We start from the raw sequence: 72089 nt of genomic DNA, 5'->3' as shown, positions 1-72089 counted from the left end.
GCGGAATGAAGCCTGAGGCTTCTAGGGGAAGTCTTACCCCCTAAGGCCTCTGAATGGCTGAAAATACAATGACTGACAGCGCTTTTTACCAATCAGATCGCCTTATTTTTCGCGGTCCTTCTTCACACATTTACTACAAAGTCAATAACGTTCAATAGCCTCCAGGTTTGGAGATAAGATAGTCTGGGTTATTTTGGATATACATCATGCTTCAGAATAAGGTAAAAAAAATGGGATATATATATATTTTTGCTGTTTTTTGCTTTTGCGGTTTTGTTGGTAAAAAGGTATGATATTAACATGTTGTGCTGGCCGGGTGTTTTTATTGGGGTTCTGCTAGTTCTTTAATTTATTGGTTTATTGCACAATAGTGTCATATCTGTGGAATAAACTTTATGGTTTTGTTGTGATGATATTGGAGAATACGTGCATATGAGAAAATGTGTGGAGCTATTTGAAAAAATCTTGCGTTTGTCTTTTAAAAAAAGAAACGACACGATCCGAAAGCTTACCTCTGTAAATATATTAATATCGAGTGGTATTAAATGCAACTTTTTTGTATAGACGTAGCCTGGCAAAGAATAATTAGCACAGGACACAAATATAATTTGGGGGTTCTTTTTTTCTAGGTGAGTATGTGGTCAGATCTGTTCTTAGTTTTAAAAAATAAAAATAAAAGAAATGACATATAACGATATTTTTATATACACAAAATACGGCGCTGGTTCTTTCACGCAGAGGGGAAAACAAAGAAAACATGTTTAGTTTGACAGTTTTTTACATTCCATCTGCCCGTTACAGAAACGCATCTACACTGAACAACAAAAAAAGAAAGAAATGACATTACAGAAATAGGCAGGTCACCTCACCGAGAACTACATTACGACAATAATTAGTATAAGACTCACAATTGCGTACACTTAACAAACGGTGCTAAACATAAGTCTCTGTAAAGAATGAAGGAACAGAAAATACAAGGAGCATGTGAAACCCATTACTTACAAATCAATAAACAGATATCCCTAGCCCGAGAATTTGTCTAAAAACTGGCTACCGCCTCAGTGTACTCCGTTAAAATCTAATACCCCTCTTGCTAATCTTGTCTCAATCCTATGAAATACCGATTAATACTCAATTAGGGTGCAAATAGGGAAACAACACCGTATTTACCGTTACAACTCTCTGGAGTCATTTCGGGTTCTTTTTAACGGTCGCTCACTGCCTCTTAGTCCCTACTGCCCATGCGCAGAACGCTGAACTCAACTGACAGGAACCGCGAGCTAAGAGGTAGCGCCATCTAGTGGATTTGGCAGAACAGGCCGCTCTTCACCACTGGGTCACAGAGATGACACTTTTCTAAAATGTCTTTAAAAATAAAAGCGATTACAATTGGCACGACTGTTGACTTTTCACGATAACTCCTAAAGTTATGAAAACACTTGTGTGCGTACAAAATACATGTGGCTGTTTCCACAGCCTTCACTGTCGTCTTTAAGCCATTTGTTGACCACGCTAGAATATTCTTCTGTCCATATCTTTGGAAGGGAAACGCAGAACCAAATGCATTTTAAAGACCACGACATGTGAAAGTGTTCACAGCCTCCACATAAAACTATCACTGAGCTTATTCTCTTTTTTTAAACCTCTGTATTCTCGTCGATGCACTGTAAAAAACATCCTGTAAAATTTACGGTAAGAAATTGGCAGCTGTGGTTGCCAGAAATCTACCGTAAAAAAATGTTTTTAACATCATACCATCATTTTTTCTCCTGTTAAGAGATGCTTAGACACAAATAAGGCAACTACCACTTAATAAGAAAACTGAGGGCAGAGTAGGTGGAATTTTATTTGTCAGTTGTTTTTGTTTGCATAACATGGCCATAGCAGAGTCTTTGAAACCAAAGTTTAAAAGTAGAAACAGGTTGAAAAGGTCAAATCACCAAATAAAAAGAATCATTCAGCCTCAATCATTTAGAGATCAGCCAGAAGGAAAAGTAAGACACTCCAGAAGCAGGGTTGAGAAGCATTGCTTTAATAGACCGATCAGTAAGTATCAGTCTCTGAAGAGGAACAATCTTACTCTCTAGCTTGATGGCGAGATCAGAAGAAGCTGCTGTTTTACCATGAGAGGGTTTGGGACAGGGGAGAAGAAATAGAAGCAGCAGAGGACAGATGCATTGAAAAGCCAGGAATCAACACAATAGGTGACTGCACAAACACCAATAATGGGAATCAGTGCACTTTGGCAAAGCAGGTTAATCCCATCGATGCTCTGTTAATTAGTATTTGGTGATGCCACTTTGTCAAAGACTTAAACCAGGTGATTTCAATCATTGTATCATACTGTAGACTGCAATGTGAATTTAATCTCAAAAGGTCCAGTCACTTCATTCAGTCAATTACTTGAAAGAAGGCAGGTGTGAAACTCAAAAACTGAGCATTGATGGTATCCAACTACTTTTGAATTAGCTTAACCAAGAGCTCAGCTGGCATGGTCGTATTCCAGTACTGGGGATGAGTTTTTACTGAGTTAAAATCTGTAGAAACTTTAGGAGAATTTTCCAGGGTTCTTCCATAGTTTAGTTCCAAATAACTGATCAAGTCTGCATATGGATATACAGTAATTAGGAATAACTCTATGTAGATCGCTATTGCACTGGGGTTCCTAGATAAGTGTGTAGATCTGATGGGCAGCATGGTGGTACAGTGATGAGCATTGCTGTCTTGCAAGCACTGGGGCTCTTGGCTCACTTCCTGGTGTGCTATCTGCAACACTAAATTAAATAAAGTGGTTAGAAAATAAATGTGATCTAGTTGCTTTTATAATTTTATAGGAATACCTCCTACTGTGTCCTTCAGGTGAAGCCTGTGAGAATTGCCCTGTGCTAACTAAAGCCACGCTTGTGCCTTCTCGCTGTTTCTCCAATGGAATCAAGCCTGTGCCGCCGAACACCCAACCCAGGCCTGTCCATGACACACGGCCCTCAGAAATGTACACATTCAGAGCAATTAAAATGCTGCCCTTACAGCTCAAGACGGTTGTGGCTTTCATAAACAGTGCACTGAAGCTCGTTTCCAAACTTGTAACTTTGTTTTTGCTTACTGCCACACAGGTAGCCTCCTACTTTTATGAACATCTTTTCTGTTTTTTTGTGGGGGCTGTAGTGGAGAGTGTTGATAAAGATAGGTTGTTGTTCAAGCTGGCATCTTTTGTGGTTTTATGTGCTTCAAAGCAGGATTGTGAACTTGGCAAGGGAGTGAACAGAGTCGACAACACTGCTCGAACTCTGTAAAGATGACAGCAGTGCTTATCATTTTTTCACTTTTCTCCACTGTGTCTCCATTTGTGTCTTGTCTGCAGGTCTGATAACTCCCCTCCTTTAGTAGCAAGACCTCGCTTGGCTGGAGTCCCCTCCAGAAGGCTGATGGCTGCTTCCAGAGTGGAGTACAGCCCCAATCAAGGTGCTGACAGCTGGAGCTGCTGGCCTGTCATTTGTTTGAATGAGTTTGCTTTTGTGTATGAGTGTGTGCTGAGAAACCAGCTTTGAGACTGGGCAAAACTGAAAGTAAGTTTCTGTGCTTTACAGTAGAGTACAGTAGAGATTGAAACTTCCTGTCTGCTGGGACTCAGAGTTAAAGAGATAAATAAGATAAAGACCTTGCCAATTATTCTTCTCAGTCAGTTCTTGCATTTGCCCTCCTTGTGTTGAGGTTGGTGTGTGTGTCAGTGTGTCTGCTACTGTGGGCTGTGGTGTTGTGAGATTGGTGAAAAGGGTGACAGTTCTGAAGGGTGTTGAGATATTTTGACCTTGTTTTGTAGGGGTGACCTCAGATGTGAGTGTAGTGGGGCAGTGGCTGACCTATTGTAATGGGCCTGCTGAGTCTGAGGAGGACAGGCTGATAGTGGTGTCCCCACCTGCTGCCAGACCCCCGGGCCGTGTGCCCCGCAGAGTTTCCAGAATCCCCACATGTGAGTCGGCTGCACCATTGGTTAAGATGTCATAATGATAATAGGGACTGGTACCAGAGTTACATGCAAAACCTCACTGGTAACAAAAACTCTCTAATGGCCTGTGAAGAGGGATTTATTACAGACTTGACACTATTCCTTTCTAACATCCCACCTTCATAACTGTACAAAACGAAAATAAACTTACCTTTTTATCCATGATACAGGATTCTCCAGGATCAGGGAAAAAAAATTGTATTACTGTATACTTGGTTCTGCTCTGTCTTTTTAAACTGCCTTACATCAAGAAAAGGCTCTTCTGCTGCTGCTGATGTGGTAAAAACATTATGTTTCTAACATTCGTTTTCTTGAATGTTTTTTGGAGTCCTTTTGTAAAAGTTTAGAGGATAGTAAGACTGGCCTTGGGGATCATTGTATTGTTTTATTGATTTTGAGGATCGTTCTGATTTTGGTGAGTTATTAATGGGCGGCATGTTGGCTCAGTGGTTGGCATTGCTGCCGTGCAGCACTAGTTTTTATGGGTTTCCAGGTATTCCAGTTTCCTCCCACAGTCCAAAGACATGGTGGTAGGTTAATTGGCTTCTGGAACAAGTGGCTTTGATGTGAGTATATGAGCATGTCTGTGTTTGTGTCTGTGTGCCCTGTGACTCCGGCTCCCTCCCTCATGACCTTGTATTGGATAAAGTGTTTTGAAAGTGGATGGATGGATGAATGAATTGAGAATTGATCAAAATTGGTTCTTGAAAAAGAAAATTCCCTTAAGATAACTGCCCTATCAGAGAGGGTTGCAACAAATCAGTTTCAAAGACCTTCAGAACTGTAATGTGAACTCTTGCGGACATGTGAAGTGATCTGTAGACAATGGGCACAAATCAAGCCACGCTAGAGATAGCAGCACAACCCAGGATTAATTGAACTCTTAGGAGTGGATATGCCAGTACACATTACTGTTCACATTTCAACTCCAGCTTTAGCAACACAGCAACAGATAGCGTGCCAGAGTTTTAGAGTATTGGGTGCGACGTTTTGGTTCTGTGAGGCAGTAGATCATCAGGTGACAAAAGCTCACAAGGTGATGATATCTCCAGATTTACAGAGAAAACCCCAAGGAGCTCCTTCAGAGTAAGCAAACTCATTTGCAGTAGATTCTGGCCAGAATACAGGTGGTTTTAGTTTTTTGTTAACTCCAGCAACTCTCTTTCCCCACCCAGTTATCCCAGAGCCTTACCAACCCCAGGTTTCAGGGAAGAAAGGGCTCCTGAGGATGTCACAGAACAGTGGTGGAGAGGACTCGGACATGCAGTTCCTGAGCCCCACCAACCCTTCCGACAGAGAGAGAGGTGTGCTCACAGAGGAGGGTCAGGCCTGAAAGGGGATCTGCAGTCCCAATTTCTCAGGCCGGTTATTAAATCTTGCAAATTTTTTTTTTTCACAAAGAAGTGAGAGGCTGTGAAATTTTCAAAGCAAAAAGCAAATCCTTGATGAGTAGCCCAAGAGTCACAGCTGAAACTGATTCGGGGAGTGCTGCTTCCTGCTATTGACATTTCTTCTCTTCCCACCAGATTGCCTGTGCTTTGGTTGTGTCTTTGGCTCATAGATGTAACTGGACTTTTAGATGAAAAAGGATTTGATATCTCACAAGCTGTTAAATGTTTTTTTTTTATTTCTCAACAGAACTTTAGTCATAGCATTAAAACTCCCAATGGATTTTGGATACACAGTTCCACTCATATGCATTAGTTAACAGCTAAGGCTTGGGCTGTCTAATGGTATACTTGATACTTGATGTCTAATGATATACAAATGATGCTTGGGCTGGTAATGATAATGCTATGCTAGTTAATTATATTAATCCTTAACATCTTTCAATGTTTGGGAAAACCAAGGAATGAGCTATGTTTGGCTGGTTTTGACAGCTCCCGTCCATGGTGGGGACAATGTGCCTACAAAGACTTCCTGCCCTCTCTGCGGACATTCCAGCGTAGAGCGTACATTTCTCACAGCCCCAGGAGCTGCTGGGGGTCTGGGCTCTCAGCCAGCTTGCAGGAATGTGGACCCTAATGTTGGCATGTCCAGCACCTGATCCAGCAGGAAGGAGAGCAGTCTTCTGTGCAGATCCCTCTGCCCCAGTTCCCAGAACACTGCAGGGAAGGATACACATCCATTCCTTTTCTTTCTCCTTTCTTTCATCTTGCTCAGTTTTTATTAAGTGATCATAAAAATTGAGGAACATTGATAATGGTAGTTTGGATGATTTTTGACAACTGCAGTTTTGATTCCAATTTTGGTGATAGTAGTACTATTGATTACTGTTAAGTATCAGACTGGGGACTGATTGCCTATTATGAAGACTGGTAGTGGTTACAGTCAAGTTGGTTTGCACAATCTTGACCTCCATGTGGTGAAAGAGCAGGGGACTTGATGTAGTGTTTTAGCAACAATGGCAACTTGTTAGGAAGACTGCCATCCTGACTAACCACTACAGCCTTCACAATAGACAAGCAGTCCTCACCCTTTATTCTTCTTAAAGGTCAAGTGGAAATATAGTTTCCTCTCAGAACGTTATGTACAGACAGTATGTGTAAGCCCTGTCTGTGTTCTTCAGGTGAAGCCCAGGGAAGGACCTTCCCAGAGCTCCTCAGAGCCTCTCAGATGTGCTCCACAACCTGCCGCTGTGTCTTCAATGGAATCAAACCCGTGCCCCCGATCTCTCGAGGCACCAAGCCCTTGCCCGACAGGGCCTAGGGTATGCCCAGGGACTCAGGAAAGGCAAGCCAGACAGGGCGCCCCTTGGAGCGCCCAATGGAAAGTAACCTTCAGCTTTATGGAGAAGAGGAGGCAGTGGACTATGAGGAAGTCAGAACACACCAGTGGTGGACATCACAACATTCTTGCCTGTGGGGTTAGGGATCTCAAAATTGACAGCTCTGTTCCAGCTCTGTAAAGATAACTGTCAGAGCAGTGCTGATTGTTATTATTTTTTCACTTTTCTCCTCTATGTCTCTGTGTCTTCCCTGCAGGTCCGATTACTCCCCTCCTTTAGTAGCAAGGTCTCGCTTGGATGGAATCCCCTCCAGAAAGCTGATGGCTGCTTCCAGAGTGGAGGACAGCCCCACCGAAGGTGCTGACAGCTGGAGCTGCTGTCTTGTCATTTGTTTGAATGTGTTTGCTTGTGTGTATGAGTGTGTGCTGAGAAACCAGCTGTGAGACTGGGCAAAACTGAACAGTAATTAAACATTACAGCTTGGGTTTTGAATGGGGCACAGTCTGTTTCAGTTTTTTCTTTTCTAGACTAGATTACTGCATTTCCTAGTCATTTTCATCAGTGAAAAAACTGTCTTTGTCCACAGAAAACACAGTAGCTGTTCATTATTGCTGCCTACTGGGTCTTATTTAGAGATAAAGAAATAAAGAATAACACCTGCCCACATTTTTCTCAGTTGATTTTGGCATTTGTACTTCGGCATGAGTGTCAGTGTGTCTGCTGGGTTTTGAAAGGTGAAGGGTGTTGAGAAATGCGGACTTTGTTTTGCAGGGGTGACCTCGGATGTGAGTGTAGTGGAGTAGTGGCTGACCTATTCTAATGGGCCTGGTGAGCCTGAGGAGGACAGGTTGATAGTGGTGTCCCCTCCTGCTGCCACACCCCCGGGCCGAGTGCCCCGCAGAGTGTCCAGAATCCCCAGACGTGAGTCGGCTGCACCATTGGTTAAGATGTCACTAATGATAACAAGGACTGGCTCTGAAGGATAATTAGTTTTTCTGAGGAAAAACAAAGGAAAATTAACTATTAAGCCTTGATTCTTTGTTAAATTATGCATTATGTGATGCATTATGTGATAGTTAGCCCACAGAGGAATGATAATATCAGATGGGAATGCAGGCTTTAACTAATCTAATGTAGTCAATGGGACTCTGGATCATGATGATAGAGTTTTTGTAGTCAACACATTTGTAACATAGGCAGAGATGTGATATTTTTAAAGTCATACCAATTTGTTGGTGTAATTTCTGAGCCTCAATTTGGTGAGTTGCTTTCAGTCGAATCTGGCTATTATCACATTATTATTTTAATATTGTTGCGTCCATTTCAGTGATGCCTGTCAGGCATTGTAATTAAATCATACATTCCAACTCACTAACACTTTAAAAATAAAACAGGTGATGCAGTTATTAATGTCAGTTTTGAAATCTGTTCATAGGTTCTCAAGAGCTCAGTGCAGGTCTAAGTCTCAGGGCCAGTGCTTTGGTCACTTTGTCTCTATAGGAGTGTTGGGGAGCTCCACTCGAGTTGCTTCTCAGCAGAGCCTGATGTCGTGCCCTGGGCAAGGCACCAGCACTGGCAACACAAGTGTCGAGCCCCTGGCGCGAGTCTATGGAAAGGCAGTCCAACACAACAGTCACCCCTACGTCGAGGAGGTGAGTAAGAGGCCTTTATTTCTCTTTGCTTTTGTTTTGAGTTTTTTACAAACAAAACTTTTGAGTTTGAAAATGCTCTGTAGGTCTTTCATTTTTGTGTTTCATCAATGTCCTAGTTTTTTATAATACCTTCTAAAGTATATTTATTTATAAACACTTCACATCAAGACATCAAAAACAATCAAGATTAGTAATAATGTCTCCATCAGCATACGTGTGTACTCTGTATACTGTAATGCCATAGCACACAAGTGTAACTACAGTATATTATGATCAAGTCCTGTCTACGTACTGACCTAATATTCACAACAACAGTATTTGAAGCCCTATACAGACAGTATTCTGGAATAGAATATTAGAGTATTTTAGATGTAAAAATACAGCCTGGAAAGGAATTGACCCAATAATAACAAACAGCAAAAATCTGTTCAGGGGTTCACTATATAGGAAATAACAATGATACAGGACTAATATGTTTCTTTTTCCATCTATAATATATTTGGTATTTGAGGGATTTGATCATTTTGGGACCAGCCAGATTGCTTACAATGATCAGGCACAGTTATTTATCTCAGAAATCTCAGAAATTAAAACATTTTTAATTTTTTTGTAGACCTTGGGGTTCAGTATATAGGAAATAACAATGAAACAGGACTAATATGTTCTATTTCCATCTACAGTGGTATTTGAGGGATTTGATCATTTTGGGACCAGCCAGATTTCCTTCAATGATCAGGCACCGTTATTTATCTAAACATTTTTACATTTTTTGTAGACTCTGGTGGATAACTTGTGAAAGCCTTTAGCTTGCTTTTAGAAAACACCTATCAAATCCCTTGCATGGCACTTTCATCTATGTACTGTACTTAATTATATCAGCAGCATTATAGAGTTGCTGTCATATGGCTGTAAGTTATGTTACAGCAGCAAAATATAGAGGAAAATCAAAATAAAATGCAAGTATATGTATATGAATACTATGAATCACAATTCAGTGCTGTGAAACAATTTATGTCATGGGGTCCAACAGTAAATATTTCAGAGGACTCAAAGTAAAAACTTTTACCAGGACTGGTCCAGCTGGTCTCAAAACTGAGCCGGGCCAGGATTCCCCAGGGTTAACTTGTGCTTTTCTGTTATTACAGACACACAAGATGGGGCACGTCCAGGACCAGTGGAGGAGCGTGGGGAGTCTTAAGAAACGCCTGCGCATGACGGGGGGATGGATCTGCAGAGGAGAGGGATAACGTTGTAGATTAAACCGACCCAGGGACGCCAAATAATGTAGGGAAAACCGGTTCAGGGACGCCAAATATGTAATCATAGTGGCTCTCTGAAGGCACCAGTTCTGTAGGGTTTGGGCATTTACTGAGACAATTATTAATTGTAGCAGTAAATCACAAAGTTGATTCTTTTGATGGCTTTAGAATCCAACCATGCGACATAACTCAAACAACGCGCACACACAGGTACTAATACACGAGGATACATTTATTAATACATAGAATATGCATATAAACCTAACAGATCTTATCGAGAGGGTTATCAGAATACAAAAGGTATATTCGGTCAGTTACAAAGAGTTATACATATCAAGAGGACATACGTTCAGTATATCATTCATTAAGACCGTTTCATAAATGAACTTGGTTATAACTTCTACATTAGATACTCAAACAAGTACATAACTCTTAGGAATTAAATTGATATCAACTGGTTGGGATAACAATTGAATTCTCGAGCTGTAATGCATTGAAGTTGAATACTCATCCAATCTTTGGGGATTCAGATCTCCTGCGGGCACAAAGAAACAGTTGCAGGCTGTTGCTGTCCAATCCGCGCTCTCTGGCTCCGTGCTCATTGTTGGCATTAACTAGCAAAGTTTGTGCACAGGAGAAAAGATGACTGTGGGTCCCAGCAAGTCAGGAAGAGGACCGGTTCGTTCCTGATGAAGAGCTAGTTCTGAACAGTGATTCAGCTTTCCACAGTTCCGACCTGTTCACGAGGCCTGCTGCTGGCTACTCTCTGGCAACCTCCACTCTAGACTCTTAGAACAAAGGAAAGTTCTGGCACTCGGACACACTGGCCGTTCCGTGGTTGTCCGGGCTGAGTCTCAGGATGGTCAGGAGGCGCCCTGCGAGAATGTCCTGCCCTTGGGAGCCTTCTGCTCCTGGGCCGTCCTGCCCTGGAATTCTCCTTTGAATTCCCTTTAGAATCTGAATCTGAATCTTGTTGAATCTGAATCTGAATCTTGTTGAATCTCTCAGGCTCTCTGTGTTGCCTGTTTTTACCTGGAGGAACTTCAGCTCATTGATTGGCTGAAAGTTCCATGGGCATCAGAGTCCCACGTGGGTTACTCGGCCCTACCAGTCCCTGATTGGTTGATCAAGGTGAGATATGAGTCACTTAGTCCTGACACTTAGTAATGCAGTCCAGATGTCCAACTGGCACTCCCTAGACAGATAGGCGCCAATGGATGACCATTGATCATGATAGCCAGGCTTAGCTAAGTGCATCCCCCTTTGGGAGCTGTCCTTATCAAAAGAAAACATGTTGCATGAATAGTTTCTCTGTGGCTGCACCACAGAGATGAACAGAGAAATGGGGCCTCATTTGGGAAGGCTCAGAACACTTAATTCTGCCTTATTATTAAGCCTCACCGCTACAACGTCTCTTTCTGCCTCTGAAGAGTACCCCCCATATCGCAGGTCAGATCAGCATCTCCGAGCTGGCCCTCACCCAGAGCCTTCAGTTTCTGGCCTCTGACGACTGGTATGCATAAAGCAGTACAATCAGCATCCAACTATTCCGCTTTCTTTGAATACAGTTCTGACTAGTGAAAATATAGACCTTGCTGCCCATAGCTCTATACAGTTAGACCTCTTTCTTTGTCCTGGTTGATATATTTCTTTCCTTTCACTGAATTAAGGGAGAGGAAGGAATTAAGGGACTGACCTTCATAAGGCGTCTGTTCCAGCATCACCCCGCCATCCTGAAGAGCAGACTGCACAATGTCTCCCAGGCGCTCGTGCAGGAGGTGTGATCTCTCCAAAATATTAATTGTTCATTTGTATGATTGCTTTTTACTGTTTTTGTATCCATTCTGAACCATTTATAGAGAATGGTTCAAGAGAGGGGTACAGACGAGGCTCTGCAGTGCTGGCGGTGGTTTGCCTTTCCCCAGGTGAAGAACTTGCGATCAGCTGTGTCTAGGATGGCAGTGGTGTGTCTGAGAGACATGTTCACCTTCCTGCAGAGAGGGATGGACCCGGAACTGGGCAACACAGTTAAGGTGCTGCTGCACAAAGCCGGAGAATCCAACACATTCATCCTTCATGTACCCCTGCTCGTGCAATCAACGCACTGCTGAATGGAGGTCTGAGGTGAGGGCAGAAATATACAGAATAGAATAATACCCAGAATCTTAGGGTCTGACTTCAGGAGCTGTGAAGGGTCATTTACGTTTCACGGAGCTTTAAATCAAAGCATGTACTAAAGAATGTTTACTACAATGCTAATATCCATTCATTTTCTAACCACTTTCTTCAGTTTATGGTCATGAGTTAGCTGGAGCCTATTTCTGCAAACAGTGGGTGTAAATCAGGCCAAACCTTGGACTTGTCACCAGTCCGTCACAGGACAGACACACAGACACGGACACGTGCACACTCACACCAGAAACACATGAGAACACACAAGCAGATAGCACCCCAGGTCCTGGTGGAGAGGATGGGCGCACGTAACCTCCCCAGGGAACTCACCAGCTGCATCCTGCCTGCTGCCACTCGGCTGGCACAAGACGCCTCCCAGGAAACCAGGTACAAGCTTGCTCTTTTCCTAGACGGGTAAGATGGTGATTTCCTTCAAGGAGCCAGCTTTGCAACTCCGTGGTGCAATGAGTCTCATGCAAAGATTTGTCATTTCAGACACTTTGGACAGCGGTTGCTGTCTTCCCTGAAGCACCGACTTTGAGCAAAAGGTACTGTCTGTGATCTGCGGTCCTGTATTTTACAGTACAGCTCTAATTTTAAAACAGAAACATTTCATTTCCTTTAAATTGAAAATGTAGGTCTAAAATTTATAAAATCACAATCTACATTCACAAACACTTAATAGGGGACAATATACATCATTAACAGCCGGACTGTTTAATTTATTAAAATGAATATTACATGTAGTATGTGCTCTAGAAACTTGCAGATGATTAAATATTGTAATACATTTCTACCAATGCATTTTTTAGGTTATTCTTTTTACATTTATAGTACTTAGCACAAAAAACTAATCTGGAATATTTTTAGCTTCCAATGTATTTAAAGGTATCGCTTACTAATTAAAAACTACTTTATTTTTGTCAATGTATGTTATTCATAATCAGTGAATGAATTAAAGTCATTACTGAATTGTGTGAAAGATGAAAAATGAAAGTACTGTGGCAGGCCTGTTCTGGTACACCCTTAATTAAATGCAGGTGGGCTGGAGCTTGAGGCTCCCAGTGATGTTGCTTGACTGATTGATGGACGTATTGTATTCTGTATGCTTCATGCACATGATCACCCAGCCCGTCTGTCTATCCTGGTGCCAACTTCCACCTTTACCAACTCTCCCACCTTTGTGTCTGTTAGACTTCCAAGTGGAAGAAGAGACGTAATGGTGGAGAATGAAACATCACAGTGAAGACATCAGAAAAGACAGAACTTGTGTTATTTGTGTTTATACTTTTCTCTGCTGTTTCTTGGTGGTTTCAAGTGCTTAATAAAGTCGTTATTTTGAAATCATAATTGACCTTACTTCTCCATTCTTTATGTATTGCCTGTGGCTCATATGCCTTAGAATGTTGGCTCAGTACTTGTTCAAGCACATCATGGAAACATAAATGCAGTGGTATTGCTGTACTTACATTTATTCCCCACCCTTTCTGTACTGTATGTATTGTAATGTTATAGTTATTTCTATATTAAGCAATCTGAACCCTAACCCTAACCCTAACGCAGATCTATAGCTTGGGTTATATACACTGCATTGCCCTGAGGGAGAATGTTGTCAAAAATGCCCTCAAAGAAAATGTTTGCAAGAAATTGATAACACTTATCAAACCCTTGCATTTTGCATGGAATGTACATGTATTTTATGGAATAAAGCCCAGAGTTTTAAGGTATACCTGACTGTTACCATAGTGCGTAACTAACTGGAACACTGCGGGACCGCTGTGTGCATACATTCACACTGCGAGAAATACTGGTCAATATGGGTTCGTGCAAACAACCCGCATATGACCACAGGAAGTCAAAACATAATTGAAACAAACTCAAAGTAGTCTCCAGTTTTCTAGCCTATAAGCAGGGAATAAAGCTTGGATTTCTGAAACCCTTTCTTTATGTCCTGTTTTCATTCAGGTAAGAGTCAACTATATACTGTACACAATACTGCTGACAGACAGACAAAGCCTTGTGGTGTGAATCTTTTTTCTTGGTTTTATTTAAAGTGGCACTATGCAGTGGGATGCTGCTCATAAGCCAATAGCATTTAAACAACAATACCTAGAATGCTGCAACTAAGTGTTTTACACACGAGGCAAGTCCTCTGACCTTTCCCAGCCTTGCTTTGGGTTGTGAAAGTTTTTCATTTTTTTAATGAATCGACACTTGACACATGCCTCCAATGTAATGAATCTTTATTACTTTTTCTTATCAAAAAATCAATTTAAACTCTCTAGTTATTTTTAAACTTCTTACTGAACTATGGAACAGTTGCAGGGTTGCTATTTCTCTTCCATATTGGCAAACATGGAAAAAACTAAAATATAACCCTATTTTAAATGTAAAGTTTTTTTTTCCTTTTAAAACAACAGAAGTCTTCACATCTGAGGAAAAAATGAAGACATCATAACTTAGGAGAAGTCCTCATTGGTTGCAAAAATGATAAATTTTAACGAAACATTTTGAAATATAATGAAACAAATTAAACATTGCTATTTCTCATGGCCATGAGAAACCCTACAGTTCGCCTACCAGCCCAGAGTTGGTGTGGAGGATGCGATCATCTACATGCTGCAAAGGGCCTACTCACACCTGGACAGGGCTGGCAACACTGTAAGGATCATGTTTTTCGACTTCTCCAGTGCCCTCAATACCATCCAGGCCTTACTTCTAAGGAGGAAGGTGGAGGAGATGCAAGTCGATCCCTCCATGACCTCGTGGATCACTGACTACCTGACAGGCAGACCACAGTCTGTGAGACTTCAGAACTGTGTGTCTGAACAGGTAGTGAGTAACACAGGGGCACCTCAAGGGACAGTTCTTTCTCCATTCCTCTTCACCCTTCTATACTTCGGACTTTAAGCACAACTCAAAGTCATGCCACCTGCAGAAGTTCTCAGATGACTCTACAATTGTGGGATGTATCAAGGGTGAGCAGGAGGAGGAGTACAGAGGACTGGTCAGCAGCTTTGTGGAGTGGTCTGGGGTGAACCACTTGGAACTGAATGTAACAAAGACAAAGGAACTGGTGGTAGATTTCAGGAGGAAAAAGGTCAAACCTACTCCTGTCTACATCCATGGGAGTGGCGTGGAGATGGTGGACTCATACAAGTACCTGGGAGTGCACATCGACGATAGACTGGAATGGTCTAAGAACATCGAGGCCATCTATAAGAAGGGACAGAGCCGACTTTACTTCTTGAGGAAGCTCAGGTCCTTCAATGTATGTAGTAAGATGCTACATATGTTCTATCAGTCAGTGGTAGCGAGCGCCATTTTCTACGCAGTGGTATGCTGGGGCCCTGGGATTAGAGCAGTGGATTCTAAAAGGCTGAACAAGCTCATCAGGAGAGCAAGCTCTGTAATACGGTCTGACTTGGACCCCTTGGAGGTAGTGGCTGAGAGGAGAATCATGTTGTCATGGACAACATCTCCCATCCCCTCTATGACAGGCTTGTAGAAATGAAGAGCACGTTCAGCAATAGACTGATTCATCCACGGTGCGACAGGGAGCGCTACAGGAGGTCATTCTTGCCTTCTGCTATAAGACTGTACAATGCATCCACCTTGTGTCTGAGCAGAGGCAACATTGACAGTGATCTGTTTCTGGACTGAACGCATCTACACATCTACTGCTACATCTGTTCTTTTTCTTTTCTTTTCCCATTTACATCCGTTTTTTGTGCAATACATGCCAGGGACCCGTGCAATACATTTATATTTATATCTTTATCTATATTTACATCTATATTTACTGTATATTCATATGTGTGATACAATTTTTCTGCTTACTGTTCTGTTCTAGTTTGTTCTTTGTGTGTCCGGACTGTGAGTAGCTCTTTTAGTGCACCCTCACTGTACTGATTGTATTGTATGTATTGTACTATTATTATTATTGTATCATTTGTTACACTGTGGCTGTGTTGACTGTGTAAAGCTGCTGTTGCACTGCAATTTCCCTCACGGGATCAATAAAGTATCTATCATAAAAAGCCACACACACACAAAAACCTTTTCAAGCTACGCTGCGTGTAAGTTCAAAACATCTACCGGTAATACATGGAACTAATGAAAATATGTAGACCTATGTTTCTTTCACAGTCTGAGTAACAAGCAAAACAAAATCCAAAAAATGAAAATTTTTGGAATTTAATAAATCCCAGTCAGACCGATGTTTTAGGTCTCAAAAAGAGGACATGCTAAATGTCACACCCCACACTCTCCCTCACAAAGGCCATTACATTCCCAAACCCACTGTTTCACAATCTCATTCCTAATTGAACCCATCACATTCCCACATGCACCAGGTTCCATAAATTCTCACTCCCAGACCAATTATCCAACCACGTCCCTTTCCCTTTAGTATTTAAAGTTCCCTCACGCCAATTTATGCTCCCTATTGAGAAGCCTCCAAAAGTATCCTCTTGTGTGTTTCTAAATTTTTTGATTGATCTGCTGGTTCCTAATCTTTGCTCCTGCCTTTTTGACCATTCTCTTTGGATTTTGTTTTTTGGATTGTCTTTCTGGGATTTCCCTAGTTACTGGACTCAGTGCTTCTCCAATTGACTAAGTCCCTGGATTATGTGTTTGGATTTGTCCCTGTGCTACTCCACATTATACAGGATTTGTGGTTCTGCATAAGGATCCTCTTATTCTGCTGATTGGTTCCCTGACACTAAATACTCAGCAATGACATTCATTAAATGCTCTCTTTTAATCAAATTTACATACATTTTTTTTGTGTTGCCCTCTACTAATAAAGTGAGCAGAGTTTGGGTTTAAGGTGCATTCAGACCCAGCTAAAAGGCTTTGTTTTGGCTGTTCTGGATGACTTGGAGCATGCCCTGACTGGCCTGAAAGTTAAGGCATTATTTTCCCATGTTTTCAGCTTGTAGAAAAAGAGTAAAGATAATGTGCACACCTTCCTTTGATATGTCTAGTGTGGAGTTGTCTGTCTTTCTATAGCTCAGATAAACCTGAATGATTAATTGATGCAGAATTCAATGATACAGTAAAAGATGGGCATCTAACAAACTCAGTTTTATGTTCCACTCAAGGAAACTCAGTTATGGTTGGCCATTTATAAGAAAAGATCACTTTATTGGCCATATTCAACTTCTTGTATAAGGGATTTGTCTTTTTGCATACTCCAACTTGCTCTCCATGAGACACGGACTGGGAGAGAAGCTTGAGGCTCAAGCGCAGTGTCAGCCATTTACAGTATAAAGCACCCCTGGAGCAGTGGGGGTTAAGGGGCCCTTACTCAGGGGTGTATGCTATCCTTGTATAATGTGTGATTGGATGTGCAGAAGAATTAATTTATTATCTATATGAGCCTAAGTGGGATTTAGATCCAGTTATGACCATAAGTGAGAAGAGATGGGAGTTCATGCCTAGTTATTTAGTAAACATAAACTAATTTTCGACCATAGTCTTTTGATGTTGTTAAGGAAGGGCTAAGGCATTAGAAAGCAAGGCATTAGCAGGACACAAGTGCCCTGCAGACTCCAAAGTTGTTACAACGCAAGCAATAGCACCTTGGTACAGCTAACTGTTGTAATTCAGCACCTAATTTCTACTGTTTTGTCAAATTAATTTGCCTTATTCTTTCAAAGACTGTACTGTGTGGAATGGGGGAGCTACACATTGAGATCATTCATGATCGAATAAGAAGAGAATATGGCATTGAGACTCACCTTGGACCACTACAGGTGGCCTACAGGGAAACCATCTTGCAGTCGGTTTCCACCACAGGTATCACATTCACACCTCGGCACAATATGCCAGTAATATCTTCACTTTGACAGGTAACAATTGCTTGTGCTGTACAGTATATCAGTGGACATCAGTTTCTTAGAGGGCTCATCATTGATAACATGTCACAATTCCTCTTCACAAGGATATAGGATGTGTGTTCTGCAAAATGACTGCAGGTTTTTTAGGTGTCTCAAATCACATGTCAGCATTTCTGCCTGGTGTGCATTCCAGCCAATATTTATGAAAGTATGGATTGTTTCTTTTTTCTGTGTCTGTTAGTAGAAAATGCTTTCGTTTTTTTCTTTCATTTCCCTACCCTCTACAGAAGCTTGACCCGTTCTAATCTGCTGCAGAGCCTGCTGTTCTGAAACTATTCCTGAGTGTCGTCGTTCTCCCTTTGTCAGACACATTGGACAGAAGCATTGGAGACAAGAGACACCTGGTGACAGTTGAGCTGGGAGTGAGCCCCTGCGCAGAGGGTAGCTCCACTGCTGCCCCTGCCATCAGCTTTGAGGACAGTGTGGAAGAGCAGCTTCCTTTGGATGTGAAAGAGGCAGTGGAGAATGGAATACAAAGTGCTTATCCAAGGTAACGGGGCTCTTAAATGGATTTGGGCTATCAGTGACAGGCAGTTTTCTTTGGTTATTGAAGCACCATTATTTGGGTCAGTTTCAGATTCTGATACCAAGAATGGTTTCCAATATAGAGGATGTGTACTATAGCTTGACAAAATGTCCAAAAAATGTTTATCCCATTTGATATTGCAATAATAAAGTCATGTATGTGAAGGCTCACCTTGAAGCATTGTTTTTAAGCACTACAGTTTGCATAAACTCTGGTTGTTTACATATCTTTTGTTTTGAACAACTTTTCATTTAACTTCTTAAGAGTCAGTAGTGGAGATCAAGTTCTGGTGCTAGGGTGTCAATTTTTACTGACGTGTTTGAAATAGTGATGTACATTCTGTAAATTGTATAAGTCCTCTAGAATTATACTTTCATATGTTATGCTGTCTAATTAACTAAGGTAAGGAGTATTTCATATTTATGGTGTATACACAGCTGAAGAGAGGTTCTGAACTACTCAGCTTGAATTAGGTAGTGTTAAATGATGATGTATGGGTGTGAAAGCTAGACCCTGAAAAAAGCTGACCGAAAGAGGATGGATGCTTTCAAGCTATTGGTGCTAGAGAAGACTGTTACGGATACCATGGACAGCAAGGGTCACCAATAAAGAGGTTCTGGAGCGCATCAAGCCAGAAATCTTGCTTAGGGAAAGATCACCAGACTCCGGCAATTGGAGAAAGCAAATATGCTTGGAATGGTCAGTGGAACAAGAAGACGAGGCCACCAAAGAACGCGGTGGCTCGATGCCAACAAAACGGACACTGGTTTAGCTATAGAACAGCTGAAAGGGAAAGTCCAAGACCGGAAAGCGTGGCGAGAGATGGCCTATAGAATCGCCGAGAGTCGGATCCGACTGACCGGATAACATCATCATCATCAAATGATGATGTGGATGTGTAGGTGCACTGTCAAAAAAGCTTCTAAAAAGCTGCAATTTTACATGTTTGTCCATGTGCTTTCTACATATGCAGCCATTTCCTGATTCTCCAATGCCATTCAAAGTAATTCCAGGTCCACTGCTGGGGTTCCCGGTGCAGGATGTGGTCACTACAGTTTACTCTGTCAGCATACAGCCTGGGACATCAATGGCCATGGTCTCAGCCTGTGTGTCTCGCTGTATGCACAAGGTAACATTTGCTCAAAAGGAAAAGATGAAGACTAGGATAATCATGCAGCACAATACAATTTCTTCAACCCGTTTGAAATCATGATGGAAGGCTCATTTCTAGAAAGTAGTCCCCTAAATGAATAAACCGATGAAAGAAAACATGAGAGAAATATATGTAGAAAGAAAAGTCATTGCTTATTGCAAGACAGAAGTTAAAGATGCAATTGTTAAATGTTCTGAGTAGCCCAGGGCACAATACATAGAGGTTAGAAGTGTTGTGCTGTTTTTTACAATTGGCTTTGTTAGACCAATATGCTAACAACAAAATCAGTTTGTTTTCTTTCAATTTGATTTAAAAATACAACTCAAATATCAAATGCTATATTAAATGTTTATTGCTGCAATTTAGTCTTAATCTATTCAAATTTATCGATGAATAGACGGGCCAGAAGACTGGGTTTTTAGTGACAGAATAAATGTTTATATTTTTTATAGAACATTTAAGCTTGTTTGTCCTTCAGGTTTCATTACAATATGGGCATTGTTGTTTAAAAACATATTTAACAAAGTATTCATCAGGAAACAATGGAGTGTGATGGGAGTGAACATTTCTTTACAAAAACGACTTTTCTTTTGTTCATCTTTCTCACAGGGTTACTTCAAAGTCCTTTGCGCTCTGACATCTGGCACTGCCACCTTCACACTGGAACTGTCCAGCTACGAAGCCATGACTGCCCATGATCAGAACACCCTTCTCAGCCGAATGACAGGAGTGGCATGAAGCCTTCAGCCAAACATGTTTGAAACAAGGAGTACAAGAAACTGTTTAACTCTTGAAAGCATCAGGCTCATACAAAATGTAAACTGGGCTTTGTCTTTTAAGAAGGGGTTGAAAAGACCTGCATTTCCTTTCATGTGTTGTCATCCATTTTGCTGCAGGATATAACTTTGGAAACACACTAAACTGACTTCAAAGTTTGGAATTACCAGCTACAATTCTCTTAATAAATTATGTACAAAAGCTCTAAGAGTAGGATAGGTGATTGTTATGGATAAATTAAGATGTACTGAACAAAGTAACATTTTACACAAATCAATAAAAAATTAAAATGCAGAAGCATTAAAAACGACCCCAAGAAAGCTAGTGCCTTCTTCTTTCAGTCTTATTTCCACAGTGGAGTCTTAGGTCATGGTTGAACTGAGTTTAACGGGACATATTTTAACATGGAGTGTTGCTAGGGCTGCAAATATCAGTACCTCTTCCAACAGGAGACACTTTAATGTTCAAATGCGGGACTTTCTGGGTCACAAGGGTCGGCTGGCAACCGTACTCGCCTCAAAAGCAAAGGAGTCCTCACGCGTCATTCTGTTGCGGTGGGAGACATGAGTGAGCACAGTGTTGATGAGCAAGTTGCTCAAACCTAACGTTTCCGAAGGGGTGGAACTGAAGTACGGGAATAATCACGAGGGTGGAGCATCGATAGTGTTACACCGAGATAACAGATTTGCAACTTTTTTTTTAGTCAAGAAGCAATGCAAAGAAGAACAATCTCCCACTCCTCCTCACTGAAACATTCACCGCAATGGCAGCTCCTCCACCTTCTTCATCTCAAAACGCGACTCTAGCTCCACAAAAAAGATGAACGAGGTCGGATTTTGTAATTGGAATTGCATTTTCCAAATTCCAAAGTTGCAAATTTATTTTTATTTCTATTAATAATGTTTAATCTTCGGGTAAAATATTTGTTTCACCGGAGCATTTGTTTTCAATTAACCTGAACGTCATTTTCGCAGATCGCGTTTTATATAGGTCACGTGCTCAATCTGTAAAGCGCCACGCAGCGATCAGCGCGTCATCTCTGAACTCACAATTGCATTATTACTGAGAGAGTGACGGATTGCTCAAGGGGTTAAAATGATCGTAGTTTCTCATAGATTATTGCTTTAGCTCATTCTCTTCGTCAGGGCATATATAAAAAAAACGTATTGTACGCCCGGTAGTAATGGTCAAGAGAGTGGCAAACTATTGCAGCAAAACCTTCCCGGATTAGGAATACCGCAGCAAAGCAGAAAGGTACCTATAGATTTTAGGAGTAGTTACAGTAGCCTTTAAGAGAAGTTGCTTTCACTGAGACTTTATCTGGTATAACATTAGTGTTTCACTATTTTTCTATTAGTTAGAAATAGTCTGGTATAATATTTTAAAAGTAAATTAATATGACGTGCGTGTAACACAAGAACAGTAAACTATGGTGCAGAAAAAAAACTTGCATGGCAGCGACAGTCTTTTATTTTTGTGCGGTTACTGCGCATCTGCAACCCTGCAACTTGGTAAAGATCAGGCGAAGTGTATTTTCTGAATTGGACTGCTTGTTTCTACACTGTGTAACCAAAGTGGTAAAAAATACTGTTTTTTTACATTGGGTGTCCGCGGAAATCTGTCGATTTTCCGTTACGACCAGCTTCAGTAAAATGTCGTGCAAACGGTGCCCTTCTACACGCTACTTTGTGCAGAAGGTATGCAGAGGAAGAAGCATGAGAGCACCAGAATGAGCTCCCGTTTAACTATCCTGAAAGCAACGAATTCGTTTGATAAAAATCGATGTGTATATCAATGAAGATGTAAATTTGTACAGTTCAAGATTTGTAAAAACTTGTGGGAGGGCATGGGGGTGTAGCGACGCTTTCCAGCACGTGGTGAACCGATGCGACCGCCTGTAAGAGATGGGAGTCGCAAACGCATCATTGTCCGAGGATCGGAGCAACAGAAACGTTTTTTTCAAGACAAGCAGTATCTTCATTCATATTTTTATCAATAAGAAATACAAACATATCCAAAAACGATAAAAAAAAAACAGTGGGGTGTGAATTCGAGCACTGGTCTTGTTACTTTTGAATGTGTGCTTACTTCATTCACCAACTGTAAGACGTTTTTTTTACACCAGAACCACACATCGTATTAAGAAAATAAATCTTTCCCGTTAAACATCTAGTAGCCAGTTCTGTCTAGTTCTTCTTGTGCCAGTTCTTCTACAAAACGTCACCCATGTCATGAAATACAGTACATACTCTGTATGCACAATCCGTATCTCTACTGAATTTCTTTCAGACTTCAAAGTACCTTTTTTTCTTCTTATGTTTTATGGTCCCAATAAATTAATTCCCTGATCACACTGTCTTTTCTTCTGATATTGCCAAGTTTTTGTCCTCTCTACCAGATTATGAACAGTGCATGATAAGGCTTTCTAGTAGTCTCACCTTGTAGTCTGTTTTCAGATCTGACCTTAAGACCCTGGCAGTCACATAGATCTTATGATGTATTCTGCATGTTGTCTTCTGTATATTGATTTATTTGGTACAATGATCTCTCCTAAATGTGCACTTTCCTAAGAAACAATGTTTTCTGAAAACTGCTATGTAAAATAAAGATTAATAATCGGTATACATATCACATAGGTAATATCAATCGCCAGACAGGATTGTACTATAGGCATCTGGGTGTTTATGATGATTTTTTCATGTTAATTAGAACAATAAAATTACAAACAAAATGTTTGGGTATAAAACAAGAAGTGTGTAGCTTACTCCCTTCAGCATTGAAGCAATACATAAGGTTTGCAACAGTAGTAAAATCTCATTTATAATACTGCATTCATTTGTATTCACCATACCTCTAAACTTACATTAGGTAATTAAATGTTCAGACTTTTATAGTTCAGTCGATTGGTGAATCCATAAAAATGAAAGATGTGAGAGATATTCTAGTTTTTAAAAATCCAAGGAGTGTAGATAGATAGGGTCAAGCAGTTTTTGTAGCAAAAGAGCCACAACTTGAAACTAAAAGAGAATTAATTCTTGAAACATGCTGTGGTATTGATGCTTCAATAAAATGGCTGGGCTGCTTGTTACTTTGGAGAGCTGTGGGTGCTTTTAACAGGATTCCTAGTTAGGTGTCTTAAGGCCCAATCTGGGCTCCTTGAAGTAGCAGCTAGAAATGGGATCTATATACAGTTAGGGGTGGCTTCTCTTTGTTCTTCAGATTACAATCTGTATGTCTAATATTTTTTTTAAATCATCAAGGAGCTGAGTTGCATTAACATTCATCTTTTATAAACATGCTGCTTATAAACTCTGCAAGTACAAATCAGCAAATAGATAATATTAGCAGTAAGTACAGCCCCCTATTACTGTTTCTCCAGTTGTAAATTATAGAATAGAACTGCCTGCTTAGAGTTTGCTGCATTTTGGTTTATGAAATCATTAAGAAGAGATTTAGGACAGTCTATACAGGTCTGAATGTTTGTAATCCCATATTTTTGGTGTTTGATTTATACATTCCATTACATCTGTCAATATGCGATGTTACTATTGTAATGCTTGAGTTGAGTACAGATAACACATCACAACTCTTTGAGGAGTTTTGCTTGAGTGTCAGTTTTAATACTTGTCATTTTTAAAGTAGCAAATCAGAATAGTTTGTAATGAAAACTGTGTTAAGTAAGTAGACTGGATCCAGTGATATCACTGTCCAAATTTGGACATTTTATTGAAGCAAACAGGATTTTACTGTTTGGACTCCTTGGAAGAGAAGGAGATTACATAAGCTACTACTGTTCTTGAGTCCTCAGGTTCATGTTCTCAAAAGAAATGAAAGTAGAGATGATGAGCTGAGAACTGTACTTAAATTGAATACAAATTATCACTATATCAGCTGTCTGTCAACATGGTAGCTAAAACTGATCTACATGTTTTAAATGTCTCTTGCACTCTTTCTACATCAAATATTTAAGGATATTCAGATTCAATTACAGTACATGGAAATGATAAAATATGTAAATTAGTAAAACATGCATTTGCTACAAAAACTGCTGTTTTTCTGGAAATCAGACATTGAGGATTAACAAGCACTAAGAACTTCATTGTTCCTGCCTCTCAGATGGACAGAGATCCCTGGTCTCCCCACCTGAGTGGCTCCTCTGAGAAAGACCTGCAGTTCACTAGAACAATGAATATAAGTCAGAAAAATGCCAAACGTGCCAAACGCATTGGTAAGTACCTGATTTATACTTTCTAGACTATTAATTTCAGGCTGAGTAATGAGTTGAGAACTGTAGTTATCAGTGTGTATACAGTCTATTTTGAATTCTTTAGCTAATTCTGAATCCAGAGAAAAAGGAGTAATTTAGGCTTGCATTAACTCCACCAAAATCATTCCAAACATTTCTGTCCATGGTGTGGTAAAAGAAAGTGAAGTACATTTCCCTCCTTGTGTGAGGAAAAAGACATGTGCTCCTGGTAGGGAGTAGTCTGTGTCAGTAACATGCAGTATGTTGGCAGGGCTGGAGGAGGTGAAGTGGGTTGTGCGTGTGCAGTGCTATATGCATGAAACACCAGGCACATTGAGAGGTCTTGCATGATTAGCAGTTGCTGAACAAAAAGATTTTCTGCTGTCCCTGTCAGAGCTGAGGATGTGATCAAGATAAATTGAAATTAAGACTAAATTAACAGAGCTTTGATGGGATTAACCTGCTTTGCCAATGTGCACTGATTCCCATTATTGGTGTTTGTGTGGTCACCTGTTTTGTTGATTCCTGGCTTTTCAATGCATCTGCCCTCTGCTGCCTCTATTTCTTCTCCCCTGTCCCAAACTCTGTCATGGCAAAATACAGTAGCAGCTTGTTCTGAACTTGGCAGCAAGCTAGGGAGTAAGATTATTCCTCTTCAGAGACTGATATTTGTAACTGATCAGTATTAAAGCAATGTTTCTCAACCCTGCTTCTGGAGTATCTTTTAGTTTTCCTTCCAGCTGGTGGTACAGTGGTGAGCACTGGCTCACTTCCTGGCGTGCTATCTGCAACACTAAATTAAATAAAGTGGTTAGAAAATAAATGTGATCTAGTTGCTTTTTTTATTTTTCATGAATGCCTTTCCTACTGTGTCCTTCAGGTGAAGCCCTTGAGAATTGCCCTGTGCTAACTAAAGCCACGCTTGTGCGTTCTCGCTGCTTCTCCAATGGAATCAAGCCTGTGCCGCCGAACGCCCAACCCAGGTCTGTCCATGACACACGGCCCTCAGAAATGTACACATTGCAGACACATTCAGAGCAATTAAAATGCTGCCTTTACAACTCAAGACGGTTGTGGCTTTCATAAACAGTGCACTGAAGCTCGTTTTCCAAACTTGTTACTCAGTTTTTGCTTACTGCCACACAGGTAGCCTACTACTTTTAGAAACATCTTTTCTGTTTTTTTGTGGGGGCTGGAGTGAAGAGTGTTGATAAAATTAGCTTGTTGTTGTCCAAGCTTGCATCTTTTGTGGTTTTATGTGCTTCAAAGCAGGACTGTGAACTTGGCAAGGGAGTGAACACAGTTGACAACACTGCTCGAACTCTGTAAAGATGACAGAGCAGTGTTTATCATTTTTTCACTTTTCTCCACTGTCTCCATTTGTGTCTTGCCTGCAGGTCCGATAACTCCCCTTCATCAGTAGCAAGGCCTCGCTTGGCTGGAGTCCCCTCCAGAAGGCTGATGGCTGCTTCGAGAGTGGAGTACAGCCCCAACCAAGGTGCTGACAGCTGGAGCTGCTGGCCTGTCATTTGTTTGAATGTGTTTGGTTGTGTGTATGAGTGTGTGCTGAGTAACCATCTGTGGGACTGGGCAAAATGGAAAGTAACCTAATCAGTACAGCTCTAGGTTTGAGCAATACAGGACAGTAGAGGTTGAAACTTCCTGTCTGCTGGGACTCATTTAGAGTTAAAGAGATAAAGAAATAAAGAACTTGCCTATTTTCCTTCTTGGTCGGTTCTTGCATTTGCCCTCCTTGTGTTGAGGTTGGTGCGAGTGTCAGTGTGTCTGCTACTGTGGGCTGTGGTGTTGTGAGATTGGTGAAAAGGGTGACATTTCTGAAGGGTGTTGAGAAATTTTGACCTTGTTTTGCAGGGGTGACCTCAGATGTGAGTGAAGTGGGACAGCAACTGATCTATTCTAACGGGCCTGCTGAGCCTGAGGAGGACAGGCAGATAGTGGTGTCCCCTCCTGCTGCCAGACCCCCGGGCCGAGTGCCCCGCAAAGTGTCCAGAATCCCCACATGTGAGTCGGCTGCACCATTGGTTAAGATGTCACTAATGATAACAGGGACTGGTACCAGAGTTACATACTGTACAAAAGCTCACTGGTAACAAAAACTCTCTCATGGCCTGTAAAGAGGGATTTATTACAGACTTGATACTATTTCTTTCTGACATCCGACCTTCGTAACTGTATATAAAAAAAACTTACCTTTTTATCCATGATCCAGGATTCTCCAGCAGCATTGAAAAGAAATGTTATTATAACTAATAACAACTAATCTGTTTCAAAGACCTTTAGAACTCTCAAGGACTTGTGAACTGATCTGTAGACAATGGGCACAAATCAAGCCGCGCTAGAGATAACAGCACAACCCAGGATTTATTGAACTCTGAGGTGTGGCCATGCCAGTTCACATTACTGTACACATTACAGTTCCAGCTGTACCAACACACCAACAGATGGCGTGACAGAGTTTTGAGTATTGGGTGTGAAGTTTTGGTTCTGTAAGGCAGTAGATCATCAGGTGACAAAAGCTCACAAGGTGATGATATCTCCAGATTCACCGAGAAAACCCCAAGGAGCTCCTTCAGAGTAAGCAAACTCATTTGCAGTAGATTCTGGCCAGAATACAGGTGGGTTTTGTTTTTGTTAACCCCAGCAACTCTGCTTCCCCCACCCAGTTATCCCAGAGCCTTGCCAGCCCCAGGTTTCAGGGAAGAAAGGGCTCCTGAGGATGTCACAGAACAGTGGTGGAGAGGACTCGGACATGCAGTTCCTGAGCCCCACCAACCCTTCTGACAGAGAGAGAGGTGGAAGACTGGTAGTGGTTACAGTCAGGTTGATTTGCACAACTTGACTTCCATGTGGTGAAAGAGCAGGGGACTTGATGTAGTGTTTTAGCAACAATGGCAACTTGTTAGGAAGACTGCCATCCTGACTAACCACTACAGCCTTCACAATAGACAAGCAGTCCTCACCCTTTATTCTTCTTAAAGGTGAAGTGGAAATATAGTTTCCTCTCAGAACGTTATGTTCAGACAGTATGTGTAAGCCCTGTCTGTGTTCTTCAGGTGAAGCCCAGGGAAGGACCTTCCCAGAGCTCCTCAGAGCCTCTCAGATGTGCTCCACAACCTGCCGCTGTGTATTCAGTGGGATTAAACCCGTGCCCCCGATCTCTAGAGGCACAAAGCCCTTGCCCGACAGGGACCAGGGCATGCCCAGGGACTCCGGAAAGGCCGGCCAGACAGGGCGCCCCTTGGAGCGCCCAACGGAAAATAACCTGCAGGTTTATGGAGAAGAGGAGGCAGTGGACTACGAGGAGGTCAGAACACACCAGGGCCTTTCTAACCCACATATCATCATTTAAATGTGCAGAAAAAGGAAGGGATAAGAGCTTGCTTGTGTAGTTTTATTTGGTTATGTTCTTCAGGAGGTTTCAAGGTTTCATTCCCAAGTCTTTTCTATTTTGCTTTGCACAAAAAGTACAATAAGCTGTGCGAATGCACTGGCAGTGAGAGCCCAGCTGGGTTAGGAACTGAGAAGGAATGTTAAAGGCTTGTGTCTTTTGTGTTCTTCAGAGGCCGAACTCCCTCAGGTTCCTGCAGTACACTGTGGCAGAGGAGCAAGACTTGCTCAGCTCACCCCCACACAACTTCCTCGATGGCATCAAAGCCGGGTCAGTCCACAACAGCTCATGGCCCACAGACACACGCCACCTTTACAAATAACAACGCCTACAAAAAAAGCTGAGACAAAAAAACCCAAAATATACTAAAAGCAACAGTTAACATAGTTGAGCTGCGTCAGCATGCATAGGCTTCAAAGGAACAACTAATAGATTTATTCCATGCTGAAAAGAGAAGAAAGAAAACACAAAGTTTCGGCTGTGGAGCCTTCTTCAGGTTTGAGTTAGTTAACATATTCAGAATGATGAAGTTGTCTGCTTGTGGATCATGCTGGCATCTTTTTCTTTAGTGGCTTTTACATGCTCCATAGCAGGGCTGTGAACATGGTGATTTTTTAATGTCTCACTGACAGAAAGTGTCCTATATTTACAATGTTTTTTGTACAGATAAAACTTTGTGGAGGGCGCGGTGGACATCACAACATTCTTGCCTGTGGGGTTGGGGATCACAAAATTGACAGCTCTGTTCCAGCTCTGTAAAGATAACTGTCAGAGCAGTGCTGATCGTTATTATTTTTTTCACTTTTCTCCTCTATGTCTCTGTGTCTTCCCTGCAGGTCCGATAACTCCCCTCCTTTAGCAGCAAGGCCTCGCTTGGCTGGAATCCCCTCCAGAAAGCTGATGGCTGCTTCCAGAGTGGAGGACAGCCCCAACCAAGGTGCTGACAGCTGGAGCTGCTGGCCTGTCATTTGTTTGAATGTGTTTGATTGTGTGCTGAGAAACCAGCCGTGAGACTGGGCAAAACTGAACAGTAATTAAACATTACAGCTTGGGTTTTGAATGGGGCAGTCTGTTTCAGTTTTTTCTTTTCTAGACTAGATTACTGCATTTTCTACACAGTAGCTGTTCATTATTGCTGCCTACTGGGTCTTATTTAGAGATAAAGAAATAAAGAATAACACCTGCCCACATTTTTCTCAGTTGATTTTGGCATTTGTACTTCGGCATGAGTGTCAGTGTGTCTGCTGTTGTGGGTTTTGACAGGTGAAGGGTGTTGAGAAATGCGGACTTTGTTTTGCAGGGCCTGGTGAGCCTGAGGAGGACAGGCTGATAGTGGTGTCCCCTCCTGCTGCCAAACCCCCGGCCCGAGTGCCCCGCAGAGTGTCCAGAATCCCCAGACGTGAGTCGGCTGCACCATTGGTTAAGATGTCACTAATGATAACAAGGACTGGCTCTGAAGGATAATTTCAAAACACAGACATCCCATTCCAATTGGTCAAATTCCCATGCATGAACACAACCTACTGTACGTGATTTCTTCTCCTATTATTATTTTCTGAGGAAAAACAGAGGAAAATTAACTATTAAGCTTTGATTCTTTGTTAAATTATGCGTTATGTGATGCATTATGTGATAGTTAGCCCACAGAGGAATGATAATATCAGATGGGAATGCAAGCTTTAACTAATCTAATGTAGTCAATGTGACTCTGGATCATGATGATAGACTGTGATAGACTCTGTGTCAACAAATGTGTAACTTTGGGAGAGATGTGATGTTTTTTAAGTCATAACAATTTGTTGGTATAATTTCTGAGCCTCAATTTGGTGTGTTGCTTTAAGTCTAATCTGGCTATTATCACATTATTACTTTAATATTGTTGTGTCCATTTCAGTGATGCCTATCAGACCATGTAATTAAATCATATATTCCAACTCACTAAAACATTGCTTTGGTCACTTTGCCTCTATAGGAGTGTTGGGGAGCTCCACTCGTGTTGCTTCTCATCAGAGCCTGATGTCGTGCCCTGGGCAAGGCATCAGCACTGGCAACACAAGTGTCGAGCCCCTGGCGCGAGTCTATGGGCAGGCAGTCCAACAGAACAGTTACCCCCAGGTCCAGGAGGTTAGTAAGAGGCCTTTATTTCTCTTTGCTTTTGTTTTGAGTTTTTTACAAACAAAACTTTTGAGTTTCAAAAAATGCTCTGTAGGTCTTTCATTTTTGTGTTTCACCAATGTCCTAGTTTTTTATAATACCTTCTACAGTATATTTATTTATAAACACTTCACATCAAGACATCAAAAACAATTTAGACATCAAAAACAATCAAGATTAGTAATAATGTCTCCATCAGCATATGTACTCTGTATACTGTAATGCCATAGCACACAAGTGTAACTACAGTATATTATGATCAAGTCCTGTCTACGTACTGACCTAATATTCACAACAACAGTATTTGAAGCCCTATACAGACAGTATTCTGGAATAGAATATTAGAGTATTTAGATATAAAAAATACAGCCTGGAAATGAATTGACCCAATAATAACAAACAGCAAAAATGTCTTCAGGGGTTCACTATATAGGAAATAATAATGATACAGGACTAATATGTTTCTTTTTCCATCTATAGTATATTTGGTATTTGAGGGATTTGATCATTTTGGGACCGGCCAGATTGCTTACAATGATCAGACGCAGTTATTTATCTCAGAAATTAAAACATTTTTACATTTTTGTAGACTCTGGTGGATAACTTGTGAAAGCCTTTAGCTTGCTTTTAGAAAACACCTATCAAATCCCTTGCATGGCACTTTCATCTATGTACTGTACTTAATTATATCAGCAGCATTATAGAGTTGCCGTCATATGCCTGTAAGTTATGTTACGGCAGCAAAATATAGAGGAAACTCAAAATAAAATGCAAAAAGGCTTGCCAGATATAATAATAATAATAATAATAATAATAATAATAATAATAATAATAATAATAATAATAATTGCTTACACTTATATAGCGCTTTTCTGGACACTCCACTCAAAGCTCTTTACAGGTAATGGGGTCTCCCCTCCACCACCACCAATGTGCAGCATCCACCTGGATGATGCGACGGCAGCCATAGTGCCCCAGAACGCTCACCACACATCAGCTATCAGTGGGGAGAAGAGCAGAGAGTAATGAAGGCAATTCATAGATGGGGATTATTAGGAGGCCATGATTGGTAAGGGCCAATGGGAAATTAGGCCAGGACGCCGGGGTTACACCCCTACTCTTTTCGAGAAACGCCCTGGGATTTTTAATGACCACAGAGAGTCAGGACCTCGGTTTTACGTCTCATCCGAGGGACGACGCCTGTTTACAGTATAGTGTCCCCATCACTATACTGGGGCATTAGGACCCACTTGGACCACAGGGTGAGTGCCCCCTGCTGGCCCCACTAACACCTCTTCCAGCAGCAACCTTAGTTTTAGCAAACTATGGAAGATATTAACAGACGTTCGGGAGGGATAACAATGACAAGTCAATCTCACACAGCTGTTCCTAATCACCAGCATTATAAAACTAGCTACATACAGTATACTGAACTCCAACACCTCCCTTCGCATTTATCTCAAACATTCCTCCTACGCCCCATCTCCACCTTGCAGCTACCCCTCGGTTCACTCAAATGACTGGGGTTCGAGACTGCTTGTCTTATGGCCAGGAGGCTGCCTATTAACCAGATGGGTTAAACCAAATTTTTCTAGGTAGGTATTGCTAGCATTCACAAAACATTCAGTTCTTGGATGTTGTTGTCCCTAGTGAAATAAATGTTATGAACACAACTCTACTGGCATCCAATAATAATATTTATAAGACGCAGTAGAAAAATATATATAGAATTTATGGAAATGTCTTTAAATTGTGTTTGTGTCTTTAATGATTGGGATTAGACTCTGAATATACTGTATGCGTATGTATAATATTTTTTTTTTATAGTAGAATTTTTTTTTATACTGTACTCCCCCAAAAATACACACAACAGCAACCAAGTCCTGAGGGTGACAAGTAGTTACAAAAATGTTTTGTTCTTCTCTTTTTAGAAAACGTAAGTAAATTAAATCATATCTGTTCTGTCAATTTGTATGATTTTTTTTTTACAATCCAAGTTGTTTATGCTACAGATGATATATTCTTGTGCAATTTAGTTTTAGCTGAGATCTGAGCAGTTCATTACTCTAAACACTATCCTTTCCTTTCCTTTCACTATCCTGTTCCCAGGGTGATTTTATTGCTGGCTACACAATTGCAATTTCTTTTTCTAATTTGCTAATACTGGCACTGACACTGATACTGACAATACATCAGTACTGTTTTTTTAGGTGGAGCAAGTACAAGTAAATGTATATGAATACTATGAATCACAATTCAGTGCTGTGAAACAATTTATGTCATGGGGTCCAACAGTAAATATTTCAGAGGACTCAAAGTAAAAAAGTTTACCAGGACTAGTCCAGCTGGTCTCAAAACTGAGCCGGGCCAGGATTCCCCAGGGTTAACTTGTGCTTTTCTGTTATTACAGACACACAAGATGGGGCACGTCCAGGACCGGTGGAGGAGCGTGGGGAGTCTTAAAAAACGCCTGCGCATGATAGGGGGGGATGGATCTGCAGAGGAGAGGGATAACATCTCTTTTCCCCCTCTGAAGAGTACCCCCCATATCGCAGGTCAGATCAGCATCTCCCACACATCTGCACTGATTTTCTTTCTCACTTTCTTCCACCACTTTCTTTCAAGGTCAGGTTTTTTTCCTTCTTCTAGAGCTTTTTTACTGATGCCCCGAGGCAGAAGCCTTTCACGATCTGCTTTTGTCAAATCAGTGGTGACCAAACTGATCACAGAACGTTTCCCCACTCTGTTGTGACCTTTAGATGAGCTGTCCCCTGCCCTTAAAGGGAAGACTAGAGATGGTCCAGAGCACCCTGGGCTGCAATCCTTCTCTAGGCCCGAGCTGGCCCTCACCCAGAGCCTTCAGTTTCTGGCCTCTGACGACTGGTAGGCATAAAGCAGTACAATCAGCATCCACCTATTCCGTTTTCTATGAATACAATTCTGACTAGTGAAAATACAGACCTTGTTGCCCATATCTCTATACAGTTAGACCTCTTTCCTTGTCCTGGTTGATGTATTTCTTTCCGTTCACTGAATTCAGGGAGAGGAAGGTTGATGGACTGAGCTTTATAAGGCGTCTGTCCCAGCATCACCCTGCCATCCTGATCAGCAGACTGCACGATGTTTCCCTGGCGCTCGTGCAGGAGGTGTGATCTCTCCAAAATATTAATTGTTCATTTGTATGATTGCTTTTCACTGTTTTTGTATCCATTCTGAACCATTCATAGAGAATGGTTCAAGAGAGGGGCACAGACGAGGCTCTGCAGTGCTGACGGTGGTTTGCCTTTCCCCAGGTGAAGAACTTGCGATCAGCTGTGTCTAGGATGGCAGTGGTGTGTCTGGGAGACGTGTTCACCTTCCTGAAGAGAAGGATGGACCCGGAACTGGGGAACACAGTGAAGGTGCTGCTAGAGAAAGCCGGAGAATCGAACACATTCATCCGACAAAGTGTAGACAGCACCCTGGACTGCATGGTGCAGAGCTGTACCCCTGCTCGTGCAGTCAACGCGCTGCTGAATGGAGGTCTGAGGTGAGGGCAGAAATATACAGAATAGAATAATACCCAGAATCTTAGGGTCTGACTTCAGGAGCTGTGAAGGGTCATTTACGTTTCATGGAGCTTGAAATCAAAGCATGTAATAAAGAATGTTTACTACAATGTTAATATCCATTCGTTTTCTAACCACTTTCTCCAATTTAGGGTCATAGGGTAGCTGGAGCCTATTTCTGCAAACAGCGGGTGTAAATCAGCCCAAACCTTGGACTTGTCACCAGTCCGTCACAGGACAGACACACAGACACAGACACGTGCACACTCACACCAGAAACACATGAGAACACACAAGCAGATAGCACCCCAGGTCCGAAATTGAACCCATTGGACACTGCGTGGCAGCAATGCTAACCACTGCGCCACCATGCTGCCATACAATGCTAACATACAGTACTTAAAAAAATATAAAAACAACATTAGACGGTTAAATATAATTTTTTATCATTTTAAAAGAAATCTGGTTAAGCATTGGAAAATGAGGTCCACATTGCCAATGGTTAGGTGACAGGTTGATATGGTTTCAATCAAAGTAACAGCTCAGTAATATACAATACAATGTTCTGTGTGCACAGTCACCTGAACTCCAGAGTGAGGGCGTGTATGGCTCATCACCTGGCAGACCTGGTGGAGAGGATGGGTGCACATAACCTCCCCAGGGATATCACCAACCGCATCCTGCCTGCTGCCACTCGGCTGGCACAAGATGCCTCCCAGGAAACCAGGTACAAGCTTGCTCTTTTCCTAGACGGGTAAGATGGTGATATGCTTCAAGGAGCCAGCTTTGCAACTCCGTGGTGCAATGAGTCTCATGCAAAGATTTGTCATTTCAGACACTTTGGACAGCGGTTGCTGTCTTCCCTGAAGCACCGACTTTGAGCAAAAGGTACTGTCTGTGTTCTGCGGTCCTGTATTTTACAGTACAGCTCTAATTTTAAAACAGAAACATTTCATTTCCTTTTAATTGAAAATGTAGGTCTAAAATGTATAAAATCACAATCTACATTCACAAACACTTAATAGGGGACAATATACATCATTAATAGTCAGACTGTTTATTTTATTAAAATGAATATTACATTTAGTATGTGCTTTAGAAAGTTATAGAGTATTAAATATTGTAATACATTTCTACCAATGCATTTTTTAGGTTATCCTTTTACATTCATAGTACTAATCTGGAATATGTTTAGCTTCCAATGTATTTAAAGGTATCGCTCACTAATTAAAAACTACTTTATTTTTTTAAATGTCTGTTATTCATAATCAGTGAATGAATTAAAGCAATAACTGAATTGTGTGAAAGATGAAAAATGAAAGTACTGTGGCAGGCCTGTTCTGGTACACCCTTAATTAAATGTAGATGGGCTGGAGCTTGAGGCTCCCAGTGATGTTGCTTGACTGATTGATGGACGTATTGTATTCCATATGCTTCATGTACATGATCACCCAGCCATTGTCTATCCTGGTGCCAACTTCCACCTTTACCAACTCTCCCACTTTTGTGTCTGTTAGACTTCCACAGAGAATAAAATCAGAAAGTTCACAAAAAGCTGGATGTGAGCTGTTGACTAAGTGCACTGGAAGCAAGCGCCCTTGATGGAAGGCTGATTTCTAGAAAGTAGTCCCCAAAATTAATAAACCGATATAAGAAAACATAAGAGAAATATATGTAGAAAGAAAAGTCATTGCTTATTGCAAGACAGAAGTTAAAGATGCAATTGTTAAATATTCTGAGCAGCCCAGGGCACAATACATAGAGGTTAGAAGAAGTGTTGTGCTGTTTTTTACAATTGGCTTTGTTAAACCAATATGCTAACAACAAAATCAGTTTGGTTTCTTTCAATTTGATTTAAAAATACTACTCAAATATCAAATGCTTTATTAAATGTTTATTGCTGTATTTAGTCTTAATCTATTCAAATCTATCGAAAAATAGATGGGGCAAAAGACAGGGTTTTTAGTGACAGAATAAATATTTTTTATAGAACATTTAAGCTTGTCTGTCCTTCAGGTTTCATTACAATATGGGCTTTGTTGTTTAAAAACATGTTTAACAAAATATTCATCAGGAAACAATGGAGTGTGATGGGAGTGAGCATTTCTTTACAAAAATGATTTTTCTTTTGTTCATCTTTCTCACAGGGTTACTCCACCATCCTTCGCTCTTTGCCATCTAGCACTGCCACCGTCACACTGGAACTGTCCAGCTACAAAGCCACGACTGCCCATGATCAGAACACCCTTCTCAGCCGAATGACAGGAGTGGCATGAAGCCTTCAGCCAAACTTGTTTGAACCAAGAAGTACAAGAAACTGGTTCACTCTTGAAAGCACCAGGCTCAAACAAAATACAAAATGGGCTTTGTCTTTTAAGAAGGTGTTGAATAAACCTGCATTTCCTTTCATGTGTTGTCATCCATTTTGCTGCAGGATATAACCTTGGAAGCACACTAAACAAAACCTATGTACAAAACCTCTGACTAAGAGTAGGATAGGTGATTGTTATGGATAAGTTAAGATGTACTGAACAAAGTAACATTTTACACACATCAATAAAAATTTAAAATTCAGAAGCATTAAAAATTACCCCAAGAAAGCTAGCGCCTTTTTCTTTCAGTCTTACTTCCACCGTGGAGTCTTAGATCATGGTTGAACTGAATTTAACGGGACATATTTTAACATGGAGTGTTGCTAGGGCTGCAAACATCAGTACCTCTTCCAACAGGAGACACTTTTATGTTCAAATGCGGAACTTTGTGGGTCACAAGGGTCAGCTTGCAACCGTTCTCACCTCAAAAGCTGAGGGGTCCTCACGCGTCATTCTGTTGTGGTGGGAGACATGAGTGAGCACAGTGTCGTGTGTTGATGAGAAGTTGCTCAAACCTAACATTTCCGAAGCGGGGGAATGGGCAGTACGGGAATAAATATGATGGTGGAGCGTTGATAGTGCTACGCCGAAATAACAGATTTGCAATTTTTTTTAGTCAAGAAGCAATACAAAAAGAAAAAAATCTCCCACTCCTCCTCACTGAAACATTCATCGCAGTGGCAGCTCCTCCACCTTCTTCTAAATTAAATAAAGTGAACTAGCGCTTCATCAGTAAATCCCCGTAAATGCCCAAACCCTACAGAACTGGTGCCTTCAGAGAGCACACTACATCTGTAAAGATGACAAAGCAGTGTTTATCATTTTTTTCACTTTTCTCCACTGTCTCCATTAGTACCTCTAGGATTGAACAGTAAAGCACAGTAGAGATTGAAACTTTCTGTCTGCTGGGACTCATTTAGAGTTAAAAAGATAAAGAAGATAAAGACCTTGCCTATGTCACGATTATAGTCCCCCCTCCTTAAGGGTGCTCCAGCCCTTTCACTTGTGACTTTATTCTATGCACCTGCTCCCTATTCCCAGCCCACCTTAAAAGCCAGGCGCTGACGCTCATCCGGGCTCTGCATCTGATTTCCATATCGTGCAAGTCCGGGACCTGGAAGCCCCTGGTCCCGTTAAGGTTTTAATCTCGGGTCCCGTTCCTGTTCCCTGTCCGCCGGTTCCAACTCGACCTTCGTGGTTTTAATTCCCTTCTTTTGATGGATCTCCTGGTTTTGGACTTTCTCGTGTGTTTTTGGATATTCCCTAAGGACTTCTCTTCTGGATTGTTCGCCTCGGCCACACCTCCCCCGTGCACCAGCGCACCTTGGACACGCCCCCCTGTCTTCAGCCCCATTTTCCTGCATGACGTTTCCCTAGTGTTTCCCCACTCCGTCGGACTGTGTTGTCCGCATAGGGTCCGGAAAGAACTGTTCGTTACAGCCTATTTTCCTTCTCAGTCAGTTCTTGCATTTGCCCTCATTGTGTTAAGGTTGGTGCGTGTGTCAGTGCGTATGCTGCTGTGGGTTTTGATAAGTGAAGGGTGTTGAGAAATGTTAACCTTGTTTTGCAGGGGTGACCTCAGATGTGAGTGTAGTGAGACAGCAACTGACCTATTGTAACGGGCCTGCTGAGCCTGAGGAGGACAGGCTGATAGTGGTGTCCCCTTCTGCTGCCAGACCCCCGCAGAGTGTCCAGAATCCCCACATGTGAGTCGGCTGCACCATTGGTTAAGATGTCACTACTGATAACAAGGACTGGCTCTGAAGAATAATTTAAAAACACAGACATCCCATACCAATTGGTCAAATTTCCATGCATCAACACAACCTTATGCATTATGTGATAGTTAGCCCACAGAGGAATGATAATATCAGATGGGAATGCAGGTTTTAACTAATCTAATGTAATCAGTGGGACTCTGGATCATGATGATAGAGTGTTTGTAGACTCTGTGTCAACAAATGTGTAACCTAGGCAGAGATGTGATGTTTTTAAAGTCATAACAATTTGTTGGTGTAATTTCTGAGCCTCAATTTGGTGAGTTGCTTTCAGTCTAATCTGGCTATTACCATATTATTATTTTAATTTTTGTTGCGTCCATTTCAGTGATGCCTGTCAGACCATGCTTTTAAATCATATTTTCCAACTCACTTACACTTTAAAAATAAAACAGGTGATGCAGTTATTAATATTGTTTTTGAAATGTTGAGCATTTCTTATGTTGGGTACATAGAGGGTATCTTCTAAGAAACAAATTTGTAGAGAATGTTTAAACCAAAACATTTACATTAGTTCTTGTTATTGCTTATGACATGACTTGCTTCTACTGTGTTGCTTTTTATTTACTCAAACATTCCACTTTCATTTCTTTAATTCAAGTATCTCCTTTGCCCACAGAGGTAGAGTGTTTTTATTAAAAAGGCTCCTATGTATTTTCTCCATGAGATTTGTTTGAAATTGGGACAGAAAATCTGTATTTGTAAGGTTCAGTATGTAGCGATTAAGATTTAGAGTCTGTCAGTGTTGCAACTTGTAAATCAGTGTGATGGGCTGTGCTGCAGTTGTCTTTGAATAGGATGGAGTTCACCAACTGAACCAAAGGAGAGAAACGGCAGCTAGATGGAAGTGCATTTAAAACCAAGAACAGGAGGCCCATCTTTATGCAAAAGGTTGTAGGAGTCTGGATCAAGCTAACCAGCTATGTTGTCAGATCCAATCCAATACCCTGGTTTCAAATGAGCCACTAATTACCAAATAGGCTAAATTACCTGTGGGCAGGCAGTCCAACACAACAGTCAACCCTACATTGAGGACGTGAGTAAGAGGCTGTAGTGTCAAACAAATGACAAAGTTCAGGTGTCTGTGAAGCAGAAGTCTCTTTATTCATATGCATATGGAAGTCCGGCTTGCAACCACCAGACTTAAAAAATAAGTAGCTGAAGATGGTCCTTTATACCTTAAAACACAAAGAGTTACTATGACATATTCTAAACAAATGATGAAACAGCAACACCTGCCAATTAATTATATCTAAGTTGCGGACTAGACAACAGTTAGTTCTTTTCATATTCTGGGCGTACAGACAGCTTACCAAAATCTTACTGACCAAGGACAGGCAGCATCTTTATATACATTTGAGCACAAAGCCTACGTCAAGCCACTAGACTGCATAGTTTGCAAAAACATACAAAATCAAGAAAATGATATTATTATCTCACGTCCTGGGCATCTCTCATCTCTTCATTCTTCAGTCCTTTATAGCAATACAAACCCAACATGAGCTCTGATTATTATTTGTGGCTGATTGATAAAGTATTGATTCAATATCCCCATTTATCAAAGTAAAACTCCTTACACTTAACAGGCACACTGTCGGCCCCCCTCAGGAAGCCCATCAAACACAGAAACAGTAACAGCATAATAATTAATGTTCATTCAGTCTCTGGTGCAGTGGCTTGGTGGCAGTGCGAAGCGTAGATCCAGCGATCTCATCCTGTCACTCAGATGGCAGAGTCAGTTGTCAGTTGCACTTGATTTGGTCCCTCCCCAGCGGGGATGCAACATCTGGCAGGGTACATCTTCCTCACCCACAACCACTCGCGAGGTATCAGGTCGTGTCTTCCCTCTACTGGAGGTCTCCAAACGTCCAGCACCTGTTCACCAGCCTCATGCACTGCTTCAATTAACAATCTACAATACTACAATAGAGAATTAGCAAATTCAGTGATCCATTAGCCAGATTTGGCCCTCCAGGAAGGTTCGTTGGTTGGCCCGTGATGAATTCAAACAGGCTCTGTTACACAGTTCTGTTTGATCCAGCCCGCAGGCTACACAGAACCGCAGGCAGAACATCTACCCAAGGTGCTCCTTCAGTCTGATGTTTCGACGATCTTTCAGAGTTCTGTTCCTTTGTTCCACTGTTCCAGCAGACTGAGGGTGATCTCAGTCCATCTCACCCCAAACAATGCAGCCACAGCCTGACACTTTCCCTGTGAAGTGCGTCCCTTCATCATAATACAAGCGGCAGGGCACTGCCCAACGGGAAAACAGATTATAAGAGCCCAGGTTTCCCTTTACAATTGTCAACTTGCCAGTGCATGAAAGGCTCCTCAGGAGCAGGCCTTTTGAGCTGTTGCACCCGCACCTGAACTGTAGTTGAGTTCCTTTGATAAGCATCACATCGAGATATCACAGAAGTGGCTACTGCTTCAAATCAGGTCCCCACCCAGTTTTGGGTAACCAGCACACCATTTGTCTCACACCCGGGTGTCCGACAGAGTGCCTTTGTCGGGCTACAAAGGGCATTAGGCTGTGAGGGCATGCAGGGCGTCCAGTGTGCTGGCAGCACCATACCCAATCATCCTGCAGCCCCACATTCTTTTCTAACCATGTCCATTTCTCTGCTTTAGAGGCCTCAGCCTGAATGTCCTGTAGCTGTCCCCTTTTCACCAGCAGAGGTTTCACAGAGGTCTCAGACTCCTGCTCTACCAGGACTGCTCACCTGACAGCTGCATCTGCAAAGTTGTTCCCTCGAGTTACTGGAAACATTTCTTTATGATGTGATTTACACTTTACCACAGCTACTTCAGTCATTAGCTGCAAAGCGTCTAACAGTTCAGAGACAAACCCAACATTCTTAACTGGAGTCCCTGCCGTGTTGAGGAAATCCCTATTCCTCCACCACCATCCAAAATTGTGGCATACACCAAATGTATATATAGAGTCTATATAAAGCGCTACAATTTTCCATTTAGCATATTTACAAGTTTCAATTTACAGTTTATACAGGCACAACACATAAACATGGCCCCTTGGCCACCGCATCGAGGGGTCCTGAATAATAACCCACCAGACGCTACCTCCATGCTCCTGCGCCAGCACAGCAGCTCACAACCCATTTCTTTCACTCACACACAGATTACATACAGATGATCCGTCTGAGGGAATCCAGTCCAGGGCCAGTGCCTGCAAGAAAGCTTGTTTCAAAACATTAAAAACAGTTTCTACTGCAGGGGTCAAGGCAATTTTGTCTTTAGACTGCACTACCCCACTTAAGCCAGTTCGTCACCGGTCGAGCTCGCTCAGAGAAGGCATTCACCCTGGCTTTATCATGTAGTTGGTTTTATACCCTTTTTTCCGTCCGAAGATCTAATACTTGGAGTAGCCCGGCCTTATGGATTCCCTCATTAGGTAAAACAATCACAATATCACATAACTCTTTTGAGGTAGTTCACATAAATGCTATTTCATACAGAAATTCCTTATAAATGCTGCAGGGCATCCTAGCCCAATAGGTCTGGGGTGTCCCCCACCCACATCAGTAGTTGAAACTGTACATCTTTTCCCAAGCATACTGTGACAGCTTGTATCTGCTTTAAACACAACCCATGCCCCCCTACTCCTCCTGTAGCCTCCTGTTACCCGTTAGAAAACTTAATATCACATCTTTATACTGTTTTAGTCGAAGAACAGGACAAATCTGCTCCTGTATCCCGCCGTTACTGCACACTGTAAGATTATTTCACTTGTATTTAAATCCTGAGATAAACTTAGGAAGGCTACAAAGGGGCTTATTAGTTTAAATCTATTATTTCACGCAAGGCTCTCGTTTCAGCTTCTGACATGTTCTTTAATTGAGATATCAGCCCCTTCTGACCCTCATTATCAGTAGGGTTATGAGGGGGACCCCTTCCCCCTCTGTCACTCTGTCTTTTTGCTTTTAACAATTGTCTACAGGCTTTATAAAAATGGCCCGGTCTATTACAATAGCGACACACTGGCTGTTCCTTTATCTCCTCTTTGGGAGCTTCCATATCTCCCATTTGCAGTGCTCACACTTTAGCATACATGCTGTGCTCTATCTTCCTAGCTTCGCGAGTTATTAAATCAAATCTGTCTCCGCTCTCCGTAATGTCAGGAGAACGTAGCTGCACATGCTTGGCAACATCAGGTTTTACAGTATCTAATGTGAATCTGTTTTAAATTTGCACTATTTCTTCTTTTTGTAACCTGCATCAGAAATAAAGTATACAATAAGCATATATAGTTCCATGTAAAGGTTCGTATTACAATTGCCACTAAATTTTACCGCAAAGCATCATTTTATATAGACTGAAATGCAAAAATAAGTGAGATTATCATGCAGAAAGTGTGTTTGCAAACTTTGGATTTTTGACAATTTTTGATTGACAGGTACATGGCTAAGCAAAAACTGCAAAATTGGGCAAAATTTAATTGTTGAGGAAACAACAAAACAACACCTTTCCTGGAATTTAAACGCATCTGAAACCACAGAAAATGTATCAAAACATTTCCAGGAGTGTTTAAAACCTAACCCTAACCCTAGCTCGGGTACTTATAGAAAAAGTTTCAAAATCCCGGCATCAAAACACTGTGCTAAAAATGTTACCCAAATGACTCCAGATCACTCAGAAATACTTAATGTAGCTGTCTTGGAGTATAATAAATGTATCTAAGGTGAATCTGTTTTAAATTTGCACTATTTCTTCTTTTTGTAACCTGCATCAGAAATAAAGTATACAATAAGCATATATAGTTCCATGTAAAGGTTCGTATTACAATTGCCACTAAATCTTACCGCAAAGCATCATTTTATATAGACTGAAATGCAAAAATAAGTGAGATTATCATGCAGAAAGTGTGTTTGCAAACTTTGGATTTTTGACGATTTTTGATTGACAGGTACATGGCTAAGCAAAAACTGCAAAATTGGGCAAAATTTATTTGTTGAGGAAACAACAAAACAACACCTTTCCTGGAATTTAAACGCATCTGAAACCACAGAAAATGCATCAAAACATTTCCAGGAGTGTTTAAACCCTAACCCTAACCCTAGCTCGGGTTCTTATAGAAAAAGTTTCAAAATTCCGGCATCAGAACACTGTGCTAAAAATGTTACCCAAATGACTCCAGATCACTCAGAAATACTTAATGTAGCAGTCTTGGAGTATAATAAATGTATCTAATGTGAATCTGATTTAAATTTGCACTATTTCTTCTTTTTGTAACCTGCATCAGAAATAAAGTATACAATAAGCATATATTGTTCCATGTAAAGGTTCGTATTACAATTGCCACTAAATTTTACCGCAAAGCATCATTTTATATAGACTGAAATGAAAAAAAAGTGAGATTATCATGCAGAAAGTGTGTTTGCAAACTTTGGATTTTTGACCATTTTTGATTGACAGGTACATGGCTAAGCAAAAACTGCAAAATTGGGCAAAATTTATTTGTTGAGGAAACAACAAAACAACACCTTTCCTGCAATTTAAATGCATCTGACAGCATAGAAAATGCATCAAAACATTTCCAGGAGTGTTTAAACCCTAACCCTAACCCTAGCTCGGGTACTTATAGAAAAAGTTTCAAAATCCCGGCATCAAAACACTGTGCTAAAAATGTTACCCAAATGACTCCAGATCACTCAGAAATACTTAATGTAGCCGTCTTGGAGTATAATAAATGTATCTAATGTGAATCTGTTTTAAATTTGCACTATTTCTTCTTTTTGTAACCTGCATCAGAAATAAAGTATAGAATAAGCATATATTTCCATGTAAAGGTTCGTATTACAATTGCCACTAAATCTTACCGCAAAGCATCATTTTATATAGACTGAAATGCAAAAATAAGTGAGATTATCATGCAGAAAGTGTGTTTGCAAATTTTGGATTTTTGACGATTTTTGATTGACAGGTACATGGCTAAGCAAAAACTGCAAAATTGGGCAAAATTTATTTGTTGAGGAAACAACAAAACAACACCTTTCCTGGAATTTAAATGCATCTGATAGCATAGAAAATGCATCAAAACATTTCCAGGAGTGTTTAAACCCTAACCCTAACCCTAGCTCGGGTACTTATAGAAAAAGTTTCAAAATCCCGGCATCAAAACTGTGCTAAAAATGTTACCCAAATGACTCCAGATCACTCAGAAATACTTAATGTAGCAGTCTTGGAGTATAATAAATGTATCTAATGTGAATCTGATTTAAATTTGCACTATTTCTTCTTTTTGTAACCTGCATCAGAAATAAAGTATACAATAAGCATATATTGTTCCATGTAAAGGTTCGTATTACAATTGCCACTAAATTTTACCGCAAAGCATCATTTTATATAGACTGAAATGAAAAAAAAGTGAGATTATCATGCAGAAAGTGTGTTTGCAAACTTTGGATTTTTGACCATTTTTGATTGACAGGTACATGGCTAAGCAAAAACTGCAAAATTGGGCAAAATTTATTTGTTGAGGAAACAACAAAACAACACCTTTCCTGCAATTTAAATGCGTCTGACAGCATAGAAAATGCATCAAAACATTTCCAGGAGTGTTTAAACCCTAACCCTAACCCTAGCTCGGGTACTTATAGAAAAAGTTTCAAAATCCCGGCATCAAAACACTGTGCTAAAAATGTTACCCAAATGACTCCAGATCACTCAGAAATACTTAATGTAGCCGTCTTGGAGTATAATAAATGTATCTAATGTGAATCTGTTTTAAATTTGCACTATTTCTTCTTTTTGTAACCTGCATCAGAAATAAAGTATAGAATAAGCATATATTTCCATGTAAAGGTTCGTATTACAATTGCCACTAAATCTTACCGCAAAGCATCATTTTATATAGACTGAAATGCAAAAATAAGTGAGATTATCATGCAGAAAGTGTGTTTGCAAATTTTGGATTTTTGACCATTTTTGATTGACAGGTACATGGCTAAGCAAAAACTGCAAAATTGGGCAAAATTTATTTGTTGAGGAAACAACAAAACAACACCTTTCCTGCAATTTAAATGCGTCTGACAGCATAGAAAATGCATCAAAACATTTCCAGGAGTGTTTAAACCCTAACCCTAACCCTAGCTCGGGTACTTATAGAAAAAGTTTCAAAATCCCGGCATCAAAACACTGTGCTAAAAATGTTACCCAAATGACTCCAGATCACTCAGAAATACTTAATGTAGCAGTCTTGGAGTATAATAAATGTATCTAATGTGAATCTGATTTAAATTTGCACTATTTCTTCTTTTTGTAACCTGCATCAGAAATAAAGTATACAATAAGCATATATAGTTCCATGTAAAGGTTCGTATTACAATTGCCACTAAATCTTACTGCAAAGCATCATTTTATATAGACTGAAATGCAAAAATAAGTGAGATTATCATGCAGAAAGTGTGTTTGCAAACTTTGGATTTTTGACGATTTTTGATTGACAGGTACATGGCTAAGCAAAAACTGCAAAATTGGGCAAAATTTATTTGTTGAGGAAACAACAAAACAACACCTTTCCTGGAATTTAAACGCATCTGAAACCACAGAAAATGCATCAAAACATTTCCAGGAGTGTTTAAAACCTAACCCTAACCCTAGCTCGGGTACTTATAGAAAAAGTTTCAAAATCCCGGCATCAAAACACTGTGCTAAAAATGTTACCCAAATGACTCCAGATCACTCAGAAATACTTAATGTAGCCGTCTTGGAGTATAATAAATGTATCTAAGGTGAATCTGTTTTAAATTTGCACTATTTCTTCTTTTTGTAACCTGCATCAGAAATAAAGTATAGAATAAGCATATATTTCCATGTAAAGGTTCGTATTACAATTGCCACTAAATCTTACCGCAAAGCATCATTTTATATAGACTGAAATGCAAAAATAAGTGAGATTATCATGCAGAAAGTGTGTTTGCAAACTTTGGATTTTTGACGATTTTTGATTGACAGGTACATGGCTAAGCAAAAACTGCAAAATTGGGCAAAATTTATTTGTTGAGGAAACAACAAAACAACACCTTTCCTGGAATTTAAACGCATCTGAAACCACAGAAAATGCATCAAGACATTTCCAGGAGTGTTTAAACCCTAACCCTAACCCTAGCTCGGGTACTTATAGAAAAAGTTTCAAAATCCCGGCATCAGAACACTGTGCTAAAAATGTTACCCAAATGACTCCAGATCACTAAGAAATACTTAATGTAGCAGTCTTGGAGTATAATAAATGTATCTAATGTGAATCTGATTTAAATTTGCACTATTTCTTCTTTTTGTAACCTGCATCAGAAATAAAGTATACAATAAGCATATATTGTTCCATGTAAAGGTTCGTATTACAATTGCCACTAAATCTTACCGCAAAGCATCATTTTATATAGACTGAAATGCAAAAATAAGTGAGATTATCATGCAGAAAGTGTGTTTGCAAACTTTGGATTTTTGACCATTTTTGATTGACAGGTACATGGCTAAGCAAAACTTCAAAATTGGGCAAAATTTATTTGTTGAGGAAACAACAAAACAACACCTTTCCTGGAATTTAAACGCATCTGAAACCACAGAAAATGCATCAAAACATTTCCAGGAGTGTTTAAACCCTAACCCTAACCCTAGCTCGGGTACTTATAGAAAAAGTTTCAAAATCCCGGCATCAAAACACTGTGCTAAAAATGTTACCCAAATGACTCCAGATCACTCAGAAATACTTAATGTAGCAGTCTTGGAGTATAATAAATGTATCTAATGTGAATCTGACTTAAATTTGCACTATTTCTTCTTTTTGTATCCTGCATCAGAAATAAAGTATAGAATAAGCATATATAGTTCCATGTAAAGGTTCGTATTACAATTGCCACTAAATCTTACTGCCAAGCATCATTTTATATAGACTGAAATGCAAAAATAAGTGAGATTATCATGCAGAAAGTGTGTTTGCAAACTTTGGATTTTTGACCATTTTTGATTGACAGGTACATGGCTAAGCAAAAACTGCAAAATTGGGCAAAATTTATTTGTTGAGGAAACAACAAAACAACACCTTTCCTGGAATTTAAACGCATCTGAAACCACTGAAAATGCATCAAAACATTTCCAGGAGTGTTTAAACCCTAACCCTAAACCTAGCTCGGGTTCTTATAGAAAAAGTTTCAAAATCCCGGCATCAAAACACTGTGCTAAAAATGTTACCCAAATGACTCCAGATCACTAAGAAATACTTAATGTAGCCGTCTTGGAGTATAATAAATGTATCTAATGTGAATCTGATTTAAATTTGCACTATTTCTTCTTTTTGTAACCTGCATCAGAAATAAAGTATACAATAAGCATATATAGTTCCATGTAAAGGTTCGTATTACAATTGCCACTAAATCTTACTGCAAAGCATCATTTTATATAGACTGAAATGCAAAAATAAGTGAGATTATCATGCAGAAAGTGTGTTTGCAAACATTGGATTTTTGACCATTTTTGATCGACAGGTACATGGCTAAGCAAAAACTGCAAAATTGGGTAAAATTTATTTGTTGAGGAAACAACAAAACAACACCTTTCCTGGAATTTAAACGCATCTGAAACCACAGAAAATGCATCAAAACATTTCCAGGAGTGTTTAAACCCTAACCCTAACCCTAGCTCGGGTTCTTATAGAAAAAGTTTCAAAATCCCGGCATCAAAACACTGTGCTAAAAATGTTACACAAATGACTCCAGATCACTCAGAAATACTTAATGTAGCAGTCTTGGAGTATAATAAATGTATCTAATGTGAATCTGATTTAAATTTGCACTATTTCTTCTTTTTGTAACCTGCATCAGAAATAAAGTATACAATAAGCATATATAGTTCCATGTAAAGGTTCGTATTACAATTGCCACTAAATCTTACTGCAAAGCATCATTTTATATAGACTGAAATGCAAAAATAAGTGAGATTATCATGCAGAAAGTGTGTTTGCAAACTTTGGATTTTTGACGATTTTTGATTGACAGGTACATGGCTAAGCAAAAACTGCAAAATTGGGCAAAATTTATTTGTTGAGGAAACAACAAAACAACACCTTTCCTGGAATTTAAACGCATCTGAAACCACAGAAAATGCATCAAAACATTTCCAGGAGTGTTTAAAACCTAACCCTAACCCTAGCTCGGGTACTTATAGAAAAAGTTTCAAAATCCCGGCATCAAAACACTGTGCTAAAAATGTTACCCAAATGACTCCAGATCACTCAGAAATACTTAATGTAGCCGTCTTGGAGTATAATAAATGTATCTAAGGTGAATCTGTTTTAAATTTGCACTATTTCTTCTTTTTGTAACCTGCATCAGAAATAAAGTATAGAATAAGCATATATTTCCATGTAAAGGTTCGTATTACAATTGCCACTAAATCTTACCGCAAAGCATCATTTTATATAGACTGAAATGCAAAAATAAGTGAGATTATCATGCAGAAAGTGTGTTTGCAAACTTTGGATTTTTGACGATTTTTGATTGACAGGTACATGGCTAAGCAAAAACTGCAAAATTGGGCAAAATTTATTTGTTGAGGAAACAACAAAACAACACCTTTCCTGGAATTTAAACGCATCTGAAACCACAGAAAATGCATCAAGACATTTCCAGGAGTGTTTAAACCCTAACCCTAACCCTAGCTCGGGTACTTATAGAAAAAGTTTCAAAATCCCGGCATCAGAACACTGTGCTAAAAATGTTACCCAAATGACTCCAGATCACTAAGAAATACTTAATGTAGCAGTCTTGGAGTATAATAAATGTATCTAATGTGAATCTGATTTAAATTTGCACTATTTCTTCTTTTTGTAACCTGCATCAGAAATAAAGTATACAATAAGCATATATTGTTCCATGTAAAGGTTCGTATTACAATTGCCACTAAATCTTACCGCAAAGCATCATTTTATATAGACTGAAATGCAAAAATAAGTGAGATTATCATGCAGAAAGTGTGTTTGCAAACTTTGGATTTTTGACCATTTTTGATTGACAGGTACATGGCTAAGCAAAACTTCAAAATTGGGCAAAATTTATTTGTTGAGGAAACAACAAAACAACACCTTTCCTGGAATTTAAACGCATCTGAAACCACAGAAAATGCATCAAAACATTTCCAGGAGTGTTTAAACCCTAACCCTAACCCTAGCTCGGGTACTTATAGAAAAAGTTTCAAAATCCCGGCATCAAAACACTGTGCTAAAAATGTTACCCAAATGACTCCAGATCACTCAGAAATACTTAATGTAGCAGTCTTGGAGTATAATAAATGTATCTAATGTGAATCTGACTTAAATTTGCACTATTTCTTCTTTTTGTATCCTGCATCAGAAATAAAGTATAGAATAAGCATATATAGTTCCATGTAAAGGTTCGTATTACAATTGCCACTAAATCTTACTGCCAAGCATCATTTTATATAGACTGAAATGCAAAAATAAGTGAGATTATCATGCAGAAAGTGTGTTTGCAAACTTTGGATTTTTGACCATTTTTGATTGACAGGTACATGGCTAAGCAAAAACTGCAAAATTGGGCAAAATTTATTTGTTGAGGAAACAACAAAACAACACCTTTCCTGGAATTTAAACGCATCTGAAACCACTGAAAATGCATCAAAACATTTCCAGGAGTGTTTAAACCCTAACCCTAAACCTAGCTCGGGTTCTTATAGAAAAAGTTTCAAAATCCCGGCATCAAAACACTGTGCTAAAAATGTTACCCAAATGACTCCAGATCACTAAGAAATACTTAATGTAGCCGTCTTGGAGTATAATAAATGTATCTAATGTGAATCTGTTTTAAATTTGCACTATTTCTTCTTTTTGTAACCTGCATCAGAAATAAAGTATAGAATAAGCATATATTTCCATGTAAAGGTTCGTATTACAATTGCCACTAAATCTTACCGCAAAGCATCATTTTATATAGACTGAAATGCAAAAATAAGTGAGATTATCATGCAGAAAGTGTGTTTGTAAACTTTGGATTTTTGACCATTTTTGATTGACAGGTACATGGCTAAGCAAAAACTGCAAAATTGGGCAAAATTTATTTGTTGAGGAAACAACAAAACAACACCTTTCCTGGAATTTAAACGCATCTGAAACCACAGAAAATGCATCAAAACATTTCCAGGAGTGTTTAAACCCTAACCCTAGCTCGGGTTCTTATAGAAAAAGTTTCAAAATCCCGGCATCAAAACACTGTGCTAAAAATGTTACCCAAATGACTCCAAATCACTCAGAAATACTTAATGTAGCAGTCTTGGAGTATAATAAATGTATCTAATGTGAATCTGATTTAAATTTGCACTATTTCTTCTTTTTGTAACCTGCATCAGAAATAAAGTATACAATAAGCATATATAGTTCCATGTAAAGGTTCGTATTACAATTGCCACTAAATCTTACTGCAAAGCATCATTTTATATAGACTGAAATGCAAAAATAAGTGAGATTATCATGCAGAAAGTGTGTTTGCAAACATTGGATTTTTGACCATTTTTGATCGACAGGTACATGGCTAAGCAAAAACTGCAAAATTGGGTAAAATTTATTTGTTGAGGAAACAACAAAACAACACCTTTCCTGGAATTTAAACGCATCTGAAACCACAGAAAATGCATCAAAACATTTCCAGGAGTGTTTAAACCCTAACCCTAACCCTAGCTCGGGTTCTTATAGAAAAAGTTTCAAAATCCCGGCATCAAAACACTGTGCTAAAAATGTTACACAAATGACTCCAGATCACTCAGAAATACTTAATGTAGCAGTCTTGGAGTATAATAAATGTATCTAATGTGAATCTGATTTAAATTTGCACTATTTCTTCTTTTTGTAACCTGCATCAGAAATAAAGTATACAATAAGCATATATAGTTCCATGTAAAGGTTCGTATTACAATTGCCACTAAATCTTACTGCAAAGCATCATTTTATATAGACTGAAATGCAAAAATAAGTGAGATTATCATGCAGAAAGTGTGTTTGCAAACTTTGGATTTTTGACCATTTTTGATTGACAGGTACATGGCTAAGCAAAAACTGCAAAATTGGGCAAAATTTATTTGTTGAGGAAACAACAAAACAACACCTTTCCTGGAATTTAAACGCATCTGAAACCACAGAAAATGCATCAAAACATTTCCAGGAGTGTTTAAACCCTAACCCTAACCCTAGCTCGGGTTCTTATAGAAAAAGTTTCAAAATCCCGGCATCAAAACACTGTGCTAAAAATGTTACCCAAATGACACCAGATCACTCAGAAATACTTAATGTAGCAGTCTTGGAGTATAATAAATGTATCTAATGTGAATCTGATTTAAATTTGCACTATTTCTTCTTTTTGTAACCTGCATCAGAAATAAAGTATACAATAAGCATATATTGTTCCATGTAAAGGTTCGTATTACAATTGCCATTAAATCTTACCGCAAAGCATCATTTTATATAGACTGAAATGCAAAAATAAGTGAGATTATCATGCAGAAAGTGTGTTTGCAAACTTTGGATTTTTGACCATTTTTGATTGACAGGTACATGGCTAAGCAAAACTGCAAAATTGGGCAAAATTTATTTGTTGAGGAAACAACAAAACAACACCTTTCCTGGAATTTAAACGCATCCGAAACCACAGAAAATGCATCAAAACATTTCCAGGAGTGTTTAAACCCTAACCCTAACCCTAGCTCGGGTACTTATAGAAAAAGTTTCAAAATCCCGGCATCAAAACACTGTGCTAAAAATGTTACCCAAATGACTCCAGATCACTCAGAAATACTTAATGTAGCAGTCTTGGAGTATAATAAATGTATCTAATGTGAATCTGACTTAAATTTCCACTATTTCTTCTTTTTGTAACCTGCATCAGAAATAAAGTATACAATAAGCATATATTGTTCCATGTAAAGGTTCGTATTACAATTGCCACTAAATCTTACCGCAAAGCATCATTTTATATAGACTGAAATGCAAATATAAGTGAGATTATCATGCAGAAAGTGTGTTTGCAAACTTTGGATTTTTGACCATTTTTGATTGACAGGTACATGGCTTAGCAAATACTTCAAAATTAGGCAAAATTTATTTGTTGAGGAAACAACAAAACAACACCTTTCCTGGAATTTAAACGCATCTGAAACCACAGAAAATGCATCAAAACATTTCCAGGAGTGTTTAAACCCTAACCCTAACCCTAGCTCGGGTTCTTATAGAAAAAGTTTCAAAATCCCGGCATCAAAACACTGTGCTAAAAATGTTACCCAAATGACTCCAGATCACTCAGAAATACTTAATGTAGCAGTCTTGGAGTATAATAAATGTATCTAATGTGAATCTGATTTAAATTTGCACTATTTCTTCTTTTTGTAAACTGCATCAGAAATAAAGTATACAATAAGCATATATTGTTCCATGTAAAGGTTCGTATTACAATTGCCACTAAATCTTACCGCAAAGCATCATTTTATATAGACTGAAATGCAAAAATAAGTGAGATTATCATGCAGAAAGTGTGTTTGCAAACTTTGGATTTTTGACCATTTTTGATTGACAGGTACATAGCTAAGCAAAACTGCAAAATTGGGCAAAATTTATTTGTTGAGGAAACAACAAAACAACACCTTTCCTGGAATTTAAACGCATCTGAAACCACAGAAAATGCATCAAAACATTTCCAGGAGTGTTTAAACCCTAACCCTAGCTCGGGTTCTTATAGAAAAAGTTTCAAAATCCCGGCATCAAAACACTGTGCTAAAAATGTTACCCAAATGACTCCAGATCACTCAGAAATACTTAATGTAGCAGTCTGGAGTATAATAAATGTATCTAATGTGAATCTGATTTAAATTTGCACTATTTCTTCTTTTTGTAACCTGCATCAGAAATAAAGTATACAATAAGCATATATTGTTCCATGTAAAGGTTCATATTACAATTGCCACTAAATCTTACCGCAAAGCATCATTTTATATAGACTGAAATGCAAAAATAAGTGAGATTATCATGCAGAAAGTGTGTTTGCAAATTTGGATTTTTGACAACTTTTGACTGACAGGTACATGGCTTAGCAAATACTTAAAAATTAGGCAAAATTTATTTGTTGAGGAAACAACAAAACAACACCTTTCCTGAAATTTAAATGCATCTGAAAGCATAGAAAATGCATCAAAACATTTCCAGGAGTGTTTAAACCCTAACCCTAGCTCGGGTACTTATAGAAAAAGTTTCAAAATCCCGGCATCAAAACACTGTGCTAAAAATGTTACACAAATGACTCCAGATCATTCAGAAATACTTAATGTAGCAGTCTTGGAGTATAATAAATGTATCTAATGTGAATCTGATTTAAATTTGCACTATTTCTTCTTTTTGTAACCTGCATCAGAAATAAAGTATACAATAAGCATATATAGTTCCATGTAAAGGTTCGTATTACAATTGCCACTAAATCTTACCGCAAAGCATCATTTTATATAGACTGAAATGCAAAAATAAGTGAGATTATCATGCAGAAAGTGTGTTTGCAAACTTTGGATTTTTGACCATTTTTGATTGACAGGTACATGGCTAAGCAAAACTGCAAAATTGGGCAAAATTTATTTGTTGAGGAAACAACAAAACAACACCTTTCCTGGAATTTAAACGCATCTGAAACCACAGAAAATGCATCAAAACATTTCCAGGAGTGTTTAAACCCTAACCCTAACCCTAGCTCGGGTACTTATAGAAAAAGTTTCAAAATCCCGGCATCAAAACACTGTGCTAAAAATGTTACCCAAATGACTCCAGATCACTCAGAAATACTTAATGTAGCAGTCTTGGAGTATAATAAATGTATCTAATGTGAATCTGACTTAAATTTGCACTATTTCTTCTTTTTGTAACCTGCATCAGAAATAAAGTATACAATAAGCATATATTGTTCCATGTAAAGGTTCGTATTACAATTGCCACTAAATCTTACCGCAAAGCATCATTTTATATAGACTGAAATGCAAATATAAGTGAGATTATCATGCAGAAAGTGTGTTTGCAAACTTTGGATTTTTGACCATTTTTGATTGACAGGTACATGGTTTAGCAAAAACTGCAAAATTAGGCAAAATTTATTTGTTGAGGAAACAACAAAACAACACCTTTCCTGGAATTTAAACGCATCTGAAACCACAGAAAATGCATCAAAACATTTCCAGGAGTGTTTAAACCCTAACCCTAACCCTAGCTCGGGTACTTATAGAAAAAGTTTCAAAATCCCGGCATCAAAACACTGTGCTAAAAATGTTACCCAAATGACTCCAGATCACTCAGAAATACTTAATGTAGCAGTCTTGGAGTATAATAAATGTATCTAATGTGAATCTGACTTAAATTTGCACTATTTCTTCTTTTTGTAAACTGCATCAGAAATAAAGTATAGAATAAGCATATATTTCCATGTAAAGGTTCGTATTACAATTGCCACTAAATCTTACCGCAAAGCATCATTTTATATAGACTGAAATGCAAAAATAAGTGAGATTATCATGCAGAAAGTGTGTTTGCAAATTTTGGATTTTTGACGATTTTTGATTGACAGGTACATGGCTAAGCAAAAACTGCAAAATTGGGCAAAATTTATTTGTTGAGGAAACAACAAAACAACACCTTTCCTGGAATTTAAACGCATCTGAAACCACAGAAAATGCATCAAAACATTTCCAGGAGTGTTTAAACCCTAACCCTAACCCTAGCTCGGGTTCTTATAGAAAAAGTTTCAAAATCCCGGCATCAAAACACTGTGCTAAAAATGTTACCCAAATGACTCCAGATCACTCAGAAATACTTAATGTAGCAGTCTGGAGTATAATAAATGTATCTAATGTGAATCTGATTTAAATTTGCACTATTTCTTCTTTTTGTAACCTGCATCAGAAATAAAGTATACAATAAGCATATATTGTTCCATGTAAAGGTTCATATTACAATTGCCACTAAATCTTACCGCAAAGCATCATTTTATATAGACTGAAATGCAAAAATAAGTGAGATTATCATGCAGAAAGTGTGTTTGCAAACTTTGGATTTTTGACCATTTTTGATTGACAGGTACATGGCTAAGCAAAAACTGCAAAATTGGGCAAAATTTATTTGTTGAGGAAACAACAAAACAACACCTTTCCTGGAATTTAAACGCATCTGAAACCACAGAAAATGCATCAAAACATTTCCAGGAGTGTTTAAACCCTAACCCTAACCCTAGCTCGGGTTCGTATAGAAAAAGTTTCAAAATCCCGGCATCAAAACACTGTGCTAAAAATGTTACCCAAATTACTCCAGATCACTCAGAAATACTTAATGTAGCAGTCTTGGAGTATAATAAATGTATCTAATGTGAATCTGATTTAAATTTGCACTATTTCTTCTTTTTGTAACCTGCATCAGAAATAAAGTATACAATAAGCATATATTGTTCCATGTAAAGGTTCGTATTACAATTGCCACTAAATCTTACTGCAAAGCATCATTTTATATAGACTGAAATGCAAAAATAAGTGAGATTATCATGCAGAAAGTGTGTTTGCAAACTTTGGATTTTTGACCATTTTTGATTGACAGGTACATGGCTAAGCAAAACTGCAAAATTGGGCAAAATTTATTTGTTGAGGAAACAACAAAACAACACCTTTCCTGGAATTTAAACGCATCTGAAACCACAGAAAATGCATCAAAACATTTCCAGGAGTGTTTCAACCCTAACCCTAACCCTAGCTCGGGTACTTATAGAAAAAGTTTCAAAATCCCGGCATCAAAACACTGTGCTAAAAATGTTACCCAAATGACTCCAGATCACTCAGAAATACTTAATGTAGCAGTCTTGGAGTATAATAAATGTATCTAATGTGAATCTGACTTAAATTTGCACTATTTCTTCTTTTTGTAACCTGCATCAGAAATAAAGTATACAATAAGCATATATTGTTCCATGTAAAGGTTCGTATTACAATTGCCACTAAATCTTACCGCAAAGCATCATTTTATATAGACTGAAATGCAAAAATAAGTGAGATTATCATGCAGAAAGTGTGTTTGCAAACTTTGGATTTTTGACCATTTTTGATTGACAGGTACATGGTTTAGCAAAAACTGCAAAATTGGGCAAAATTTATTTGTTGAGGAAACAACAAAACAACACCTTTCCTGGAATTTAAACGCATCTGAAACCACAGAAAATGCATCAAAACATTTCCAGGAGTGTTTAAACCCTAACCCTAAAGCTAGCTCGGGTACTTATAGAAAAAGTTTCAAAATCCCGGCATCAAAACACTGTGCTAAAAATGTTACCCAAATGACTCCAGATCACTCAGAAATACTTAATGTAGCAGTCTTGGAGTATAATAAATGTATCTAATGTGAATCTGACTTAAATTTGCACTATTTCTTCTTTTTGTAACCTGCATCAGAAATAAAGTATACAATAAGCATATATTGCTCCATGTAAAGGTTCGTATTACAATTGCCACTAAATCTTACCGCAAAGCATCATTTTATATAGACTGAAATGCAAATATAAGTGAGATTATCATGCAGAAAGTGTGTTTGCAAACTTTGGATTTTTGACCATTTTTGATTGACAGGTACATGGTTAAGCAAAAACTGCAAAATTGGGCAAAATTTATTTGTTGAGGAAACAACAAAACAACACCTTTCCTGGAATTTAAACGCATCTGAAACCACAGAAAATGCATCAAAACATTTCCAGGAGTGTTTAAACCCTAACCCTAACCCTAGCTCGGGTTCTTATAGAAAAAGTTTCAAAATCCCGGCATCAAAACACTGTGCTAAAAATGTTACCCAAATGACTCCAGATCACTCAGAAATACTTAATGTAGCAGTCTGGAGTATAATAAATGTATCTAATGTGAATCTGATTTAAATTTGCACTATTTCTTCTTTTTGTAACCTGCATCAGAAATAAAGTATACAATAAGCATATATTGTTCCATGTAAAGGTTCATATTACAATTGCCACTAAATCTTACCGCAAAGCATCATTTTATATAGACTGAAATGCAAAAATAAGTGAGATTATCATGCAGAAAGTGTGTTTGCAAACTTTGGATTTTTGACCATTTTTGATTGACAGGTACATAGCTAAGCAAAACTGCAAAATTGGGCAAAATTTATTTGTTGAGGAAACAACAAAACAACACCTTTCCTAGAATTTAAACGCATCTGAAACCACAGAAAATGCATCAAAACATTTCCAGGAGTGTTTAAACCCTAACCCTAACCCTAGCTCGGGTTCTTATAGAAAAAGTTTCAAAACCCCGGCATCAAAACACTGTGCTAAAAATGTTACACAAATGACTCCAGATCACTCAGAAATACTTAATGTAGCAGTCTTGGAGTATAATAAATGTATCTAATGTGAATCTGATTTAAATTTGCACTATTTCTTCTTTTTGTAACCTGCATCAGAAATAAAGTATACAATAAGCATATATTGTTCCATGTAAAGGTTCGTATTACAATTGCCACTAAATTTTACCGCAAAGCATCATTTTATATAGACTGAAATGAAAAAAAAGTGAGATTATCATGCAGAAAGTGTGTTTGCAAACTTTGGATTTTTGACCATTTTTGATTGACAGGTACATGGCTAAGCAAAAACTGCAAAATTGGGCAAAATTTATTTGTTGAGGAAACAACAAAACAACACCTTTCCTGCAATTTAAATGCGTCTGACAGCATAGAAAATGCATCAAAACATTTCCAGGAGTGTTTAAACCCTAACCCTAACCCTAGCTCGGGTACTTATAGAAAAAGTTTCAAAATCCCGGCATCAAAACACTGTGCTAAAAATGTTACCCAAATGACTCCAGATCACTCAGAAATACTTAATGTAGCCGTCTTGGAGTATAATAAATGTATCTAATGTGAATCTGTTTTAAATTTGCACTATTTCTTCTTTTTGTAACCTGCATCAGAAATAAAGTATAGAATAAGCATATATTTCCATGTAAAGGTTCGTATTACAATTGCCACTAAATCTTACCGCAAAGCATCATTTTATATAGACTGAAATGCAAAAATAAGTGAGATTATCATGCAGAAAGTGTGTTTGCAAATTTTGGATTTTTGACCATTTTTGATTGACAGGTACATGGCTAAGCAAAAACTGCAAAATTGGGCAAAATTTATTTGTTGAGGAAACAACAAAACAACACCTTTCCTGCAATTTAAATGCGTCTGACAGCATAGAAAATGCATCAAAACATTTCCAGGAGTGTTTAAACCCTAACCCTAACCCTAGCTCGGGTACTTATAGAAAAAGTTTCAAAATCCCGGCATCAAAACACTGTGCTAAAAATGTTACCCAAATGACTCCAGATCACTCAGAAATACTTAATGTAGCAGTCTTGGAGTATAATAAATGTATCTAATGTGAATCTGATTTAAATTTGCACTATTTCTTCTTTTTGTAACCTGCATCAGAAATAAAGTATACAATAAGCATATATAGTTCCATGTAAAGGTTCGTATTACAATTGCCACTAAATCTTACTGCAAAGCATCATTTTATATAGACTGAAATGCAAAAATAAGTGAGATTATCATGCAGAAAGTGTGTTTGCAAACTTTGGATTTTTGACGATTTTTGATTGACAGGTACATGGCTAAGCAAAAACTGCAAAATTGGGCAAAATTTATTTGTTGAGGAAACAACAAAACAACACCTTTCCTGGAATTTAAACGCATCTGAAACCACAGAAAATGCATCAAAACATTTCCAGGAGTGTTTAAAACCTAACCCTAACCCTAGCTCGGGTACTTATAGAAAAAGTTTCAAAATCCCGGCATCAAAACACTGTGCTAAAAATGTTACCCAAATGACTCCAGATCACTCAGAAATACTTAATGTAGCCGTCTTGGAGTATAATAAATGTATCTAAGGTGAATCTGTTTTAAATTTGCACTATTTCTTCTTTTTGTAACCTGCATCAGAAATAAAGTATAGAATAAGCATATATTTCCATGTAAAGGTTCGTATTACAATTGCCACTAAATCTTACCGCAAAGCATCATTTTATATAGACTGAAATGCAAAAATAAGTGAGATTATCATGCAGAAAGTGTGTTTGCAAACTTTGGATTTTTGACGATTTTTGATTGACAGGTACATGGCTAAGCAAAAACTGCAAAATTGGGCAAAATTTATTTGTTGAGGAAACAACAAAACAACACCTTTCCTGGAATTTAAACGCATCTGAAACCACAGAAAATGCATCAAGACATTTCCAGGAGTGTTTAAACCCTAACCCTAACCCTAGCTCGGGTACTTATAGAAAAAGTTTCAAAATCCCGGCATCAGAACACTGTGCTAAAAATGTTACCCAAATGACTCCAGATCACTAAGAAATACTTAATGTAGCAGTCTTGGAGTATAATAAATGTATCTAATGTGAATCTGATTTAAATTTGCACTATTTCTTCTTTTTGTAACCTGCATCAGAAATAAAGTATACAATAAGCATATATTGTTCCATGTAAAGGTTCGTATTACAATTGCCACTAAATCTTACCGCAAAGCATCATTTTATATAGACTGAAATGCAAAAATAAGTGAGATTATCATGCAGAAAGTGTGTTTGCAAACTTTGGATTTTTGACCATTTTTGATTGACAGGTACATGGCTAAGCAAAACTTCAAAATTGGGCAAAATTTATTTGTTGAGGAAACAACAAAACAACACCTTTCCTGGAATTTAAACGCATCTGAAACCACAGAAAATGCATCAAAACATTTCCAGGAGTGTTTAAACCCTAACCCTAACCCTAGCTCGGGTACTTATAGAAAAAGTTTCAAAATCCCGGCATCAAAACACTGTGCTAAAAATGTTACCCAAATGACTCCAGATCACTCAGAAATACTTAATGTAGCAGTCTTGGAGTATAATAAATGTATCTAATGTGAATCTGACTTAAATTTGCACTATTTCTTCTTTTTGTATCCTGCATCAGAAATAAAGTATAGAATAAGCATATATAGTTCCATGTAAAGGTTCGTATTACAATTGCCACTAAATCTTACTGCCAAGCATCATTTTATATAGACTGAAATGCAAAAATAAGTGAGATTATCATGCAGAAAGTGTGTTTGCAAACTTTGGATTTTTGACCATTTTTGATTGACAGGTACATGGCTAAGCAAAAACTGCAAAATTGGGCAAAATTTATTTGTTGAGGAAACAACAAAACAACACCTTTCCTGGAATTTAAACGCATCTGAAACCACTGAAAATGCATCAAAACATTTCCAGGAGTGTTTAAACCCTAACCCTAAACCTAGCTCGGGTTCTTATAGAAAAAGTTTCAAAATCCCGGCATCAAAACACTGTGCTAAAAATGTTACCCAAATGACTCCAGATCACTAAGAAATACTTAATGTAGCCGTCTTGGAGTATAATAAATGTATCTAATGTGAATCTGTTTTAAATTTGCACTATTTCTTCTTTTTGTAACCTGCATCAGAAATAAAGTATAGAATAAGCATATATTTCCATGTAAAGGTTCGTATTACAATTGCCACTAAATCTTACCGCAAAGCATCATTTTATATAGACTGAAATGCAAAAATAAGTGAGATTATCATGCAGAAAGTGTGTTTGTAAACTTTGGATTTTTGACCATTTTTGATTGACAGGTACATGGCTAAGCAAAAACTGCAAAATTGGGCAAAATTTATTTGTTGAGGAAACAACAAAACAACACCTTTCCTGGAATTTAAACGCATCTGAAACCACAGAAAATGCATCAAAACATTTCCAGGAGTGTTTAAACCCTAACCCTAGCTCGGGTTCTTATAGAAAAAGTTTCAAAATCCCGGCATCAAAACACTGTGCTAAAAATGTTACCCAAATGACTCCAAATCACTCAGAAATACTTAATGTAGCAGTCTTGGAGTATAATAAATGTATCTAATGTGAATCTGATTTAAATTTGCACTATTTCTTCTTTTTGTAACCTGCATCAGAAATAAAGTATACAATAAGCATATATAGTTCCATGTAAAGGTTCGTATTACAATTGCCACTAAATCTTACTGCAAAGCATCATTTTATATAGACTGAAATGCAAAAATAAGTGAGATTATCATGCAGAAAGTGTGTTTGCAAACATTGGATTTTTGACCATTTTTGATCGACAGGTACATGGCTAAGCAAAAACTGCAAAATTGGGTAAAATTTATTTGTTGAGGAAACAACAAAACAACACCTTTCCTGGAATTTAAACGCATCTGAAACCACAGAAAATGCATCAAAACATTTCCAGGAGTGTTTAAACCCTAACCCTAACCCTAGCTCGGGTTCTTATAGAAAAAGTTTCAAAATCCCGGCATCAAAACACTGTGCTAAAAATGTTACACAAATGACTCCAGATCACTCAGAAATACTTAATGTAGCAGTCTTGGAGTATAATAAATGTATCTAATGTGAATCTGATTTAAATTTGCACTATTTCTTCTTTTTGTAACCTGCATCAGAAATAAAGTATACAATAAGCATATATAGTTCCATGTAAAGGTTCGTATTACAATTGCCACTAAATCTTACTGCAAAGCATCATTTTATATAGACTGAAATGCAAAAATAAGTGAGATTATCATGCAGAAAGTGTGTTTGCAAACTTTGGATTTTTGACCATTTTTGATTGACAGGTACATGGCTAAGCAAAAACTGCAAAATTGGGCAAAATTTATTTGTTGAGGAAACAACAAAACAACACCTTTCCTGGAATTTAAACGCATCTGAAACCACAGAAAATGCATCAAAACATTTCCAGGAGTGTTTAAACCCTAACCCTAACCCTAGCTCGGGTTCTTATAGAAAAAGTTTCAAAATCCCGGCATCAAAACACTGTGCTAAAAATGTTACCCAAATGACACCAGATCACTCAGAAATACTTAATGTAGCAGTCTTGGAGTATAATAAATGTATCTAATGTGAATCTGATTTAAATTTGCACTATTTCTTCTTTTTGTAACCTGCATCAGAAATAAAGTATACAATAAGCATATATTGTTCCATGTAAAGGTTCGTATTACAATTGCCATTAAATCTTACCGCAAAGCATCATTTTATATAGACTGAAATGCAAAAATAAGTGAGATTATCATGCAGAAAGTGTGTTTGCAAACTTTGGATTTTTGACCATTTTTGATTGACAGGTACATGGCTAAGCAAAACTGCAAAATTGGGCAAAATTTATTTGTTGAGGAAACAACAAAACAACACCTTTCCTGGAATTTAAACGCATCCGAAACCACAGAAAATGCATCAAAACATTTCCAGGAGTGTTTAAACCCTAACCCTAACCCTAGCTCGGGTACTTATAGAAAAAGTTTCAAAATCCCGGCATCAAAACACTGTGCTAAAAATGTTACCCAAATGACTCCAGATCACTCAGAAATACTTAATGTAGCAGTCTTGGAGTATAATAAATGTATCTAATGTGAATCTGACTTAAATTTCCACTATTTCTTCTTTTTGTAACCTGCATCAGAAATAAAGTATACAATAAGCATATATTGTTCCATGTAAAGGTTCGTATTACAATTGCCACTAAATCTTACCGCAAAGCATCATTTTATATAGACTGAAATGCAAATATAAGTGAGATTATCATGCAGAAAGTGTGTTTGCAAACTTTGGATTTTTGACCATTTTTGATTGACAGGTACATGGCTTAGCAAATACTTCAAAATTAGGCAAAATTTATTTGTTGAGGAAACAACAAAACAACACCTTTCCTGGAATTTAAACGCATCTGAAACCACAGAAAATGCATCAAAACATTTCCAGGAGTGTTTAAACCCTAACCCTAACCCTAGCTCGGGTTCTTATAGAAAAAGTTTCAAAATCCCGGCATCAAAACACTGTGCTAAAAATGTTACCCAAATGACTCCAGATCACTCAGAAATACTTAATGTAGCAGTCTTGGAGTATAATAAATGTATCTAATGTGAATCTGATTTAAATTTGCACTATTTCTTCTTTTTGTAAACTGCATCAGAAATAAAGTATACAATAAGCATATATTGTTCCATGTAAAGGTTCGTATTACAATTGCCACTAAATCTTACCGCAAAGCATCATTTTATATAGACTGAAATGCAAAAATAAGTGAGATTATCATGCAGAAAGTGTGTTTGCAAACTTTGGATTTTTGACCATTTTTGATTGACAGGTACATAGCTAAGCAAAACTGCAAAATTGGGCAAAATTTATTTGTTGAGGAAACAACAAAACAACACCTTTCCTGGAATTTAAACGCATCTGAAACCACAGAAAATGCATCAAAACATTTCCAGGAGTGTTTAAACCCTAACCCTAGCTCGGGTTCTTATAGAAAAAGTTTCAAAATCCCGGCATCAAAACACTGTGCTAAAAATGTTACCCAAATGACTCCAGATCACTCAGAAATACTTAATGTAGCAGTCTGGAGTATAATAAATGTATCTAATGTGAATCTGATTTAAATTTGCACTATTTCTTCTTTTTGTAACCTGCATCAGAAATAAAGTATACAATAAGCATATATTGTTCCATGTAAAGGTTCATATTACAATTGCCACTAAATCTTACCGCAAAGCATCATTTTATATAGACTGAAATGCAAAAATAAGTGAGATTATCATGCAGAAAGTGTGTTTGCAAATTTGGATTTTTGACAACTTTTGACTGACAGGTACATGGCTTAGCAAATACTTAAAAATTAGGCAAAATTTATTTGTTGAGGAAACAACAAAACAACACCTTTCCTGAAATTTAAATGCATCTGAAAGCATAGAAAATGCATCAAAACATTTCCAGGAGTGTTTAAACCCTAACCCTAGCTCGGGTACTTATAGAAAAAGTTTCAAAATCCCGGCATCAAAACACTGTGCTAAAAATGTTACACAAATGACTCCAGATCATTCAGAAATACTTAATGTAGCAGTCTTGGAGTATAATAAATGTATCTAATGTGAATCTGATTTAAATTTGCACTATTTCTTCTTTTTGTAACCTGCATCAGAAATAAAGTATACAATAAGCATATATAGTTCCATGTAAAGGTTCGTATTACAATTGCCACTAAATCTTACCGCAAAGCATCATTTTATATAGACTGAAATGCAAAAATAAGTGAGATTATCATGCAGAAAGTGTGTTTGCAAACTTTGGATTTTTGACCATTTTTGATTGACAGGTACATGGCTAAGCAAAACTGCAAAATTGGGCAAAATTTATTTGTTGAGGAAACAACAAAACAACACCTTTCCTGGAATTTAAACGCATCTGAAACCACAGAAAATGCATCAAAACATTTCCAGGAGTGTTTAAACCCTAACCCTAACCCTAGCTCGGGTACTTATAGAAAAAGTTTCAAAATCCCGGCATCAAAACACTGTGCTAAAAATGTTACCCAAATGACTCCAGATCACTCAGAAATACTTAATGTAGCAGTCTTGGAGTATAATAAATGTATCTAATGTGAATCTGACTTAAATTTGCACTATTTCTTCTTTTTGTAACCTGCATCAGAAATAAAGTATACAATAAGCATATATTGTTCCATGTAAAGGTTCGTATTACAATTGCCACTAAATCTTACCGCAAAGCATCATTTTATATAGACTGAAATGCAAATATAAGTGAGATTATCATGCAGAAAGTGTGTTTGCAAACTTTGGATTTTTGACCATTTTTGATTGACAGGTACATGGTTTAGCAAAAACTGCAAAATTAGGCAAAATTTATTTGTTGAGGAAACAACAAAACAACACCTTTCCTGGAATTTAAACGCATCTGAAACCACAGAAAATGCATCAAAACATTTCCAGGAGTGTTTAAACCCTAACCCTAACCCTAGCTCGGGTACTTATAGAAAAAGTTTCAAAATCCCGGCATCAAAACACTGTGCTAAAAATGTTACCCAAATGACTCCAGATCACTCAGAAATACTTAATGTAGCAGTCTTGGAGTATAATAAATGTATCTAATGTGAATCTGACTTAAATTTGCACTATTTCTTCTTTTTGTAAACTGCATCAGAAATAAAGTATAGAATAAGCATATATTTCCATGTAAAGGTTCGTATTACAATTGCCACTAAATCTTACCGCAAAGCATCATTTTATATAGACTGAAATGCAAAAATAAGTGAGATTATCATGCAGAAAGTGTGTTTGCAAATTTTGGATTTTTGACGATTTTTGATTGACAGGTACATGGCTAAGCAAAAACTGCAAAATTGGGCAAAATTTATTTGTTGAGGAAACAACAAAACAACACCTTTCCTGGAATTTAAACGCATCTGAAACCACAGAAAATGCATCAAAACATTTCCAGGAGTGTTTAAACCCTAACCCTAACCCTAGCTCGGGTTCTTATAGAAAAAGTTTCAAAATCCCGGCATCAAAACACTGTGCTAAAAATGTTACCCAAATGACTCCAGATCACTCAGAAATACTTAATGTAGCAGTCTGGAGTATAATAAATGTATCTAATGTGAATCTGATTTAAATTTGCACTATTTCTTCTTTTTGTAACCTGCATCAGAAATAAAGTATACAATAAGCATATATTGTTCCATGTAAAGGTTCATATTACAATTGCCACTAAATCTTACCGCAAAGCATCATTTTATATAGACTGAAATGCAAAAATAAGTGAGATTATCATGCAGAAAGTGTGTTTGCAAACTTTGGATTTTTGACCATTTTTGATTGACAGGTACATGGCTAAGCAAAAACTGCAAAATTGGGCAAAATTTATTTGTTGAGGAAACAACAAAACAACACCTTTCCTGGAATTTAAACGCATCTGAAACCACAGAAAATGCATCAAAACATTTCCAGGAGTGTTTAAACCCTAACCCTAACCCTAGCTCGGGTTCGTATAGAAAAAGTTTCAAAATCCCGGCATCAAAACACTGTGCTAAAAATGTTACCCAAATTACTCCAGATCACTCAGAAATACTTAATGTAGCAGTCTTGGAGTATAATAAATGTATCTAATGTGAATCTGATTTAAATTTGCACTATTTCTTCTTTTTGTAACCTGCATCAGAAATAAAGTATACAATAAGCATATATTGTTCCATGTAAAGGTTCGTATTACAATTGCCACTAAATCTTACCGCAAAGCATCATTTTATATAGACTGAAATGCAAAAATAAGTGAGATTATCATGCAGAAAGTGTGTTTGCAAACTTTGGATTTTTGACCATTTTTGATTGACAGGTACATGGCTAAGCAAAACTGCAAAATTGGGCAAAATTTATTTGTTGAGGAAACAACAAAACAACACCTTTCCTGGAATTTAAACGCATCTGAAACCACAGAAAATGCATCAAAACATTTCCAGGAGTGTTTCAACCCTAACCCTAACCCTAGCTCGGGTACTTATAGAAAAAGTTTCAAAATCCCGGCATCAAAACACTGTGCTAAAAATGTTACCCAAATGACTCCAGATCACTCAGAAATACTTAATGTAGCAGTCTTGGAGTATAATAAATGTATCTAATGTGAATCTGACTTAAATTTGCACTATTTCTTCTTTTTGTAACCTGCATCAGAAATAAAGTATACAATAAGCATATATTGTTCCATGTAAAGGTTCGTATTACAATTGCCACTAAATCTTACCGCAAAGCATCATTTTATATAGACTGAAATGCAAAAATAAGTGAGATTATCATGCAGAAAGTGTGTTTGCAAACTTTGGATTTTTGACCATTTTTGATTGACAGGTACATGGTTTAGCAAAAACTGCAAAATTGGGCAAAATTTATTTGTTGAGGAAACAACAAAACAACACCTTTCCTGGAATTTAAACGCATCTGAAACCACAGAAAATGCATCAAAACATTTCCAGGAGTGTTTAAACCCTAACCCTAAAGCTAGCTCGGGTACTTATAGAAAAAGTTTCAAAATCCCGGCATCAAAACACTGTGCTAAAAATGTTACCCAAATGACTCCAGATCACTCAGAAATACTTAATGTAGCAGTCTTGGAGTATAATAAATGTATCTAATGTGAATCTGACTTAAATTTGCACTATTTCTTCTTTTTGTAACCTGCATCAGAAATAAAGTATACAATAAGCATATATTGCTCCATGTAAAGGTTCGTATTACAATTGCCACTAAATCTTACCGCAAAGCATCATTTTATATAGACTGAAATGCAAATATAAGTGAGATTATCATGCAGAAAGTGTGTTTGCAAACTTTGGATTTTTGACCATTTTTGATTGACAGGTACATGGTTAAGCAAAAACTGCAAAATTGGGCAAAATTTATTTGTTGAGGAAACAACAAAACAACACCTTTCCTGGAATTTAAACGCATCTGAAACCACAGAAAATGCATCAAAACATTTCCAGGAGTGTTTAAACCCTAACCCTAACCCTAGCTCGGGTTCTTATAGAAAAAGTTTCAAAATCCCGGCATCAAAACACTGTGCTAAAAATGTTACCCAAATGACTCCAGATCACTCAGAAATACTTAATGTAGCAGTCTGGAGTATAATAAATGTATCTAATGTGAATCTGATTTAAATTTGCACTATTTCTTCTTTTTGTAACCTGCATCAGAAATAAAGTATACAATAAGCATATATTGTTCCATGTAAAGGTTCATATTACAATTGCCACTAAATCTTACCGCAAAGCATCATTTTATATAGACTGAAATGCAAAAATAAGTGAGATTATCATGCAGAAAGTGTGTTTGCAAACTTTGGATTTTTGACCATTTTTGATTGACAGGTACATAGCTAAGCAAAACTGCAAAATTGGGCAAAATTTATTTGTTGAGGAAACAACAAAACAACACCTTTCCTAGAATTTAAACGCATCTGAAACCACAGAAAATGCATCAAAACATTTCCAGGAGTGTTTAAACCCTAACCCTAACCCTAGCTCGGGTTCTTATAGAAAAAGTTTCAAAATCCCGGCATCAAAACACTGTGCTAAAAATGTTACCCAAATGACTCCAGATCACTCAGAAATACTTAATGTAGCAGTCTGGAGTATAATAAATGTATCTAATGTGAATCTGATTTAAATTTGCACTATTTCTTCTTTTTGTAACCTGCATCAGAAATAAAGTATACAATAAGCATATATTGTTCCATGTAAAGGTTCATATTACAATTGCCACTAAATCTTACCGCAAAGCATCATTTTATATAGACTGAAATGCAAAAATAAGTGAGATTATCATGCAGAAAGTGTGTTTGCAAACTTTGGATTTTTGACCATTTTTGATTGACAGGTACATGGCTCAGCAAAAACTGCAAAATTGGGCAAAATTTATTTGTTGAGGAAACAACAAAACAACACCTTTCCTGGAATTTAAACGCATCTGAAACCACAGAAAATGCATCAAAACATTTCCAGGAGTGTTTAAACCCTAACCCTAACCCTAGCTCGGGTTCTTATAGAAAAAGTTTCAAAATCCCGGCATCAAAACACTGTGCTAAAAATGTTACCCAAATGACTCCAGATCACTCAGAAATACTTAATGTAGCAGTCTTGGAGTATAATAAATGTATCTAATGTGAATCTGATTTAAATTTGCACTATTTCTTCTTTTTGTAACCTGCATCAGAAATAAAGTATACAATAAGCATATATTGTTCCATGTAAAGGTTCGTATTACAATTGCCACTAAATCTTACCGCAAAGCATCATTTTATATAGACTGAAATGCAAAAATAAGTGAGATTATCATGCAGAAAGTGTGTTTGCAAACTTTGGATTTTTGACCATTTTTGATTGACAGGTACATGGCTAAGCAAAACTGCAAAATTGGGCAAAATTTATTTGTTGAGGAAACAACAAAACAACACCTTTCCTGGAATTTAAACGCATCTGAAACCACAGAAAATGCATCAAAACATTTCCAGGAGTGTTTAAACCCTAACCCTAACCCTAGCTCGGGTACTTATAGAAAAAGTTTCAAAATCCCGGCATCAAAACACTGTGCTAAAAATGTTACCCAAATGACTCCAGATCACTCAGAAATACTTAATGTAGCAGTCTTGGAGTATAATAAATGTATCTAATGTGAATCTGATTTAAATTTGCACTATTTCTTCTTTTTGTAACCTGCATCAGAAATAAAGTATACACTAAGCATATATTGCTCCATTTAAAGGTTCGTATTACAATTGCCACTAAATCTTACCGCAAAGCATCATTTTATATAGACTGAAATGCAAATATAAGTGAGATTATCATGCAGAAAGTGTGTTTGCAAACTTTGGATTTTTGACCATTTTTGATTGACAGGTACATGGTTAAGCAAAAACTGCAAAATTGGGCAAAATTTATTTGTTGAGGAAACAACAAAACAACACCTTTCCTGGAATTTAAACGCATCTGAAACCACAGAAAATGCATCAAAACATTTCCAGGAGTGTTTAAACCCTAACCCTAACCCTAGCTCGGGTTCTTATAGAAAAAGTTTCAAAATCCCGGCATCAAAACACTGTGCTAAAAATGTTACCCAAATGACTCCAGATCACTCAGAAATACTTAATGTAGCAGTCTGGAGTATAATAAATGTATCTAATGTGAATCTGATTTAAATTTGCACTATTTCTTCTTTTTGTAACCTGCATCAGAAATAAAGTATACAATAAGCATATATTGTTCCATGTAAAGGTTCATATTACAATTGCCACTAAATCTTACCGCAAAGCATCATTTTATATAGACTGAAATGCAAAAATAAGTGAGATTATCATGCAGAAAGTGTGTTTGCAAACTTTGGATTTTTGACCATTTTTGATTGACAGGTACATAGCTAAGCAAAACTGCAAAATTGGGCAAAATTTATTTGTTGAGGAAACAACAAAACAACACCTTTCCTGGAATTTAAACGCATCTGAAACCACAGAAAATGCATCAAAACATTTCCAGGAGTGTTTAAACCCTAACCCTAAAGCTAGCTCGGGTACTTATAGAAAAAGTTTCAAAATCCCGGCATCAAAACACTGTGCTAAAATTGTTACCCAAATGACTCCAGATCACTCAGAAATACTTAATGTAGCAGTCTTGGAGTATAATAAATGTATCTAATGTGAATCTGATTTAAATTTGCACTATTTCTTCTTTTTGTAACCTGCATCAGAAATAAAGTATACAATAAGCATATATAGTTCCATGTAAAGGTTCGTATTACAATTGCCACTAAATCTTACCGCAAAGCATCATTTTATATAGACTGAAAAGCAAAAATAAGTGAGATTATCATGCAGAAAGTGTGTTTGCAAACTTTGGATTTTTGACAACTTTTGACTGACAGGTACATGGCTTAGCAAATACTTCAAAATTAGGCAAAATTTATTTGTTGAGGAAACAACAAAACAACACCTTTCCTGAAATTTAAATGCATCTGAAAGCATAGAAAATGCATCAAAACATTTCCAGGAGTGTTTAAACCCTAACCCTAGCTCGGGTACTTATAGAAAAAGTTTCAAAATCCCGGCATCAAAACACTGTGCTAAAAATGTTACACAAATGACTCCAGATCACTCAGAAATACTTAATGTAGCAGTCTTGGAGTATAATAAATGTATCTAATGTGAATCTGACTTAAATTTGCACTATTTCTTCTTTTTGTAACCTGCATCAGAAATAAAGTATACAATAAGCATATATTGTTCCATGTAAAGGTTCGTATTACAATTGCCACTAAATCTTACCGCAAAGCATCATTTTATATAGACTGAAATGCAAATATAAGTGAGATTATCATGCAGAAAGTGTGTTTGCAAACTTTGGATTTTTGACCATTTTTGATTGACAGGTACATGGCTAAGCAAAACTGCAAAATTGGGCAAAATTTATTTGTTGAGGAAACAACAAAACAACACCTTTCCTAGAATTTAAACGCATCTGAAACCACAGAAAATGCATCAAAACATTTCCAGGAGTGTTTAAACCCTAACCCTAACCCTAGCTCGGGTTCTTATAGAAAAAGTTTCAAAACCCCGGCATCAAAACACTGTGCTAAAAATGTTACCCAAATGACTCCAGATCACTCAGAAATACTTAATGTAGCAGTCTTGGAGTATAATAAATGTATCTAATGTGAATCTGACTTAAATTTGCACTATTTCTTCTTTTTGTAACCTGCATCAGAAATAAAGTATAGAATAAGCATATATTTCCATGTAAAGGTTCGTATTACAATTGCCACTAAATCTTACCGCAAAGCATCATTTTATATAGACTGAAATGCAAAAATAAGTGAGATTATCATGCAGAAAGTGTGTTTGCAAATTTTGGATTTTTGACGATTTTTGATTGACAGGTACATGGCTAAGCAAAAACTGCAAAATTGGGCAAAATTTATTTGTTGAGGAAACAACAAAACAACACCTTTCCTGGAATTTAAACGCATCTGAAACCACAGAAAATGCATCAAAACATTTCCAGGAGTGTTTAAACCCTAACCCTAACCCTAGCTCGGGTTCTTATAGAAAAAGTTTCAAAATCCCGGCATCAAAACACTGTGCTAAAAATGTTACCCAAATGACTCCAGATCACTCAGAAATACTTAATGTAGCAGTCTGGAGTATAATAAATGTATCTAATGTGAATCTGATTTAAATTTGCACTATTTCTTCTTTTTGTAACCTGCATCAGAAATAAAGTATACAATAAGCATATATTGTTCCATGTAAAGGTTCATATTACAATTGCCACTAAATCTTACCGCAAAGCATCATTTTATATAGACTGAAATGCAAAAATAAGTGAGATTATCATGCAGAAAGTGTGTTTGCAAACTTTGGATTTTTGACCATTTTTGATTGACAGGTACATGGCTCAGCAAAAACTGCAAAATTGGGCAAAATTTATTTGTTGAGGAAACAACAAAACAACACCTTTCCTGGAATTTAAACGCATCTGAAACCACAGAAAATGCATCAAAACATTTCCAGGAGTGTTTAAACCCTAACCCTAACCCTAGCTCGGGTTCTTATAGAAAAAGTTTCAAAATCCCGGCATCAAAACACTGTGCTAAAAATGTTACCCAAATGACTCCAGATCACTCAGAAATACTTAATGTAGCAGTCTGGAGTATAATAAATGTATCTAATGTGAATCTGATTTAAATTTGCACTATTTCTTCTTTTTGTAACCTGCATCAGAAATAAAGTATACAATAAGCATATATTGTTCCATGTAAAGGTTCATATTACAATTGCCACTAAATCTTACCGCAAAGCATCATTTTATATAGACTGAAATGCAAAAATAAGTGAGATTATCATGCAGAAAGTGTGTTTGCAAACTTTGGATTTTTGACAACTTTTGACTGACA

At 38.0% G+C, this 72089-nt stretch overlaps 3 protein-coding genes and 1 long non-coding RNA gene across 5 annotated transcripts; all 4 read left to right on the top strand.

Annotated features, from left to right (window-relative positions):
• Positions 1-11340: 11340 nt before the first annotated feature.
• Positions 11341-13167, top strand: LOC148673269 (uncharacterized). 2 transcript variants are annotated; one of them, XR_015935971.1, is made up of 3 exons: positions 11341-11769; positions 12313-12365; positions 13012-13167. It is a non-coding gene; the product is annotated as an uncharacterized LOC148673269 (long non-coding RNA). The 2 variants fall into 2 exon arrangements; XR_015935972.1 differs by lacking the exon at positions 11341-11769 and adding an exon at positions 11806-12204.
• An 8132-nt stretch (positions 13168-21299) lies between these two features.
• On the top strand, positions 21300-27282 carry LOC148673268 (uncharacterized). Its single transcript, XM_088630810.1, has 6 exons — positions 21300-21430; positions 24293-24404; positions 25303-25405; positions 25820-25920; positions 26295-26444; positions 27107-27282. Exons 2-6 carry the CDS (start codon positions 24293-24295, stop codon positions 27280-27282), a joined length of 642 nt encoding a protein of 213 aa, XP_088486936.1. The 5' UTR covers positions 21300-21430.
• Positions 27283-27386: 104 nt separating this feature from the next.
• Positions 27387-28842, top strand: LOC148673267 (uncharacterized). Its single transcript, XM_088630809.1, has 3 exons — positions 27387-27747; positions 28004-28101; positions 28668-28842. The coding sequence occupies exons 1-3, from the start codon at positions 27469-27471 to the stop codon at positions 28840-28842; spliced, it is 552 nt and encodes a 183-aa protein (XP_088486935.1). The 5' UTR covers positions 27387-27468.
• Positions 28843-33234: 4392 nt separating this feature from the next.
• On the top strand, positions 33235-35942 carry LOC148673266 (TOG array regulator of axonemal microtubules protein 1-like). The gene is made up of 4 exons (XM_088630836.1): positions 33235-33514; positions 34111-34260; positions 34369-34421; positions 35681-35942. Exons 1-3 carry the CDS (start codon positions 33309-33311, stop codon positions 34412-34414), a joined length of 402 nt encoding a protein of 133 aa, XP_088486962.1. The 5' UTR covers positions 33235-33308; the 3' UTR covers positions 34415-34421; positions 35681-35942.
• Positions 35943-72089: the final 36147 nt, after the last annotated feature.

The sequence above is a fragment of the Lepisosteus platostomus genome, chromosome 4, assembly GCF_059453375.1.
Source record: "Lepisosteus platostomus isolate fLepPlt1 chromosome 4, fLepPlt1.hap1, whole genome shotgun sequence".
Taxonomy (NCBI): Eukaryota; Metazoa; Chordata; class Actinopteri; order Semionotiformes; family Lepisosteidae; genus Lepisosteus; species Lepisosteus platostomus.
This window is presented reverse-complemented; position numbering and strand designations above follow the sequence as displayed.

Excerpts from the sequence above, each read along its gene's own strand:
- LOC148673268 (XM_088630810.1), top strand. The coding sequence starts at position 24,293 with ATGGACAGAGATCCCTGGTCTCCCCACCTGAGTGGCTCCTCTGAGAAA. Across the intron at positions 25,406-25,819 it reads CCGCCGAACGCCCAACCCAG|GTCCGATAACTCCCCTTCAT; the intron begins GTCTGTCCATGA and ends TCTTGCCTGCAG. Across the intron at positions 26,445-27,106 it reads AGTGTCCAGAATCCCCACAT|TTATCCCAGAGCCTTGCCAG; the intron begins GTGAGTCGGCTG and ends TCCCCCACCCAG.
- LOC148673266 (XM_088630836.1), top strand. The coding sequence starts at position 33,309 with ATGGCAGTGGTGTGTCTGGGAGACGTGTTCACCTTCCTGAAGAGAAGG. Across the intron at positions 33,515-34,110 it reads CTGCTGAATGGAGGTCTGAG|TCACCTGAACTCCAGAGTGA; the intron begins GTGAGGGCAGAA and ends CTGTGTGCACAG. Across the intron at positions 34,261-34,368 it reads GATGCCTCCCAGGAAACCAG|ACACTTTGGACAGCGGTTGC; the intron begins GTACAAGCTTGC and ends TTGTCATTTCAG.
- LOC148673267 (XM_088630809.1), top strand. The coding sequence starts at position 27,469 with ATGTGTAAGCCCTGTCTGTGTTCTTCAGGTGAAGCCCAGGGAAGGACC. Across the intron at positions 27,748-28,003 it reads AGGCAGTGGACTACGAGGAG|AGGCCGAACTCCCTCAGGTT; the intron begins GTCAGAACACAC and ends TGTGTTCTTCAG. Across the intron at positions 28,102-28,667 it reads CTCGATGGCATCAAAGCCGG|GTCCGATAACTCCCCTCCTT; the intron begins GTCAGTCCACAA and ends TCTTCCCTGCAG.